At 41.8% G+C, this 72089-nt stretch overlaps 2 protein-coding genes across 3 annotated transcripts; one reads left to right on the top strand and one right to left on the bottom strand.

The window, feature by feature from the left end:
• The first annotated feature begins 4360 nt into the window (after positions 1-4360).
• Positions 4361-11478, top strand: LOC132891201 (uncharacterized protein C13orf42). The gene is made up of 3 exons (XM_060928669.1): positions 4361-4741; positions 10242-10386; positions 11158-11478. The coding sequence occupies exons 1-3, from the start codon at positions 4361-4363 to the stop codon at positions 11406-11408; spliced, it is 777 nt and encodes a 258-aa protein (XP_060784652.1). The 3' UTR covers positions 11409-11478.
• Positions 11479-21262: 9784 nt separating this feature from the next.
• On the bottom strand, positions 21263-71826 carry rnaseh2b (ribonuclease H2, subunit B). Of its 2 annotated transcripts, XM_060929382.1 has the most exons (11): positions 71699-71826; positions 63656-63727; positions 63280-63387; positions 54383-54459; positions 39748-39862; positions 39611-39675; positions 32761-32866; positions 32592-32673; positions 27686-27731; positions 21650-21727; positions 21263-21437 (listed from the first exon to the last, which is right to left on the bottom strand). In XM_060929382.1, exons 1-11 carry the CDS (start codon positions 71760-71762, stop codon positions 21327-21329), a joined length of 924 nt encoding a protein of 307 aa, XP_060785365.1. In that variant the 5' UTR covers positions 71763-71826; the 3' UTR covers positions 21263-21326. The 2 variants fall into 2 exon arrangements, with proteins under 2 accessions (XP_060785365.1, XP_060785366.1); XM_060929383.1 differs by lacking the exon at positions 63656-63727.
• Between the last annotated feature and the right edge of the window lie 263 nt (positions 71827-72089).

The raw sequence follows: 72089 nt of genomic DNA, 5'->3' as shown, positions 1-72089 counted from the left end.
TCCAATACAGAAACATGCCTGTATGTGATGCAGTGCCGTCTAAGGGCCCGAAGATCACGGGCACCCAGTATGGTTTTCCGGCTTTGACCCTTATGCACAGAGATTCTTCCAGATTCTCTGAATCTTTTGATGATATTATGCACTGTAGATGATGATATGTTCAAACTCTTTGCAATTTTACACCGTCGAACTCCTTTCTGATATTGCTCCACTATTTGTCGGCACAGAATTAGAGGGATTGGTGATCCTCTTCCCATCTTTACTTCTGAGAGCCGCTGCCACTCCAAGATGCTCTTTTTATACCCAGTCATGTTAATGACCTATTGCCAATTGACCTAATGAGTTGCAATTTGGTCCTCCAGCTGTTCCTTTTTTGTACCTTTAACTTTTCCAGCCTCTTATTGCCCTTGTCCCAACTTTTTTAAGATGTGTTGCTGTCATGAAATTTCAAATGAGCCAATATTTGGCATGAAATTTCAAAATGTCTCACTTTCGACATTTGATATGTTGTCTATGTTCTATTGTGAATACAATATCAGTTTTTGAGATTTGTAAATTATTGCAATCTGTTTTTATTTACAATTTGTACTTTGTCCCAACTTTTTTGGAAACGAGGTTGTAATTGCACTGCTGCTACATGATTGGCTGATAACTGCATCAATTAATTTGGAATTTTACGGGTGTTCCAGGCAGCACGGTGGTGTAAGTGGTTATCACTGTTGCCTCACAGCTCGAACTCTGGGTTCAAGCCCAGCGGCTGACAGGGGCCTTACTGTGTGGAGTTTGCATGTTCTCCCCATGTCTGCATGGGTTTCCTCTGGGTGCTCCGGTTTCCCCCACAGTCCAAAGATGTGCAGGTTGGGCTAATTGGTGGCTCTAAGTTGTCCATAGGTGTGAATGTGAATGGTTGAGAGGAGAAAACCTCTATAACAATCCAGTAGAAGGCAATGGGAAACGACTGTAATGTTCCCTAGAGACTTTGATGGCCGAAGCCGTCAGAGCAGCCATGTCACTGTAGTGATATGCCAAAATGGATAGATGGGTGGGTGTTCCTAATAAAGTGGACAGTGAGCGGATAAAAATAGGGTGGTTATGACGGCTCAGACATCGTCCATCCATCCATCCATCCATCCATTATCTGTAGCCACTTCTCCTGTGCAGGCAAGCTGGAGCCTATCCCAGGTGACTATGGGCGAGAGGTGGGGTACACCCTGCACAAGTTGCCAGGTCATCACAGGGCTGACACATAGACACAAACAACCATTCACACATACAGTCAATTTAGAGCCACCAATTAGCCTAGGGGAAATTGGATAGCTATGCAGTCTGCTTAGTTAAATGACTTTCTATGGATTTGCCCGCCAAGTTGCCATCGCCTTGTCCATGGCTAAGGTTAACACATAGCTAGTTAACTTGGACACTGTTAGTTAGCATGTGAAAACGGAGTTAGGCTAACATGAATGATGTTAACTTGTCTGAAATCCTTTCAGAAATATCCATCCATCCATTATCTGTAGCCGCTTATCCTTTTCTAAAGGGTCGCAAGCAAGCTGGAGTCTATCCCAGCTGACTATGGGCGAGAGGCAGGGTACACCCTGGACAAGTTGCTAGGTCATCGCAGGGCTGACACAGAGACAAACAACCATTCACACACCTTCACATTCACACCTATGGTCAATTTAGAGCCACCAATTAACCTAAGCTGCATGTCTTTGGACTGTGGGGGAAACCCACGCAGACATGGGGAGAACATGCAAACTCCACACAGAAAGGCCCTCGCCAGCCACTGGGCTTGAACCCAGGACCTTCTTGCTGTGAGGCGACAGTGCTAACTACTACACCACTGTGCCACCCCCTTTCAGAAATATGTTTTAGCATCCATCCATTATCTGGAGCTGCTTATCCTATCCTACAGGGTCGCAGGCAAGCTGGAGCCTATCCCAGCTAACTATGGGCGAGAGGCGGGGTACACCCTGGACAAGTCACCGGGTCATCACAGGGCTGACACAGAGACATAGACAACCATTCACACTCACACCTATGGTCAATTTAGAGCCATCAATTAACCTAAGCTGCATGTCTTTGGACTGTGGGGGAAACCCATGCAGACATTGGGAGAACATGCAAACTCCACACAGAAAGGCCCTCGCCAGCTGCTGGGCTCGAACCCAGGACCTTCTTGCTGTGAGGCGACAGTGCTATCCACTACACCACCGTTCCACCCCCTTTCAGAAATATGTTTTAGCATAATCTTGCCAAATAAACAGAACGTAGAAATGTATTTATCTGTGGCAATAATACAACAATGTGTTGACAGAAAATGTACTTTTAATACTAAAGTATTTTTAAAATCAAGTACTACTTTAGGGCAGCATGGTGGTGTAGTGGTTAGCACTGTCACCTCACAGCAAGAAGGTCCGGGTTCAAACCCAGCAGCCGGCGAGGGCCTTTCTGTGTGGAGTTTGCATGTTCTCCCTGTGTCTGCGTGGGTTTCCTCCGGGTGCTCCGGTTTCCCCCACAGTCCAAAGACATGCAGGTTAGGTTAACTGGTGACTCTAAATTGACCATAGGTGTGAATGTGAGTGTGAATGGTTGTCTGTGTCTCTGTGTCAGCCCTGTGATGACCTGGCGACTTGTCCAGGGTGTACCCCGCCGCTCCAGCTTGCCTGCGACCCTGTAGAACAGGATAAGCGGCGACAGATAATGGATGGATGGATATTTCTGAAAGGATTTCAGACAAGTTAACATCATTCATGTTAGCCTAACTCCGTTTTTACATGCTATCTAACAGTGTCCAAGTTAACTAGCTATGTGTTAACCTTAGCCATGGACAAGGCTATGGCAACTTGGCAGGCAAATCCATAGAAAGTCATTTGACTAACCAGACTGCATAGCTATCCAATTTCCTCTAGGCTAATTGGTGACTCTAAATTGACTGTAGGTGTGAATGGTTGTTTGTCTCTACGTGTCAGCCCTGCGATAACCTGGCGACTTGTCCAGGGTGTACCCCGCCTCTCGCCCGTAGTCAGCTGGGATAGGCTCCAGCTTGCCTGCAACCCTGTAGAACAGGATAAAGCGGCTAGAGATAATGGATGGATATTTCTGAAAGGATTTCAGATAAGTTAACATCATTCATGTTAGCCTAACTCTGTTTTTACATGCTAACTAACAGTGTCCAAGTTAACTAGCTATGTGTTAACCTTAGCCATGGACAAGGCGATGACAATTTGGCGGGCAAATCCACAGAAAGTCATTTGACTAACCAGACTGCATAGCTATCCAATTTCCCCTAGGCTAATTAATGGATCTAAATTGACTGTAGGTGTGAATGTGAGTGTGAGTGGTTGTTTGTCTCTACGTGTCAGCCCTGTGATGACCTGGCGACTTGTCCAGGGTGTACCCCACCTTTCGCCCGTAGTCAGCTGGGATAGACTCCAGCTTGCCTGCGACCCTGTAGAACAGGATAAAGCGGCTAGAGATAATGGATGGATATTTCTGAAAGGATTTCAGATAAGTTAACATCATTCATGTTAGCCTAACTCTGTTTTTTACATGCTAACTAACAGTGTCCAAGTTAACTAGCTATGTGTTAACCTTAGCCATGGACAAGGCGATGGCAACTTGGCGGGCAAATCCATAGAAAGTCATTTGACTAACCAGACTGCATAGCTATCCAATTTCCCCTAGCCTAATTGATAGATCTAAATTGACTGTAGGTGTGAATGGTTGTTTGTCTCTATGTGTGAACCCTGTGATGACCTGGTGAGTTGTCCAGGGTGTACCCCGCCTCACGCCCATCGTCAGCTGGGATAGGCTCCAGCTTGCCTGCGACCCTGTAGAACAGGATAAAGCGGCTAGAGATAATGGATGGATGGATGGATGGAGTACTACTTTAACTTAAGTAAAAATTTGATTGTATAACTTTCACTTGTATTGGAGTAACATTTGACCAGTGGGATCTGTACTTTGAGTTAAGTAATGAAGTTGGGTACTTTGCCCACCTCTGGTCTGTTCACATATGAAGCACCTGGTTATCTGTGTGTAGCCTAATACGCGTGTCGTTGATTCATTATTAAAGTTTGGTGTAGAGTTCCGGAGCCGGTTGTCATGGCTACGTTACGTAGCAACGCCTCGGGGTAAGATGGGAGTTGTTTTTCCTTTTTAATCCGCGTGTACACTGACTACCATTCAATGACAGATGTGTCAATTTCTCACTCATTGCATGCCAATCGTTTTAGACGTTCTGAGTATTTCCATGTAGGCTATGAAGTTAATCCAGGCAGGGGATGGACACGGATCTACTGGATGATGATGATGATGATGATGATAGTTGAATGAGCTGTTCAGTGTGCTCGCGGTGATGTTCAAGAAGATCAACGCGGTTTTCCGGCCGAACCGCGACTCCAGCACGCGACACGACTACCACAGCGCGTGCACGGTGAGGCTCGTGCGCAGCGCCTCCATGCTCGCGGTCGGAGAGAGGAGTCGCGCGCAGAGGGACTCGACACTGAAGCGTAGCGCGAGCGCGGCGAGTGTTCAGTCCGGCAGCGCGCTCTACTATTACCGCAGCCGGGAGGAGCGCGTGTGGTTCTATTCCCAAAACCAGGAGTGTCTGGAGTATCTGCAGGAGCTGGTCGCGCTCAGGCGACGCTACACCAAGAGCGTCAGCGACCTGAAGCAAGGCGAACGGCGAGAGCAAACCTCGAGCAAGAAGAAGCAGCCTGCACCTCAACCTCCACAGGTAGGAACAGCTACACGACCGTTCAAAAGTTTGGGGTCACCCAGACAATTTTGTGTTTTCCATGAAAAGTCACACTTTGATTTACCACCATAAGTTGTCAAATGAATAGAAAATATAGTCAAGACATTTTTCTGGCCATTTTGAGCATTTAATCGACCCCACAAATGTGATGCTCCAGAAACTCAATCTGCTCAAAGGAAGGTCAGTTTTATAGCTTCTCTAAAGAGCTCAACTGTTTTCAGCTGTGCTAACATGATTGTACAAGGGTTTTCTAATCATCCATTATCCTTCTGAGGCAATGAGCAAACACATTGTACCATTAGAACACTGGAGTGAGAGTTGCTGGAAATGGGCCTCTATACACCTATGGAGATATTGCACCAAAAACCAGACATTTGCAGCTAGAATAGTCATTTAGCACATTAGCAATGTATAGAGTGGATTTCTGATTAGTTTAAAGTGATCTTCATTGAAAAGAACAGTGCTTTTCTTTCAAAAATAAGGAAGTGACCCCAAACTTTTGAACAGTAGTGTAATGCCGCTTTTCCACTACCAACGTGGCTGAGCCGTGCCGTGCTGAGTGGGGCTGTTGGAGTTGCATTTCGACTACAACCGCGCTGAACCGTGCTGGCTGGAAGTGGGTGGACACATTGGGTGGAGTTAGCGAAAGTGGGTGGACGTCACGTGATGTCGTTAGGCGGCGCAAACAGTGACATCAGTGATCTTTTAAGCGGTAGTCTCACGACCCGGAGAGTAAACAATAAACATGGAGGACATGGAGTCGTTAGTGTTGCTGGTCTTGGTGCTGTGGCTTGTTGTCACCGACAACGCCAACAGATACTGGCAAGAGCGTATAGATGAGGCGAGGCGCATAAGGCTTCATAATTCTCGTAATTCGTAATTCTCCTTCTTCCGGGTTTACGGTGTTTACAGATCCCAGCGTGCTCGCGGGGCGTGTGTGGGCATGTGAGGACACGCCTCCTCACCAATCAGTGCACAGGGGAGTGTCTGCTCACGCCCCCAGCCTCACTCGGCACGGTTTGGCTCGCTTCAGCCCCACTCCAAAACGGTGCGAGTTTTAGGGGCTAAGCAGGGCTGAAGCGAGCTGAGTCGTGCTGTTTTTTGGTAGTCGAAACGCGAGCCGTGTCGGGCTGAAGTGAGCTGAAAAAGGGTAGTGGAAAAGGGCCATATGTCTGAGAAGCATACTTTTTATTTTGTCACAATTAAAGGCATGTTTATTCCTGCTGTCTCATAGCACTGGTCACTTCAGCTGAATCCAAACATTAAAACAAGTACCTACAGTACTACTGTACAGAATGTCACTCTGGCCCAATGTGTCTGTAAAGTTCAGGAACTCAAAGATTTGTAGCTCCAGTAAGTAGCTAGTGTAGTAAGAGTTTAAACATACAACTGTACTTCAGGACAGCAAGAAGGTCCTGGGTTTGAGCCCCGTGGCCGGCGAGGGCCTTTCTGTGTGGAGTTTGCATGTTCTCCCCGTGTCCGCGTGGGTTTCCTCCGGGTACTCTGGTTTCCCCCACAGACATGCAGGTTAGGTTAACTGGTGACTCTAAATTGACCGTAGGTGTGAATGTGGGTGTGAATGGTTGTCTGTGTCTATGTGTCAGCCCTGTGATGACCTGGCGACTTGTCCAGGGTGTACCCCGCCTTTCGCCCGTAGTCAGCTGGGATAGGCTCCAGCTTGCCTGCGACCCTGTAGAACAGGATAAGCGGCTACAGATAATGGATGGATGGATATTTCTGAAAGGATTTCAGATAAGTTAACGTCATTCATGTTAGCCTAACTCTGTTTTTACACGCTAACTAACAGTGTCCAAGTTAACTAGCTGTGTGTTAACCTTAGCCATGGACAAGGCGATGGCAACTTGGCGGGCAAATCCATAGAAAGTCCTTTGACTAACCAGACTGCATAGCTATCCAATTTCCCCTAGGCCAGGGCTTTTCAAAGTGTGGGGCGTGCCTCCCCTAGGGGGCGCCAGAGTTCTTCGGGGGGGCGCAAAGTGAGGGAAAAATAAACCAGAATAATACTCTGTCCACACTAGGGATTTTGTACCGATACAAAACTACTTTCGTACCACAACACCTGTCCACACTAGCAACTATACCGGTACTGTAGCGGTATAACTGTATCAGTACGAAACCCACAAATGTATGGGTTTCGTACCGGTACAGTATCGGTACTGTAGCGCTCCGCGTAGTGTGGACAGATGAAGCGGCTTTGTATCAATACAAATATAATGAGCATGCGCAAAGTCACACACCTCAATCGATGTCTTCGCTGAATAAAATAGTGAAGAACGGAGATTCGTTTGTTTCTTTCTCAACTGCTTCGCGCGTTTTATACGATTCGACTGAATAAATGACCACCAGAAATACAGACTGTACATTGACAACAAAAAGCACACACGTTGTTTCATCCGTACGGAAGCCGAGAGAGGCCCTTCATATAATCCTTTTTTTTATTCACCTTGTTATCCCGAGATAACGACATAATTAATTCAGGATCTCGAGAAAACAACACAACTAATTCGAGATCTTGAGAAAACAAAGCCGTTATTTCGAGATCTTGAGAAAACAAAACAATTATTCCGTGATCTTGAGAAAACAAAACAATTATTTCATGATCTTGAGTAAACAGCTGAGAAATGGTTCATTCAGGTGCGCCAAGAGACTTGTGATATGCTGACTTTGGGGCTATTTCTCATTCTGTATAGACGCAACTTTGGTCATTAGAATGTCTGGAATAATCGATCACCTAATAAGGCAATATTTTGATCAGGGGTTGACACAGGGAGAGATTGCATTGAGTCTTTTAATAAGGGATAATTTCAAAATTAGTCCGCGGCACCTCCGCAGAAGACTGGCCCGGCTTCGTCTCTACCGACGGAGATACGGTGATCCAGCTGAGATCAGGAAATAATTGTTTTGTTTTCTCGAGATCACGGAATAATTGTTTGTTTTCTCAAGATCTCGAAATAACGGATGCCATATATTCTTGGAAGGAAGTTACTCGGTAACCACGGAAACATTTCGCGCACGCGCATTTCAACTACCGTGAAAGAAAACCGCAAACATTTCTCGCTAGTGTGGACAGATGCACTAAACTGTACCGGTATACTTTGTATCGATACAGTTATACCACTTTCGTACCGGTATAAGTGTGAACACAGCATAAGTTACTATTGCGGACATTTAGCGAACTTCAGCTAGCCTTTGCCAGAGACAAAATGGATCGATTTTTAGTACCTAAAGCTACAGTGAGTGAGGAGACAGAGTCTGGGCCAAGCAAAAAAAGAAGGAAGTATGACCACGATTATTTAAAGTTTGGATTTTCATGGACTGGATCTGAAGATGCTCCACTGCCACAGTGTGTTGTCTGCCAAGAGGTGCTAGCTAACGATGCTATGAGATATTTAAAATGTGTAAAACAAGATGTTTAAAAAAAAAAGGCACAGATGTTTAAAATGTGTAAAAAAGATGTTTTAAAAAGCACAGATGTTTAAAATGTGTAAAAGAAAAAAATAAAAATGTGTACAACAACCATTTTTTTAAAAATACGAATGGAACAATAAGTATAGTAACAACAAAAATTGTAAGGGGGGTGCTGTTGTTTATTTGCTCTCTGAGGGGGGGGTTCTCTCCCACACTTTGAAAACCCCTGCCCTAGGCTAATTGGTGGCTCTAAATTGACTGTAGGTGTGAATGTGAGTGTGAATGGTTGTTTGTCTCTACGTGTCAGCCCTGTGATGACCTGGCGACTTGTCCAGGGTGTACCCCGCCTCTCACCCATAGTCAGCTGGGATAGGCTCCAGCTTGCCTGCGACCCTGTAGAACAGGATAAGCGGCTACAGATAATGGATGGATGATAGTTTCCTGCCTGCAGAAAGTTGAACGCCCATGGTTTCAGGAACAGCACATTGCTTAATAAACTGTTCTGCACAGTTTAGTGCTTTCCCTGCTCTAACATACCTGCTGGGGCGGCATGGTGGTGCAATGGTTCGCACTGTAGCCTCACAGCAAGAAGGTTCCGGGTTCAAGCCTTTCTGTGTGGAGTGTGCATGTTCTCCCTGTGTCTATGTAGGTTCCCTCTGGGTGCTCTGGTTTTCCCCACAGTCCAAAAACATGCAGTTAGGTTAACTGGTTCCTCTAAATTGTCCATAGGTGTGAATGTATGTGTGTGTGTGAGAGAATGGTTGAGAGGAGAAAACCTCAATAATAATCCAGTAGAAGGCTACTACTGCACATTTCAGAGGGGCCATGCCACTGCAGTGACATCTCATTATCTGTAGCCGCTTTATCCTGTTCAACAGGGTCGCAGGCAAGCTGGAGCCTATCCCAGCTGACTACGGGCGAAAGGCGGGGTACACCCTGGACAAGTCGCCAGGTCATCACAGGGCTGACACATGGACACAGACAACCATTCACATTCACACCTACGGTCAATTTGGAGTCACCAGTTAACCTAACCTGCATGTCTTTGGACTGTGGGGGAAACCGGAGCACCCGGAGGAAACCCACGCGGACACGGGGAGAACATGCAAACTCCGCACAGAAAGGCCCTCACCGGCCACGGGGCTCGAACCCGGACCTTCTTGCTGTGAAGCGATAGCGCTAACCACTACACCACCGTGACATGCCAAAATAATGAACATACCCACTTCAACTAGGAAGAGCTATTGATTAGCTGGTTAGTTGAATCAGGTGTATTAGAAGGGGGGGGGGGGAAGGGGAAGGACAGGGGATATTCCAGAACTAGGGGTGGGAACCTGTAGCTTAAAAGGACAACTTCCTTTCCTCCTTTGGATTAATGTTGTTATAGAAATGGGATCCTATCTCTTGTTCTGGAGTAAGCCCTGTTCTCCACATTTTAGTGTTTCGCTGTTCCTAACATACCTGATCCAACTTATCAGCTAATTAGCAATACTTTCTGAGTTAAAGTGGGTGTGTTAGAACAGGGGGTACACACTACGACCAGATTTAGCAAGATATGACTTAACAGATGTCTGTTCTCAAAGTTCATTCATGAGATTTAAACACCAAGCCACACTGGACATGTTTTTTTTTATAAATCGATGAGTAATCAAGTGCATATGCCGAGGAGGCATCTACTGTAATTGTAGGAATGCACATGTAATTCGAATGCATGTTTAACAGTATTACACTCTGCAGTTTTAATCTTCAGGAGTGGGAAAATGGTCAGTAGCCTATGTGTAGCTTTCCCTGAACCCACCGTTCATATAAAATATTTTGTTAAATCGTGTTATTGTGTGTACATGGTATTTCTCCTGATGCCTAGGAAATGTTACAGCTCCTGGGTTTTATATCAGTGGTTCTCAGTTCCAGTCATGGAGACCCACAGTTTGTTTTCCTTCTCTCAACGTACTTGAGCCAACACAGAAAGGGCTTGATAATAAGCCTATAACAAACCTGTGAACCCATGATCCTGCAGTACCAATGCATTGTTTTTCTACATCTTTCTAAGCATGTAAATCCTCAACCGTCTGCCCCACCAATCCCTACTGAAGAGGACACACTGCAGTTTTTTGATTCCGTTATTGCCAGCTGTGACTCAGAGCGCACCCGAAAACCACATGTGGACGATGGCCATGCGGATGTAGACTTTATTGGTATGTTGAGAGAACATTTGCTCAACCACTGACCAATTGCCTTTATTATAAGCATTTTCTTAAGGTTTTGGCATACTATAAGAACTAAAACCTTCTATCCACATTCACTGGATATGAGCACTTGCATGCTGTGATTGGTTACTCTACTACTAGGCTATCAGCTCATATACCGTGAGTAGAGAAAACCAAAATGGCAGAGCATGTTGCTGAACCAACCAAGGACGAAATAAAAACTAAATAATGCAAAAAAAAGCGCAACAAAATATGGAACAAAAGTAGTTGATGGTAAGAACATATCTTTTTATTTTTCAATAATTATTAGTCACATTTTTCACAAATTGTTACTGTCATTTCACCGATTTCTTTACATTTTAAGTGGAAATGATTTTGTCGGATGTTTTGTGCAGTTTTTATTCATCTAATTTGCAAAAAATAAAAATGCTCTGTTTCTCAAATTCCTGTGAATGTGAATATAATAAGTTATTCCACTCAGTCTCATCGTACATGGCTTATAGCCAACTCTGTGCTACGCACCTCGTCGGCTATCAGCTCATGTACGACTCAATTTCGTGAAGTAACTGTTAATCGTCACATATTCTATCAACCAGTGGAAAAATTCATCCCATTTGAACTGTACAATGGAGGCCTATGACAAGTCATTATATAAATTACAAATATATTTAAGGTGGCTACTTAAATTTTTTTTTCTCTGCAATTCACTTTTAGTTAATTCATTATCGTTTGTCATGTCTTCATCGCGCCTTTCCACAGTGGCGACTAGTACGAGTCAGCACGACCTCCATTCTAACTGGGTGCTGCGAGACCCTCGACGGATATCCACAGATGAGTCTCGGCTGAAGCGAGCACAGCTGGGGTCAGATGAAGGTGCTTGGAGGAAGGCAGCAGGTGGGACCACCAGCAGTATGAGACGGCTACAGAGAAACCCCATCCACCTTCCCAAAGTGGTGGAGACTGCCTTGCAGACCCTGCGCTTCAAACCCAAGCTTAAGAAGAAAGATTAGCACATGGCATTAACTGCAAATGATTGATAAGCATGCCAGCTGATTAATAATGACATACCGTTGTCACGGATAAGCCATTCACAGTTTTCAGTTCTGTTTCAGACGACAGTTGAAATAGTTCTGTAGTGGATTGCAACACGGTATGCTAACTCTGCAAAGGCTTGTCAAGTGATTCATCTTGACAATTGGTCAGTATATGAATTACATGTAGTGACATCCATGACCCTCACCAGAGAGCAGACAAAAAAAAAAAAAAAGAATGAATAAATGAACATGGTGAAATCAGCGGCACTATCCAAACATGGTAAATGAACGTGCTGACTGAGGAGGCTCGAATAATTAAGCATACTGACATCCAATTGGTGTCCAGAGCTGTTGAGAGTGAGGGAGTTGTGTGCTGTGAAACACGGATGTGAGCGTGTTGATGTAATATTGGGGTAGTGAAGCTCCCTCACTGACCAGCTTCATTAATAATCCACGGCAGATCAGAGTCTCGGTTTCAGGAGTTTTCAACTGCGGTCAGGCATGTCCAAGTGACTATAGATGGAAAAAAAAAAACTGTTCAGTCACCCAGCCTGAGTAATAAGACTCTCTCCTACTCAACAAACCTCAATTAGAGATTTGTCTGCGCATGATTAGATTAAATCACTCAGCTGCTCAGGCTGACTTTGGTGTACTGTCCATAACACAGTCCTGTAGGTCATTTCTAATCTGCTTTATAGCTGGAAATGAAATCTGAATGTCTAGTCAACTCATAAATTCCTTTGACTGGATAAACCTGTGTTAGCTTGGACCCTTAACAGATTAAAAGATGCATTTGGAAAACAAATTTATGAAATTATAAAACAGTGTAAATGATCAGGTGACTAACAGCAGTCTGTTAAAATGAAATGCTTCAGGATTTATGAATAAAACTGCCTTGGTTATATTCTAGGACTGTTTTTATAAGTACAGAATGAGCCTCATCTTCTGCTAAAAACATTAGTTGTATGCAACATGTATGTACATACTGTATATTTCTTATTTACCCCAAATTATGTCCAAAAAATTGTTCAATTTAGAAATATAATTTATAAAACTGGTTGCCTGGTGAGAGATAAACTTGTATTTTTTGTTTTTAAATAAAGATCACTATGAGGAACATGCACTTTCTTTTTCTCAAGAAAGAGGAAACAAAACTTTTTTTTTTTTTTTGCAAAGCCAGACCATGAATCCTCCATAATAAGATGATGCACATGGCAGGCTATTTAACACAAAAGTAATAAATTCGGTAAGTAGTACTGTAGTGTTAAATAAATGATTTGTTATCATGTTACGGACGTAGCGTTTTGATATAGTATCCTACAGACAGCAACAATTAGTATTTTAGTTATTTTTTGGAAGTTGATTTTATAATCTTTAAGCATCATAAATATCTTCTTACACCTTCACACGTTTTCTGTGAGGCTTGTGAGAGGGGTAATGGTTAGAGAAGCAGCTTTGGGACCAAATGGTTGCCGGTTCAATTCCCTGGACCAGCAGGAATGGCTGAAGTGTCCTTGAGCAAGGCACTTAACCCCCAATTGCTCCCCAGGATGCTCTGGGTATGTTAAATGTTGCTCTGGATAAGAGTGTCTGCTAAATGCCTGTAGTGTCGTGTAATGTAATGTCTATGTGTCTGAAACCAATTATAGTTGGTTTAACTAAACCTTAGGACTATAGAAACTTTTCCTAAGTTTCACATCCCAGTCATCTATAACCATGTCTTGAACAAATTCAATCAATCCCCAAAATGACTCTGCAGAATCAATACTCATGGAAAAGACAATGGTGATGTGCTATGGTGATTAAGTATTAAATACTTCTTCTGAAAAAGGCAAGTGGAGGTCAGAAATAAAATAAAAAAAAGGGAGGGGGATAAATGGGTATTGTAGAAAAACTGCGAAAAATCAATGATAAAGGCCTTGCCATGAGATAATGGATACTTGGGAAAAAATTTATATATATATATATATATATATATATATATATATATATATAAATAAATTAGTGCTGTCAAGCGATTAAAATATTTACTCGCGATTAATGTCGCGACTGTCATAGTTAACTCGTGATTAATCGCAATTTAATCGCACATTTTTGTCACATGAAAAACCATTGTAATTCTCTTATCAGCATAAAGTGAATGGGCTTGCTCACCGTTCGAACTACGGGGGTACACGGGGGATCCGAGATCCCCTGAAACAGACATGAGATCCCTTGAAAACATGATTTGGGAAATCTTGGGGGGTCTCTAAAATATTGGCAAAATGATGTTTATTGACATAGCAATCGTGTGTAATGGGAAGCATTTGCATATCCAAAGTGAGCGTGCGATAGACAGCTGCGCTCTGAGACAAGCGCAAGCACCCCCAAGGGAAAAAAAGGGACCCCCCCCGAAAATATCGGCATAGTTCGAACACTGGTTGTACCAATGTTTTTTTTTTTTTATTGCAGAGCATAACACGTCTCGTCACAGCCACTGCAAAGTGGGGCTGGAGCCGCCGATGGGAAAACGAAACCTAAGCCGAGCACCGTGGCTCTTCGGGGGAGGGCAGAGGACTCTGGCTGTGCAGGGCGTGGCATCATGTCACAGAGCGTTAATCTCGCGATAAAAAAATTATCGCCGTTAAAATTGAGTCAAGTTAACGCGTTAATAACGCGACATTTTTGACAGCACTAATAATAATAAAATGTGTGTATTATATATCACACACACACGATCCTGATGAGTGTATGAGCACAATATTTGCAAGAGCACAAAATCAACCTGAACAAAATAATATTACAGGATATGAAACATCAAATTGTGTAGTGTCATGTATTTCACATCAGTACATTACTGCATTATCCCATTCGGACATAAATGTGTACAATTGTACACATGAAGTTCCATAGCATTTTTCCTCATGTCCGAAGGGGTTGTCTTGTCACAATGATCGCAGTTATGATACATACAGTGGTGTGAAAAAGTGTTTGCCCCCTTCCTGATTTCTTTTTTTTTTTGCATGTTTGTCACACTTAAATGTTTCAGATCTCATCTCATCTCATCTCGTCTCATTACCTGTAGCCGTTTTATCCTGTTCTACAGGGTCGCAGGCAAGCTGGAGCCTATCCCAGCTGACTACAGGTGAAAGGCAGGGTACACCCTAGACAAGTCATCAAACAAATTTAAATATTAGACAAAGATAACACAAGTAAACACAAAATGCAGTTTTTAAATGAAGGTTTTTATTATTAAGGGAAAAAAAATCCAAACCTACATGACCCTGTGTGAAAAAGTGATTGCCCCCTAAACCTAATAACTGGTTGGGCCACTCTTAGCAGCAATAACTGCAATCAAGCGTTTGTGATAACTGTCAATGAGTCTTTTACAGTGCTGTGGAGGAATTTTGGCCCACTCATCTTTGCAGAATTGTTGTAATTCAGCCACACTGGAAGGTTTTCGAGCATGAACCACCTTTTTAAGGTCATGCCACAGCATCTCAATCGGATTCAGGTTTGGACTTTGACTAGGCCACTCCAAAGTCTTCATTTTGTTTTTCTTAAGCCATTCATTCAGAGGTGGACTTGCTGGTGTGTTTTGGATCATTGTCCTGCTGCAGAACCCAAGTGCGCTTCAGCTTAAGGTCACGAACAGATTGCCGGACATTTTCCTTCAGGATTTTTTAGTAGACAGCAGAATTCATGGTTCCATTTACCACAGCAAGTCTTCCAGGTCCTGAAGCAGCAAAACAGCCCCAGACCATCACACTACCACCACCATATTTTACTGTTGGTATGATGTTCCTTTTCTGAAATGCTGTGTTACTTTTACGCCAGATGTAATGGGACATACACCTTCCAAAAAGTTCAGCTTTTGTCTCGTCAGTCCACAGAGTATTTTCCCAAAAGTCTTGGGGATCATCAAGATGTTTTGTGGCAAAACTGAGCCGAGCCTTTATGTTCTTTTTGCTCAGCAGTGGTTTTCATCTTGGAACTCTGCCATGCAGGACATTTTTGCCCAGTCTCTTTCTTATGGTGGAGTCATGAACACCGACCTTAACTGAGGCAAGTGAGGCCTGCAGTTCTTTGGATGTTGTTGTGGGGTCTTTTGTGACCTCTTGGATGAGTCATCGCGGCACTCTTGGGGTGCTTTTGGTCAGCCGGCCACTCCTGGGAAGGTTCACCACTGTTCCATGTTATTGCCATTTGTGGATAATGGCTCTCACTGTGGTTCGCTGGAGTCCCAAAGCTTTAGAAATGGCTTTATAACCTTTTCCAGACTGATAGATCTCAATTACTTTGTTTCTCATTTGTTCCTGAATTTCTTTGGATCGCAGCATGATGTCTAGCTTTTGAGGATCTTTTGGTCTACTTCACTTTGTCAGGCAGGTCTTATTTAAGTGATTTCTTGATTGAGAACAAGTGTGGCAGTAATCAGGGCTGGGTGTGGCTAGAGAAATCGAACTCAGCTTTCCAAAGATGTGATAAACCACAGTTAATTTATGTTTTAATGGGGGGGGGGGTCATATAGGTTTGGATTTTTTTTCTCTTAATAAAAACCTTCATTTAAAAACTGCATTTTGTGTTTACTTGTGTTGTCTTTGTCTAATATTTAAATTTGTTTGATGATCTGAAACATTTAAGTGTGACAAACATGCAAAAAGTAAGAAATCAGGAAGGGGGCAAACACTTTTTCACACCACTGTATTTATTCCTTTCTTTGGCACCGCATGCCATGTGCCAACAACACCACCATGACATTTATTATGGTGTGACTGCTGGGTGCCTGGTGGACAGCAGTGAACTAGCACTTTCACTTTACATCAATACTATACAGTTACCATCAAATATTATCGCACGTAAGAACTGATCGATATCGATCCGCAGTAGTTTTAGATTATTTAACACTAAGGAAAGATGCTCATAATTGCTACTGAACTATACAATAATTATATTTACATGAGCATGCACATAAATCGTTCAGGAAAAAAAAAGTATACAATGCAAAGAAACGTTGCTCGCTATTTAAAAAAAATGAATTTTTTAATCAGTATGTTCTGTAAAATGTGTTAGTAAATAATCCCTCGTTATTTTTTTCAAAAGGAAACTAAAAAAAAATCACTGCTGGAAAAAAACCCATTTATTTTATGTACCTAAAGATACAAATTTCGTTGTCCAGTGGTCAAGTGTTTATGAGATGAGACTGCCTTACACTTACGATCGGGTTTCCTGTGCTGGTACACGTTCATCGTTCATACGTACGTTTGCAAAACCCATCAAAAATCAGATCAATGCATTACCATATTCTCTTAAAGCATATACGCAGAACCATGGCCTCACTTTTGTTTGTAAAAATGCCTTGAGACCTCAAGAATGGCACAGGAATAGTTTTAAGCATTAACAATAAATCTCATATAGTAATTTTTACGATTAAAATGATTCATATAGGTAGCGGTCCGAGTGAATGACCTTGACGTCCGTAATGTCACAGCAGGAAGTCTATCGGTCTCATCGCCATTTCCGCTATACTAAAATACAGAGCTGACTGCAACTCCGATTCTCCATTTTGAGCTAATTTATTGCCGTGCCACGTAGATGTGTTGCTGGCCGGTGCAGCAACATGAGAGAAGCTGGATTCACGTTGCATTCACAGCCCAAGAATGTTCAAACTGCAAAGATTTGGATGCATTTTGCGAGTTGTTCACAGGCACATTGAGCGCCTACGAAGTGGTCTCTCCTCTGCTCTGCACATTTTACTGAAGACTCGTACAAAACCTCTGATCTGTTGAGGAGCGTTGGCTATAAGCCCATATTGAAAGAGGGTGCAGTACCAACAATTAAAGAAAAACACAAGAAAAGGAGTATTTATTTATTTTAAAGGAAAGTGAGTTCAGTTGCACCAGTCCTCCCGGAGTGAGCCGAGGGTTGTTGCTAAAACCCGGGACAGAATGGGACAGGACATATCACTTGGGCAGTGACCTCCCTGCAGTTGTTGCTAAAACCGGGGACATCCCGTTCTGTCCCGGGTTTTAGTAATTGCCTGAGCCAAGCAGTAATGGCGGAGTACACAGTATGAAGAAAACAGTGAATGAGTGGAGCAGCCGTCTTATTTCTAAACTGGATATTGCTGCCCTCTCGCCCTTACGTGGAAGAAGTGAATGAACGGAGAACTGAACAAACAACTGAAAGTCAGACTGTTTCAAAAACAATCAGCAACAAGATCGGCCTTCAGGAAACAAGAATGCAGATGAGTAAGCTCCGACTCTCATTTGGATAAAAAAAAAAAACGTTGTTTACCTGCATTTACAGCGCCCTCCACAATTATTGGCACCCCTGGTTAAGATGTATTAAAAGCCTTAAAGTGCTGATGACACATTTTTGACATCTTTGGCGATGTTTTATAACATAAGTAATTCCCGATGATCCATATATTAATTCATGAAGGCGCCTATTTTACAAGTTATGATAAAAAACGCGGCTATTTGGGCAAATTTGACGGGGCTGTAGCACCCAGGAGACGAAAGAGGAGGAGGAGCTATATGACGTCAGCGAAAGAACCTTCCTCCTAACTTACCAGTTTGTTGTTGATGCGACAGGTGTTCAGTTTGTCATTATTATATATATATATATATATATATATATATATATATATATATATATATATATATATATATATATATTACTTATTATGCCTTCGCGTTGTGTTGCCAGCTTTTGCTCCAAAACCTACAAGGATGGGGTAAGTTTATTCAAGTTTCCCAGAGATCCCGAGCTGCATGCGAAGTGGGTGAAGCAAGTCAGGTGCACTCGTGACAAGTGGGAGCCCTCACCAACATCCGTCCTGTGCTCTGAACACTTTGATTTGGATTGTTTTGACACCCTTCCCAGCTTAAAAGAATCTCTTGGGTGTTCAGTTCAGCACAAACGTGTGTTACTACCATCAGCAGTGCCTACACAGTGTTGCCAGATTGGGAGGTTTCCCGCCCAGTTGAGCGGTTTCAAGTGCATTTTGGTGGGTTTTGAACATATTTTGGGCTGGAAAACTTCAGCAGTATTTGTTGCCAGATACTGCTGAAGTTTTCCAGCCCAAAATATGCTCAAAACCCACCAAAATGCACTTGAAACCGTCCAACTGGGTGGGATTCCTCCCAATCTGGCAACACTGCCAGTATTCCGGAGGGGGTCTACTAGTAGCTATGCTGGATCCAAAGACAGTCCTCCTGTCAGAACATGTGTTGTGAAACGACATAAGATAAAGGTACGTAGAGCTATAGATTCTACATGATAATCATAAATGTAATCATAAAGTCGGCGTGATATCAGTCATGTATTTGCTTGTGAAAGCTTGCGGCTTTCATGTAACTGCCGCCTAGCAACGAGAGGCAAAGGGTAAAGAGGGTAGGCTATCATAGATTCTATTCGGAAGAGATCAACACAATTCTAGACTCCCAGAAGAGGAAGAGCTAGCACTAGAGAGTTCACCGGCGTTTTCATGCGCCATTTCCATTGAGTAGAACCAGAGTAGACAGTCAGTGAACCGCAGCGTGTTCTTCCGCTGACGTCACAACATGGCCGCGAGCCACGGACCCAGTTTTCTTGCGCTGTGCAATTAAAAGTTGGATATTTGCGTAACAATAGCTTCTTTTCACGTAATTATAACAGAAATCTAACATGTTTGCCATGTTGTATAGTTTAAGAAATTGCATAGAGTCATGTTTGTGTCATCAGCCCTTTAAAATAAATTAAATTTTTATTGCAGAAGCATAATCTCACACTGAAAGTTGTAGAAAAATGTAACCCTAAACTCAAGTGAATTTAAAAAAATAAAAATTTAAAAATCCCTGACTAAGAAATAATTATTTTTCATAAAAATCACCTGTTCCACAATTATTGGCGCACACAACAATTCCTAGAAAATACATGCAATTGAAGCATTTGTCATTTCTACTGTAGTTTATCAAGTTGATCAGAGTATCTAGGAACCTTTAATTAGTAATTCATCACATCCTGTTTCCCTGGGGTATAAATATGATGTGACTATTTCTCTTATCCACTCTTCAACATGGGAAAGACAAGAGAACACACCATTCAAGTAAGGCAGATGTGTGTCGACCTTCATAAGTCAGGCAATGGCTACAAGAAAATAGCCACTCGCCTACACCTGCCCATATCTACAGTCAGAGGAATCATCAAGAAGTTTAAAACAACTGGAACAGTGGCAAACAAGCCTGGACGAGGATGCAAGTTTATCTTGCCACCACGCACAGTGAGGAGGATGGTAAGAGAAGGAAAGAGTTCTCCAAAGCTCACTGTTAGAGAATTGCATCAAAGAGTAGCATCTTGGGGTCACAAAGTCTCCATAACAACCATCAGGCGCTATCTACACGCCAACAAGCTGTTTGGGAGGCATGCACGGAAAAAGCCTTTTCTCACTTACAAGCATAAACGTAAACGTCTGGAGTTCACTAAGCGGTACTGGGACTTCAACTGGGACCGTGTGCTTTGGTCAGATGAGACCAAGATAGAGCTTTTTGGCAACAAACACTAATACATCACAAAAAATGAGTAAGCAGAAAAGCACCTCATGCCCACTGTGAAATATGGGGGAGGATCGGTGATGCTGTGGGCCTGTTTCTCTTCCAAAGGCCCCGGGAACCTTGTTAGGGTGCATGGCATCATGAACTCTTTGAAATACCAGGACATTTTAAATCAAAATCTGGTGGCCTCTGCCCGAAAGCTGAAGATGGGTCGTCACTGGGTCTTTCAGCAAGATAATGACCCTAAACATATGGCCAAATCTACACAAAAATGGTTCACCAGACACAAAATCAAGCTCCTCCCATGGCCATCTCAGTCCCCAGACCTCAACCCAGTTGAAAACCTGTGGGGTGAGCTGAAGAGGAGAGTGCATAGGAGAGGACCCAGGACTCTGGATGATTTAGAGAGATTGTGCAAAGAGGAATGGTCGAATATCCCTCTCTCTGTATTCTCCTATCTTGTGAAATGTTATAGGAGAATATTAAGTGCTGTCTTGTTGGCAAAAGGGAGTTGTACACAGTATTAACATCAGGGGTGCCAATAATTGATTTCATGTAAAAGAATTATTTCTTAAATGTGGGATTTTTTTTCCCCACTGAATAAATGCACTGGAATTAAAGGTTGGATTTTTCTCTTTTTTTGCATTGTTTTCCTATATTATTTAAAAAAAATGAATTTATTAGAAGCCTAAGAACATATCTTAACGAGGGGTGCCAATAATTGTGGAGGGCACTGTAGATTAATACATGTAACTTGTATTGTGCGTTTAAGTTACCGGTATAAGATTATTTAATTTGCTTCAGAATGTGATTGTCTCAGTTCATCTGATTATTTAATTAGCCTTTGACGTTTTATCAGTGAAAATGCATGCATGTACATGTATGTTGCACAAGTTATAACACCCATCCTGTTTTAATGAGAGTCAACCCACAATCAATGAAGTCAAATCAGTCTTAGTTGAGCAAGTCGGTAACGGTGTTTTTTACTTTCACCATAAATTTTTATTTATATGACTTTGGTCTATAGCTGTAAAAGGCCTCGGGCTTAAAACCGGTTACCGCAGTGACGTCACGCGCTCAGGGCTGGCTGGCTCAGCGGGGCAGCTCCAATGCCAATTTTGCGGTCGATTTTAACTCTCAAAAATATACATTTTTAAATTCCCATTTATGCAGCATACAAGAGTCAAGGATGGAGATACTATCCACTCAGAAATTTATGTAAAAATAAAAGGTTCTGCGTATCTCCTTTAAGTATGGAGCTTTGCTCCACGAGGGGGGAACTCTGCTAAAATGAATGGACAAAGTACATGTGGGTTGTTCTTTTTTACTTTATTAACAAAATATACACATATGCAAGCACCTACAGATACAAACACACTCACTTCTTTTCCTGCTTGGCTTTAGGGCTAAAGAAGGAAGACATGGTCTTCATGCCAGTTTTGTCAACTTTAGCAAGTGTCTTCTGAGCAGCTGTCATCTTCTTAGGGGGCTATCAGGAAAACAGTAACGTTTTATTTAGTCCTTGTGCACTCACTCTCTCTCTCTCTCTCACACACACATGCTTCAAACAGTAAAGGTGGAACAAAAAAGTCTGCAGCCATACCACATTGAAGCACAGATAGGCAGACAGTTGCTACAGGCAGGCTTATGAAGGGCAAAAACGCAAAAGCCTAATGTGCTTGGCTCGACGTTCTCACTCACTTTTCGGATGAAGTCAGCACTGTTGAACTTTGTGTAGTCCTCCCCTGCCTCCACTGGTTTGTCTGACAATTTCCTTTTCTGTTCAATAGAAGACAGCAACCACACAATCACCACATCTTTTCTATCTGCTGTTTATGCAACAAGGCAGAATAGCTGAAATACAGTACCAACTACAAGTCTGTTTATAATCCAGGAAAAGACGTATCCTAGATTTGCTACCACTTCTAAAAAGGATGAAGAAAAAAGTGATCCTTCTCATACACAACTACCCCCTGCTCTTGCGACTCAAATATCAATGACTTCCAGACTATGTTGCCACTGACTGAAGTCAAACCTGTGTTGTTAGAACAATAATGCACGTCAAGCCACACAGTAGTCCACAACTCGACTATATGGCTCGTGGCCGAATAGGAAAATCACCCACGCTCCAAAATCTAGTGGAAAGCCTTCCCAGAAGAACGGAGGCTAATATAACAGCAAAGGGGGACTAAATCTAGAACAGGATGTTCAAGGACCACATACAGCGGGGCCCAAAAATCTGATACCAACATAGAAAATACTTCCATTTTGCAGTTTTTTTTTCTGAACCTAATACAAACCTTTCCATTACAAATTATATAATTATACTCCTCTCTGGGGGGGAGGAGGGGTAACAGGAGGACGGGAAGGAGCAGTAGTCTCACCTGACAAAAAAGCAATACTGGACAATGTGCAATATAAATGTGCAATACCTCTCCTGCTGGACTTTTTTCATATTTTATTTTTTATAATTGTATGTGTTAATATTTGGCAGCACGGTGGTGTAGTGGTTAGCGCTGTTGCCTCACAGCAAGAAGGTCCGGGTTCGAGCCCCGTGGCCGGCGAGGGCCTTTCTGTGTGGAGTTTGCATGTTCTCCCCGTGTCCGCGTGGGTTTCCTCCGGGTGCTCCGGTTTCCCCCACAGTCCAAAGACATGCAGGTTAGGTTAACTGGTGACTCTAAATTGACCGTAGGTGTGAATGTGAGTGTGAATGGTTGTCTGTGTCTATGTGTCAGCCCTGTGATGACCTGGCGACTTGTCCAGGGTGTACCCCGCCTTTCACCCGTAGTCAGCTGGGATAGGCTCCAGCTTGCCTGCGACCCTGTAGAACAGGATAAAGCGGCTAGAGATAATGAGATGAGAGATGAGATGTTAATACTTAATTTGTCTAGAAGTTTTCTCTATTTTCTATTCTCTGTTTATCCTGTAATGATGCTGCTGGAATTTTAATTTCCCTGAGGGAACCCGCCCAAAGGGATCAATAAAGTTCTATCTATCTAGTCATAAGATTTTATATAATTATACATTCTTAGAAATATTTTCATGGATTTCAGAAATTCTTACTAATTTTTATGTCTCCCTTTAATAACAGCACAAACATCACAAATTTGTCCAAAACCTGACTATGTCAGATCAAATCCGTTACAATGTCGTCTGAACACGTGCTTAAATAGAAGAGATAAGACTCATGGAAAATGTGCCATTTTGTACAAATTAGTTAGCCTGATCAAATTCAATGCCCCTTCTATGCCAGGATCTGGTCTTCCCAGGCAGTCTCCTGTCCCAGTACTAACCAGCTCTTTGAGGTGCATGGGTGCAGCGCTGATCTCCGTTTCGATAGCCCTTGGCCTCTCGCCTATACAGTTAGGGTTACATACAGTGGGGGGCCAGTCCTCTGGTAACTGTGAGAGTTTGACTTCCCCACTCGCATCTGTATTGCAGCATGCCTTGCCAGATGGCAGTAGGTACCATTTTTATGATGGTCTTTGGCATGACCTGACCGCGAGTAGAACTTGCGATCTCCCGGTCGAGAGGCGGACATGCTAACCACTAGGCCAACTCGCGGTCAGTTAACCCGATCACCATCGCAAATATGTTTAAATTTACACAGTGACCGAGAAATAGTGCAGAATCTTGAATATTCCAAGTTATTAAATATTTTCCTCTCTTTGGTTAAAAATCTTTTAAATTCTAAAACTGTGTCAAAAGGAAAAGAAAAAAAATCCCAGTTTCTCAATGCGGTCTCAGACCTCTGGACCTCACCATACACATCAAGTTATACAGTTTCCCCGTATTTTGTATGGGAAAATGCAATTTTTTTTTGGCTAATACGGCATACACTGATTTTCATACGGGAAAATTACGTTTTGTATCAGAGATTTTTTCCGTTACTCTGAGAAAATTTTCTTAGCATCCACCATTTATTTTTTCAAACACGCATACCCAATGAAACGGAACTATTTTCGATTTATATGGTTTTATAGTTGCACGTGGTTTTCCCGGTCATTTAAGTACATCGGCTCGGACTGCCCAGACTTCTGTGATGGCTGCAGAAGTTATGTTCTGCCAATTTCTCGTGGAACACAACATCCCCCCAACTGTGGCAGACCATTTTTCGCAGCTAGCGAAAAAAAATGTTTCCCGATTCAAAGACTGCACAGGTAAGCATTTATGTTTATTTTTTTAAAGTTTCTACTGTTTGCACGTAGGAAAGCTTCCTCCATTATCATGATAATTTCGGGAGGCGATACTGGGAGTCGCCGTTTATACGACGGCAACTGTAGTTACCTGGCGATTTCTGGTTTCGCTTCCCAAAACATTTTAATTGCTGATAGACATTATATGTAGACACAGATGACTAACACTCATTACTAGGGCTGTAACGATACACCCAACTCACGATTCGATTCGTATCGCAATTTTTGACCCACGATTCGATACACCCACGATTTTTTTAAAAATGTTTTTTTAAAGTAGTAAATTTGACTTATTAACATTTACTTACTTACATTAACTATTTAATAACAAATAATTCAGACCACTGCAGAGAATGAGTAATATGTATGCAAAAATGAACAAATGTATATCCAAAGATTGTTTTATTTCTCAAAATAATACTGTTGAGCCGGAAGCTCTGTTTTTCTCGGTTCTGAAAAAGTCATTTTTCCAAATCGTGTAAATCCGTTAAGATTTTTTTTGTGGGGGTGGCTCTCTCACTGTCTCACTCTCATAGGGCCAATGATTTTCTGTGATCGCGGAAAACAGATGGAAATTACGGAATTTTTATGGTGAAACATTGCTCGCGTGTCAAAATGTAACTGCCGCAGAAGGCTTCCGCCCAAGCAGACGTGCCTTCAGTGTTGCCAGATATTGCTAACGTTTTCCACCCCAAAATATGTTCAAAACCAGCCAAAAAGCACCTAAACCTGCCCAATCTGGCAACACTGCATGCCTTTCCGGTCAAGTGATTGTGATTGGCTTGTGGCACACCTAGCCAGCCAATGAGCTGCTTGTTTACAGATTCGCTCCCCGCGTCGCAACCAGAATGGCGACCGCTTAAAAGAAATGAATGCTCTGCCAGTGACGAGCGTGGACGTTGCGTGATTCGCAGAAGATTGTCGCAGGTCGGCGAAAAAACGACTTACTAATAGATATATTAAAAAAAAGTAATTTAAGTAAGTTTAAAATGTAATTTAAATAAAAAGTAAAGTATTCATAAATTGAAGTTTGGAAGCGCCTCTGTTTTTGGGCTGAGGAGAAGTTTGAAAGGGTGTACCGCGATTCTGCCTTCTTGTATCGCGATACGGATCGTGGCTCTGCGTATCGCGATTTCGATACGCATATCGTTACAGCCCTACTCATTACTACCATCAGTTGTCAGTAAACTGGAAAAGTATTGAATGAAGAGTAATGGTGGCAACAACCGTTAGTAACCTGTCTCTAAAATGTGTAGTAGGGGATGGAAGCAATTTAACACCATCTACATGTTTGCTGTGCTCTGATTTTCTTTTATTGACCAGGAAAATAATAGATGTTTATTGAGGAAAAGTCTTCGATGTAAAAACTGCTCTGAGTGTTGCCAGGTTTCCAATGCTGAAACAACTTTTTACTGCTTTGCTGTGCCTCCCACATAGCAATGCAAATAGTGAGAGGGCTTTTTCATTGGTTAGGAAAATTCATACTGAGTACAGAAAAAATATGGCTGCAGACACATTAACTGCATATCTGCAAATTAAAATGAAGTGTGATGAGGAGCTACAGCTGCTACCCAAGCAGTGATATTATAGCTAGTGCCAAATCTGCAACATCTTTGTACAACAAAGAACACTCCAAAAAGGAAAAAGATTTCAATTCTTGTTATAAATTACTGGGTAGATTTTCAATTTAACTTCATAATTTATTAATATTTTCACTTATCCTTGTTTACATAATATATACTTGATGTGGTTCAGTCATCGTTAGTTGGATCGAACACTGCTTGTGGTGTCAACACTTTTTTCTCAAATGGAACTTTTACTCACCTTCATTTACTGTTTGACATGATTATAATTTATTACATGTAACCTACTATTTTAATTAACATACCTACTTAGTACTGCTGTTATATTTCAAGTAATTTTCTTTGGTGGAGTGTAATATTGTAGGTGATGTCAACACTTGTCAAATAGAACTTTGTGTAATTTTTATGAACTACTTAATATTAATACATTTTATTTGCAAAATTTACATCAATAATTCTGGTATTACTGATACAATGTCTCATCTCATCTCATTATCTCTAGCCGCTTTATCCTTCTACAGGGTCGCAGGCAAGCTGGAGCCTATCCCAGCTGACTACGGGCGAAAGGCGGGGTACACCCTGGACAAGTCGCCAGGTCATCACAGGGCTGACACATAGACACAGACAACCATTCACACTCACATTCACACCTACGGTCAATTTAGAGTCACCAGTTAACCTAACCTGCATGTCTTTGGACTGTGGGGGAAACCGGAGCACCCGGAGGAAACCCACGCGGACACGGGGAGAACATGCAAACTCCACACAGAAAGGCCCTCGCCGGCCACGGGGCTCGAACCCAGGACCTTCTTGCTGTGAGGCGACAGCGCTAACCACTACACCACCGTGCCGCCCTGATACAATGTATATTAAATAATTAAGTTTATAGTTCAGTCATTCTCTTTAGTAGATAACTGTTTACTTGACAGTACATATAGTCCTTTTTAATTCAGTTGTTTTCTCTGGGATCTAAAATTACTTTTTATTCAGTACATGCTTATTTGATCCCTTTAACTTGATGCAGTGTGATAAATATGCCTATTACAATAGGAGTGTATAATGTGGAATAAAACAATCGGTGCTTTGGATTACATATTGGAATTTTTTCTCGTGTATAAGGGTTCACGGGTGTACGTAAGGGAAAAGTACAGATTTTATAAGGGCATGGGTAACTAAAGGTTGACATGTATGCCTCACTGTATCTGTAATTTGTCCAGTGTCCACAAGTTTTTGGCCATATAGTGTATGTTTCTGACCATACTGCACACAAGATCTAATTAACTGAACCCCAAGGAGATTAAGCACAGCATTAGGAATAAAGAAAACAGCTATAGGTGAAGCATTAAATGATTTGCTCAACAATAAAATTATATTTTACAGGAAGCAACAGGGGGCGGCACGGTGGTGTAGTGGTTAGCGCTGTCGCCTCACAGCAAGAAGGTCCTGGGTTCGAGCCCCGGGGCCGGCGAGGGCCTTTCTGTATGGAGTTTGCATGTTCTCCCCGTGTCCGCGTGGGTTTCCTCCGGGTGCTCCGGTTTCCCCCACAGTCCAAAGACATGCAGGTTAGGTTAACTGGTGACTCTAAATTGACCGTAGGTGTGAATGTGAGTGTGAATGGTTGTCTGTGTCTATGTGTCAGCCCTGTGATGACCTGGCGACTTGTCCAGGGTGTACCCTGCCTTTCGCCCGTAGTCAGCTGGGATAGGCTCCAGCTTGCCTGCGACCCTGTAGAAGGATAAAGCGGCTAGAGATAATGAGATGAGATGAGGAAGCAACAGCAGAAATAAACACCACCATGACCCATTATGAGTTAATATATTTAAAATTCATTGGGGTGTGTTAGAGCATGCCGTCATTTTAATTGAACAAATACTAAACCGATCAGTGTCTGTGTAGTTGTAATAAGAAAGGGACAGAAGACTGAAACAAAGGCTTCTGCAGCAGTCCATGTGGTTTACCTTAGAAGGAGGCTCCACCTTTTTAGGGCTTGATATTTCAGGTAACCTTTTGAAAGGAGCAAACATGAAAAGCAAAATTAAAAAAAAAAAACTACACAAAAATAAAATAAAATTGCTTGTAAGAATAAAAGAATTACAAACAGTTTGTAGTTACAAAGCAGCCACTGAAAATTACTATACACTTAATTTGTATACAGAAATGCTTGTTTGGTTATGGGGAGTGTAACTTTCTGCCCATGACCATCACAGACTATCATGATTCTTTCAAGTCAGTCGAGTACCTATATAAAATAAATTTCTGCTAAACAAATTCCATCCATGACAAATGTATAAAGGCAGTGCTTAAAAGCGGCGGTCTCGATGAATGCAGGAGCAAAATATTTGCAAGGGCACAAAGTCAACCTGAATAAAATATTATTATTATAGCATATGAACCATTCAATTGTGTCGTGTATTTCACATCAAATAAATTGCTTTATTTTTTTCGCGGTCCAAATCCTGCGCTCTGACTGGCTGGCAAGCGGGTCCGTATCCTACGGTACGGACCCCGGTTACTGACCTCTAGCGACTCGCTCATTCACAACAAAAAACATAGTAGCAATTTTTGTCAACATTTATCTTTTTTACAGGATTTATTTATAAGATTATCAAAACTCTTAGAATTTTTGCCAGCATTTCTCAGAAGAATAGCTTTAATTTTACATCATGGATAGCGATAACGACAGTGTTCACAGCGAAAGCGAGTTTTACTACCCTGAGGAAGAAGAAATTAAAGAAAACATTTCAGGAGAAAGCTAAAAACCTCTAACTTGCTAACAGTTTGATCTCATTAGTTAATGAGGCCCATTTTGGACCATGTTATCCTAATACATAATATTACGTTAGGTAAAATTTTTAAACCAGTACAATCTCTTCTTCAAAGTTTCACCAAATGGCTTTATTTATGCAATATAAAGGTCATAATACTGTATAACTTTGGTCGAGCAAAAACACAGCGCAAAAACATGGCTGAATCCTGAATGACTCCTATTTGTATAAATAGGGGACTACATAGGCAGCAAAATGTAGTTTTTTTCCTGCCATGGAAGTGCACTTGTATACCGAGGAGGAAGCAATTTGCATTACAGCCGTGAATGAGGATTCAAAATGGCGTCTCGGCTCGGTTTTGGGTCATTCCGTGCCAACTCACCTAAATTTCAGGAACTCCCCCACATCACCGTCTCAGATTTTACTCAAAAAATTCTCTAATCAAGAATCATATGTTTGTACCACACATGCAAAATATTAGCCCCCAGTTATGTTGTAGTTTTGGAACTACAGGCCTTTGAAATATTGATGTCAAAACACCACATGTCGAAATTGGCTCTTTCCCCAACTTCAGAGACCCATAACTTTTTATTGCAGCTATCTAGAAAGTTGTGTGTGCAGATTCTTACTGAATGATACCCACTCTTTTCAAATCTGTTGCCAGAAAGCCTCTGAAGGACATACTTTTTGCATAATAGGAAGCCAAAAATGGCATTTTGGCCAAAATCGCTTAAAATTCATTAAAACTCAAAGGGGCCTAGTAGAAATATGAAACTAGTTAGATTTTTTTCCTCATTACATAGTAATTGTAGGGTTGTTATCTGTTCACAGAAACATATTTTGCGATGAAAATTATATTCCTGAATTTTTAAAAATTTTTTTAACATCTTACGTCCTTTCCGAGGGGGCTAAAATAGGGCATTTTTGCCATCTTATTTGTTAATGTGGCTAGGGGTTTAGGATCTTCTAGTTTTTTGTGAAGATGCTCTCATATAAGATGTAACTACTCCCTGATTTTTTTTAACAAACGCCCCTTGCTTCATATTTTAATAATTTTTTTTGTACATGGACAGTTTCATCATTTTTCACTTTTTTCCACATTCAGAACTCTGTAACTCTACATTGGAAAATTCCTACTAGCAGCTATTTCAGATTTACATACACTGGCATACAAATTTTCATATTTTAGTAGTAGTCTGCCCAAGAAATTCATATTTTTCTTTCTATTGGGACCTAAAAACAGCTATTTGGCCAAAAATGACAAAAATGTTGACTTGATATTTTTCAAGTTCTGGAGGGAATGGGCTATTTTCCTCATAAATTAAAGATGTGGTGACTTTTTCTATCCTGGAACAAGATCTCATCACAGCTTCTGCCCAATTGCACCCACTCAGCTGGAGATGAGAAGGGTTTCTTCTGATGTGGTACCATCATCGGTAGTGGACATAGGACCTGAAACCATACCAGTTTTACAGTCCCAGTTACAGGCCCCAAGCCAAATGTCCCAATCTGCACCAAATATGTACCAGCCAGGCAAATATATTGCCTGTGTTTATGACAGAAAATGGTACATTGGAAATATTGTCACCAGAAATGAAGAAGAAAATGATGTGTATGTCAATTTCCTGAGACAAGGACGAGGCAACACATTCTCATGGCCACCACAAAGCAGGAAAGATGAATGTTGGGTGCCTTTGCTTCATGTCCTTTGTGTGGTAGAGGCCCCAAACATAAAAAGTGGGGGACGCCATTACCAACTAACAGAGGATGACTTCAAACTTGTGAAAGACTTAAGTTTTAACTTATGAACTACTAGATGACAGTTTATGAGTGTCTTAGCACATCACATGAAACTGTACTGCCTGTGAATGAATTACCCATTATCACGGATGCCCATATTTGACTTTAAATTATGTACAAATCTTGTGATGTTTTTCAACATCATGATCATGGATCATTGAATGTGTTAATATGTAAATAAAACCTCATTGCTAAATGTTTTGTGCTTACACAACCTTGAAGTATATAAAAAATACTACTCCAGAATTTTGTTATTTTTCTATATTTTCCAAGGATATTCAACAAAAATTGCAATTATACCTAAAATTTTCTAATTGCAAAAAATAATATACAATACAGAAAAAGTTGTTCAGGAAATGTGTATGCCTAGATTAGGTTCTTATAAGCCTTAATTTGTGTGCAAAACACCCCTTTATTATTCCCTTGTTTATTAAAAGCTGCCCAGCGTTTTTGTCATTTTTGGCCAAATAGCTGTTTTTAGGTCCCAATAGAAAGAAAAATATGAATTTCTTGGGCATACAACTACTAAAATATGAAAATTTGTGTGTCAGTGTATGTAAATCTGAAATAGCTGCTAGTAGGAATCTTCCAATTTAGAGTTACAGAGTTCTGAATGTGGAAAAAAGTGAAAAATGATGAAACTGTCCATGTACAAAAAAAATTAAAATATGAAGCAAGGGGCGTTTGTTAAAAAAAATCAGGGAGTAGTTACATCTTATATGAGAGCATCTTCACAAAAAATTTGAAGATCCTAAACCCCTAGCCACATGACCAAATAAGATGGCGAAAATGCCCTATTTTAGCCCCCTCGGAAAGGACGTAAGATGTTAAAATTTTTTTTGTAAATTCAGGAATTGAAATTTCATGGCAAAATATGTTTCTGTGAACAGATAACAACCCTACAAATACTATGTAGTGAGGAAAAAAATCTAACTAGCTTCATATTTCTACTATGCCCCCTAGAGTTTTAATGAATTTTATGCGATTTTGGCCAAAACGTCATTTTTGGCTTCCCATTATGCAAAACGTATGTCCTTCAGAGGCTTTCTGACAACAGATTTGAAAAGAGTGGGTATCATTCAGTAAGAATCTGCAAACACAACTGTCTAGATAGCTGCAATAAAAAGTTATGGGTCTCTGAAGTTGGAGAAAGAGCCATTTCGTCATGTGGTATTTTGACATCAAAATTTCAAAGGCCAGTAGTTCCAAAACTACAATGAATTGGGAGCTAATATTTTGCATGTGTGGTACAAACATATGATTCTTGATTATAGAATTTTTTGAGCAAAATCTGAGACGGTGATGTGGGGACCCTTAGGTGAGTTGGCACGGAATGACCCTTTTCCCTTTCGGGCGCTCTCGTTTTCTGTTAGAATTTGGTAAAGAAAAAAATAAATATATTATTTACCAGCTTAAGGTCGGTCCGTATGGTGAAATACCGTGACCTCGGCCTTGAATACTGACCTCGGCCCAGAGGGGTCAGTACTTTCAAGACCTCGGTCACGGTATTTCACGATACGGACCTCCCAGCTGGTAAATTACATATATGTATTGTCTTGTGACAGTGAGACCAATAATGAGATACGCATCACAGTTACGATACATATTTATTCCTTTCTTTGACACCACATGCCATGCGCCAGAAACACCACCACCACATTTATTATGGTGTAACTCTGCTGGGTGCCTGGTGGACAGCAATGAACCAGCATCTTCACTTTATATTATTACTATATAGTTACGATCAAATATTATCGGACACAAGAACTAATCTATATCAATCCACGGTAGTTTTAGATTATCTAACACTAAGGAAAGGTGCTCATAATTGGTATCGAACTATACAATAATTATTTACATGAGTGTGCAGAGTAAGAAATCATTCAGGATTTAAAAAAAAACAAAAAAAACTCTACAATGCAAAAGATACGTTGCCTGCAATAAAAAAAAAATCCATCAGTATTTTCTGTAAAATGTGTTGGTAAATAATCCCACTTTATTTTTTAAAAAGCAAATTAAAAATAAGCGCTGTATAAAAACCCATCTATCTTGTGTAAATAAAGATACAAATTTTGTTGTCTGGTGATCAAGTGTTTATGAGATGTTGGCTTTACGATCAGGTTCCCTGTGGTGGTACACATCTGTCACCCGTAAATACGTTCGCAAAAGTCATCAAAAATCAGGTTTTAGAATATGCATTACCATATTCTCTTAAGTATGAAGCTCTGCTAATAACTTACTGTCCGGTTATCATGGACCTCTGTTCAGGAAGAGATGCAGTGTGTGTGTGTACACTTACTGCAGATGCTTGTGCAGTTCTTTGCTCAGCTCTTCACTGATGTATTCGGAGATCAGTCCGTGAGCATAACTCAAATAATCTTCTACAAACATAAGCATTACAATATCATCAGTATACACCACGCAAACAATTCATTCAGTACAGGCACACTTCACTCCATCTGACCTACCTTCAGTCACACTTGTCTCCTGTTTAACTCGCACAAAAGTGGTGGACTTCACACCTCCACCTACAGAAATATCACTCTTTTTAAGTGCATTCACTGTGTTCAAAACCTGAAAAGGACAAAATGATAAAATTAATCTTTTTGTTCTATAGCAGGGTTTTTTCTCCAAAATAAACTTAGCGGTGGGCATCACAGTGAGATTATGGACCACCAAAATTCATTGCTCTCTTAAGTTGCTTTTACATGGGCAACAGGAACAACTTGTGCCCACTTTCCTTCATGTTTACACACTCACTCTCTATCGGTGGCAAACCGGAGGTTAGACAGGTAAACACAAAAATATGCATACGCAAATCAGGGATCAGAAGCTTGTTTTTAACTTGCTTTATTGTCCTCTTGCTGCTCATTTCTGTTTAAAGGAGATACGCAGAACTTTTATTTTTAAATAAGTTTCTGAGTGGATAGTATCTCCATCCTTGACTCTTGTATGCTGCATAAATGGGAATAAAAAAATATATATATTTGAGAGTTAAAATCAACCGCAAAGTTGGCATTCGAGCTGCCCCGCTGAGCCAGCCAGCCCTGAGTGCGTGACGTCACAGCGATAACCGGTTTTAAGCCCGAGACCTTTTACAGCTATAGACCAAAGTCATATAAATAAAAATTTATGGTGAAAGTAAGAAATAGCGTTACCGACTTGCTCAACTAAGACTGATTTGACTTCATTGATTGTGGGTTGACTCTCATTAAAACAGGATGGGTGTTATAACTTATGCAGCATACATGTACATGCATGCATTTTCACTTATAAAACGTAAAAGGCTAATTAAATAATCAGAAGAACTGAGACAATCACATTCTGAAGCAAATTAAATAATCTTATACCGGTAACTTAAACACACAATACAAGTTACATGTATTAATCTAAATGCAGGTAAACAATGAGTGGTGGTGTTTTTGTTGTTTTGTATCCAAATGAGAGTTGCATCTTACCCGTCTGTGTTCTTGCTTCTTGAAGGCCGATCTTGTGGCCAATTGTTTTGAAAAAATATTACTTTCAGTTCTTCGTTCAGTTCTCCGTTCATTTGCTTCTTCCACGTAAGAGCGAGATATTGCTGCTGAGGCAAGCATATCCAGCGAAGAACCCAGGTGGCTGGTCCACTCATTCTCCATTTTCTCCATACGAGTACTCCGCCATTACTGCTCCGCTCAAACAATTACTAAAACCCGGAACAGGATGACACGTCACCGGTTTTAGCAAAAACCACAGGGAGGTCACTGCCCGAGCAATGTCCCGTCCCGGGTTTTAGCAACAACCCTGGGCTCACACTCCGGGAGAACTGGTGCAATTGAATTTACTTTCCTTTTCTTGTAGTTTTCTTTTCCTTTAATTGTTGGTACTGGACCCTCTTTCAATACGGGCTTATAGCCAACGCTCAACAGATCAGAGGTCTCGTACGAGACTTCAGTAAAATGTGCAGAACAGAGGAGAGACCACTGCGTAGGCACCCAACGTGCCCGTGAACTTCTCGCAAAACGCATCCAAATCTTTGCAGTTTGAACATTCTTGGGCCAAGAATGCAACGTAAATCCACCTTCTGTCGTGTTGCAGCACCCGCCATGGCGATAAATCAGCTCAAAATGGAGGATCAAAGTTGCAGTCAGCTCTGTGTTTTAGTATAGTGAAAATAGCGATGAGACCGATAGCCTTCCTGCTGTGACGTCACAGATGTCAAGGTCATTCACTCAGACCGCGACCTATATGAATCATTTTAATCGTTAAAATTACTACATTAGATTTATTGTTCATGCTTAAAACTATTCCTGTGCCATTCTTGAGGTCTCAAAGCATTTATAAACAAAAAGTGAGGCCATGGTTCTGCGTATCTCCTTTAAACACTCGATGATTCGGCGGTAAATCACACTTACGGAAAACTGATTCACTCCGAGTGATGTGCTGTTCAGGGAATTAATTGACTCTGAGTCAGCTCTTTTAGATGAAGTTGAATTTGAAAAGCAAACAATAATCTGCATCGCTCTACAAATGGATGAGGGTAACAACAACTTTAGTCCAGTCATCACTGCAGTTGGCTGAGGAAATCGTTTGACTCAATCATTTAAAGGTGGAGAAGTTCGACAAGGAAACTTGTCTTATCCAGATGATAAAGGACTCGGATGAACAACACAGCGCACGCGTAAGCCCTCTTATTTGCTACCGATTGTGTTTAGATGGTAAGCAGGAACAAGCTGCGCCCGGAATATGTTGCACCACCTCGTAAACTGGAGCAAGTTGTGCCCACCAGTGTCAAATTGTTCTGGAACAAATTGTATTTAGACGGGCAGTTGTCCCAGGGCAACTTGTTCCAGGGCAAGTGTCTGTAAAAGTAGCTTTAGTGTAATAGTACTTGTACAGTGTCACTTGCTAGTCAAACGCTCCTTCACCAGAGATTTACAGTGCCTTGCAAAAGTATTCATCCCCCTTGGTGTTTGTCCTGTTTTGTTGCATGACAAGCTGAAATTAAAATGGATTTTTGGAGGGTTTTCACCATTTGATTTACACAACATGCCTACAACTTTAAAGGTGCACATTGTTTTTTTTTTATTGTGACACAAACAATAATTAAGATGAAACCCCCCCCCAAGAAATCTGGAGTGTGCCTAAGTATTCACCCCTTTCGTATGAAACCGCTAAATAAGAGTTGGTCCAACTAATTCACTTCATAAGTCAAAGTTGATTAAGATCCACCTGTTTGCAATCACATGATCTGTCACATGTCGTCTGTATAAATCAACCTGTTCTGGAAGGACCCTGACTCTGCTACACTACTAAGCAAGCAACATGAAAACCAAGGAGCCTCCAAACAGGTCAGAGACAAAGTTGTGGAGAAGTATAGATCAGGGTTGGGCTATAAAAAAAATATCCCAAACTTTGAATATCCCACAGAGCACCATTAAATCCATTATAGCAAAATGGAAAGAATATGGCACCACTACAAACCAGACAAGAGAAGGCCGCCCACCAAAACTCACAGACCGGGCAAGGAGGGCATTAATCAGAGATGCAACAAAGACACCAAAGATAACACTGAAGGAGCTGCAAAGATCCACAGCGGAGATGGGAGTATCTGTCCATAGGACCACTTTAAGCCATACACTCCATGATGGATGGCACTAAATACAGGGCAATTCTGGAGGAAAACCTGTTTGAGTCAGCCAGAGGTTTGAGACGGGACGAAGGTTCACAGTATAGCAGGACAATGACCCGAAACACGCTGCTAAAGCTACACTGGAGTGGTTTAAAGGGAAACATTTAAATGTCTTGGAATGGTCTAATCAAAGCCCAGAGCTCAATCCAATTGAGAATCTGTGGCATAACTTGAAGATTGCTGTACACCAACGCAATCCATCTAACTTGAAGGAGTTGGAGCAGTTTTGCCTTGAGGAATGGGCAAAAATCCCAGTGGCTAGATGCGCTAAGCTAATAGAGACATACCCCAAGAGACTTACAGCTGTAATTGCAGCAAAAGGTGGCTCTATAAAGTATTCACTTTGGGGCGAATACCTACAGTAAGCGCACTCCAGATCTCTGTTTTTTTAATCTTAATTATTGTTTGTGTCACAATAAAAAAAAAAACCCGTGCACCTTTAAAGTGGTAGGCATGTTGTGTAAATCAAATGGTGCTAACCCTCCAAAAATCCATTTTAATTCCAGCTTGTAATGCAACAAAACAGGGCAAACACCAAGGGGGATGAATACTTTTGCAAGGCACTGTAGTTTGGTACATTTTTGGTGTTACGGTTACTAGTAGTAGGAAACAACAGAAACTGTGTGGCTAATAATAAAAACTCTCAATCCCTTTTTACACAGATATTCTGTAATATTGGTGTAAAAAAGCATCTCAATATTCTGGCTTTACTGATTTACAGTAATCCAAGTAAAGCCACACCAGTGTGTGTTTTTACAATGTAAGCAACCAGAGGCATGTCACAACAGAGTGTTGACATCTAGGATGATGGATCTACGCATCAGAAATATGAATACCCCAAGGACACATTTCAAAACAAAGCTGGGTAAATGGAGTGTTGAGGTGCTTTTGTTAGCCATGCACATTTATACCACTCTTCAAACACAAGCAAAGTTACTGAGCATCATATCAACATGTAATACAGTACTGGTGCAAAAGTCTTAGTCACACGTAAAGAAATGCTGTAGACCAAAAATGGCTTAAAAAATGAAGGTAAATGTCTCATCTCATCTCATTATCTCTAGCCGCTTTATCCTTCTACAGGGTCGCAGGCAAGCTGGAGCCTATCCCAGCTGACTACGGGCGAAAGGCGGGGTACACCCTGGACAAGTCGCCAGATCATCACAGGGCTGACACATAGACACAGACAACCATTCACACTCACATTCATACCTACGGTCAATTTAGAGTCACCAGTTAACCCAACCTGCATGTCTTTGGACTGTGGGGAAGGTAAATGTTTCAACATTTAAAAAAAAAATTACTATAAAACAACAGTAAGCCATAATAAATGAAACAAAGTCAATATTCGGTGTGGGACGACCCTTTGATTAAAAAATAAAACAAAAATAGTCTCCATGTCCCAACAGCTAGCCGTGTGTCCGGGGATCAGGTCATCGAGGCCCCTGCCTTCGACTGCCACTCAATCCACACTGCACCAGTCCCCTACTGCTACCTCTGTGGGTGGTGAACCCACAGGAAGTCGGGCCCACGTCATCTCTTCGGGCTGAGCCCGGCCGGGCCCCATGGGCAAAGGCCCGGCCACCAAGCGCTTGCATACGATGGTCATACCTATGGTCATGAGCTTTGGGTAATGACCGAAAGAACAAGATCGCGGATACAAGCGGCCGAAATGAGTTTCCTTTGCAGGGTGGCTGGGCGCTCCCTTAGAGATAGGGTGAGAAGCACAGTCACTCGGGAGGAGCTCGGAGTAGAGCCGCTGCTCCTCCACATCAAGAGGAACCAGCTGAGGTGGCTCGGGCATCTTTTTCGGATGCCTCCTGGACGCCTCCCTGGGGAGGTGTTCCAGGCATGTCCCCCCGGGAGGAGGCCCCGGGGAAGACCCAGGACACGCTGGAGGGACTATGTCTCTCGGCTGGCCTGGGAATGCCTCGGTGTTCTTCCCGAGGAGATGACCGAGGTGTCTGGGGAGAGGGAAGTTTGGGCTTCCATGCTTAGACTGCTGCCTCCGCGACCCGGTCCCGGATAAAGCGGAAGAAGACGAGACGAGACAAAAATAGTCTCAGGTACAATGAGTGCAGTTTTATAAGGAAATGAGCTGTAGGTTTTACTGAGCATCTTGCAAAACCAGCCAAAAAGTGTCTTCTGGACACTTTGGCCCACTTGCTTCTTAATTTCGCAGCAAAACCCAGTAGCCTTCGTTATGTTTTCTTTTTTAATCTGAAAAGTGGTCTCTTATGTAATATGCTACCCAGATAGAAACTTTTTTTCCCCTGTAATGTTTAATTTTGTGCTGGAAAATGAATGTTTGGACTCTAAAATGTTTTTGTACTGACACGATAATGTAGAAATCATAAAATAGAAATCTATAACCAAGTTTGTATGAAAAAAAAAGGGTGACTAAGACTTTTGCACAGTACGGTGTGCATGTACATGTTTGTGTCCTTTCAGCACAAACCAAGCTGGCTATTCAGAGGGGAGGAAAAAAGTGCCATTAAACTGCGCTCAAAACCGATGGGGGGGAATGAGAAAGAGAGAGACTCAGGCAAGCAACATGTTTGTGTGAGCAGAATTATTTTGGAGGAGAAAGTGAAGAAGTGGGAAGCGATATAAAACAGAAAGGTGTGCGAACCTTAGATGCCATAGATGGAAACATTTGAATTCACACTGCTCTCGGAAAGTACAATGTCAAGGTCAAAAACATCACACCTCTGTCCTGCCATGTCACCTGTCTCTTTTACAGAGACGTCAATTCTGACTCCATTACTACCAATCATTCCAGCTCAGAGGCGGAACAACACAGACCACCTGCTCTGCGTTTGGATGTTTTATACAGAACGTGAGGCGGAACAAAGGCGTAAGAATCCTGTGTTGAACACGCTGTGTAAAAGGAGATCTGTTTCCCTTTCATCTCTCTTTCCCCCCAAATTTGTATCGTTTCCTTCTTGTGAACTGTTCTCGAGTTGAATAAATGTTAAAACATATTAATGTTGCAAGCCTTTTCTTTGTCTCATCTCATCTCATTATCTCTAGCCGCTTTATCCTTCTACAGGGTCGCAGGCAAGCTGGAGCCTATCCCAGCCGACTACGGGCGAAAGGCGGGGTACACCCTGGACAAGTCGCCAGGTCATCACAGGGCTGACACATAGACACAGACAACCATTCACACTCACATTCACACCTACGCTCAATTTAGAGTCACCAGTTAACCTAACCTGCATGTCTTTGGACTGTGGGGGAAACCGGAGCACCCGGAGGAAACCCACGCGGACACGGGGAGAACATGCAAACTCCACACAGAAAGGCCCTCGCCGGCCCCGGGGCTCGAACCCAGGACCTTCTTGCTGTGAGGCGACAGCGCTAACCACTACACCACTGTGCCGCCCCTTTTCTTTGTACAGTACATAATTTTGGGTGTGTTGTTTAAAGGCACACAGGTTAAGATTTGTTACATCAAGTGTATGTTTTAGGCAGGTACCAGTGCAGACAAAGTTTACTTCAGGAACATCCCTGTATAGCAAATACAGTCTGTGCTCCAGCATTGAGAACAGTGCACGATTTAATAGTCATGTAGTCATTACACACATCACACTCGTCTCAGGTCATTTTAGTCATTTCACATTTATTGTGAAAACCTATACACACACCTTTTTCTTCAGCCAGTCCATGGTCTTCTCGTGGTTATATCTGTGGAATTTCTGACTGCCCACCACTACAACAGGAACACAAAAGTTACTGTAATAATACTATTGCAAGTGCTGTGTGTGCATCCAGACATACACACCTCTCTCATCTGCCACATGATGAAGTGTGTCCAGAGCCTGTGTGCATTTCAGCAATCTTGTGCACCCTGGGTAATCCTCATCCATGACCATCTGCTGCAATGGCTGAAACTTCTCCTGTGGACAACATGATCATTACAATTCCAGATCTTACTCAGGGATGAGAGTGGGTGCTGATGAAAAAAGCAGAAAATCTGTAATAAGCGGGGGTCCCGGGAATTTTTTTTCAAAATGAGACCTTACACACCCTATTTCCTGCAATCTGAGCTGTAGTTAATTAAAACACCTGATGCCTATTTTAATAATTATTGAAATAAAAACACTATTATACAGAACAATATGTATCAAAATCAATATGTGTATTGCATTAATTCAACATAATATCTACATTTTATGGGGACTGGTTATTACTCATTGTCAACATCACTTGTTTTTCTAAAAAAAAAATGTCGATTAAAATTCATAGTTATTTACAGTTCCATTAATAATTCAAATTTTCATATATTCAATCTACTGAATTAAATAAAAACATTCATATCTTATGGAAACTGACCTTTTACTAATGTCCACATTACTTGTATATGATTTCTTCACAATGTCTATTTAAACTTTAAAGTTATATAGTTATCAACACGGTCAGCTATAATTCAAATGATCATATATTCAATGTATTGAATCAAACAAATGCATATTTTATGGAGACTGTCTTTATCTTATTGTCCACATCACTTGTATGTTTTCTTCAAAAGGAAAATGTCTATTTACACTTTTTACAGTTAAAAGTTATTTACAGTTCCCAGTTATTTTTGAAACAAATTTTCATTTGATCATTTAGACTTCAGCTTCTTGGCCAAAGCCAAAAGCTCATCAGTCCTCTCTTTTTTCCTTTTTCTTTCATTAGCCAGCGCCTCCTGTGTTTTTACATGCTCTAACCTGGCTCTCTTCTGCTCCCTCTCACACTCCTCTCTTGCTTTCCTTTTGCTTTGCTAAACTTGTTTTTTTATACCAGCATCAATTTCATGTACCTTCGCTTCATCTCGCTTGTCAGTAGTATTCGGCATCTTGAGAAAAAAAACGCCGATTAGAGGAGCGTATTTTTGATGTGCAGCTCACGAACATGTGCAAGTTTTGATAAAAGAAAGCGGATGTGGGTGTCTTTGTAAAAACTGTTTTGATTGGCTATTATGGTCTCGACATCGATGTTTTGACCAATAACAATGTAGAAAACACGAATTTTACATCACATTCAACGAAATTAACATTCAACGAAATTAAACGAGACTAAAGATGGCGACTTACAAATAATGTGTAAACATCGTTGGAGTTAATAAAGTTTGAACAGCATGAAGGAACATACCCCAACTAGGGCTGTGCGATATGGGAAAAAATGAATATCCCGATACATTTTCTCCATTTCAAGATGTATATCTCGATATATTTAAATCTCCTCTAAAGGACCCCAGGAAATCTAACTTTTACTCTTTACTGTTTTCACTACAATCTCTGCAGATTAAATAACATTCATAGTTAACTTTACAGGTGGTTTTCAACAACACATTTTAAATTTTCATGTTAGTGATTAATCACAGTTGAATTGAAATAAGACTATTTTTATTCAACAAAGATGTGGCACAAACTGCAAAAACAATCTTGAAAATTGCAACAAAGGGGCAACACAATACAGAGCTGCTCAGAGCTCAAACCAATAAAGTGCAAGCTCAACACTGAGGTGGTGTTTACATTAGACCGTATCAGCGGATCATCAGATTAACGTTTTTAAAACGATTAGTGTGCACACAACAACGCCAATACACGATTCGCGTGCACACAGCAACACCAATACACGGATACGCTCGGCTCCGCAGGCATCCTGCGCTCCAAATCACTCCGCCCTGAACAGCGAGTGCCCTCTGGAGGGTGCGCACTCCGGCCTTGCGCAGCTCACAGAGCACGCGAGTGGAGCGCACGAGCAGTGATTCGGGACTGAGCCGCTGTGTGTGTGATCTCAGTGCATGTCGGGCATGCGCGTCACTTACCACTTGCAAGTGGAAGGATGGCAAGCCTAAAGACAATTATAACTACACAATGGGCAGTATTTGCATCAGTATTTGCAGTATTTTCATACTTTTATACTCTTTAATGAAAGGTGATACAAGGCGGAAGTCCGCGCCGTTTTTCAGCAGTCGCGTCACATGACCAACGCCAGCGAATCAGGAAGGTGGATGTCACAGTGATGTTGTCCAATGACGACGCCAGCTAGAGCTCAGCACAGCGTATCCGCGTATTCTCAATGTTTACACAGCACCGGACCAGACACGATCTGGATTGAATACGTGGACCCTGGCGGATTCCCGTTTCCCGGCGTTTCAATGTAAACGGACAGTGCATCCGCGAAGAAAACGAGACAGATACGGTCTAATGTAAACTTGGCCTGAGAAAGACATTTAGCCTAAATAAGAAAAGTGCTCATTCATTAAATTATTTTAAAAAAATAGATCTCCAAGCTATTAACCTGACTACTGAGAACCACTGGAACATTCACAATAGAGAGAGAGATTGAGGGAGAGAAGAGAGAGATCTGCAAAACATAATTTTTCTCTTTGCACACTTTTGAACTGAATGTTTTCTGGCTCTGCCTCTCAGATGTGTACAATTCCAGCTGTTGCCTTTCGTGATGACAGGCTTTTTTTGCACACTTTACAAACTGGCATTTGCTGTTCCACGTCCTCCTCGCGATATCCAAAAAAATGCCAGATGACTGACCCCTTACTAGTTCTTTTAGGAACCAATTCGTCCACTTCCATTTTTAATTTGTTGCTGAAATTGACAGAGCTGACACGGTAGCCTATGCAAAATCAGCGATTGCACGAACTGAGTCAGCGCTGTAAACCGGAACCAGGAAATCTTCCCGCCGGCAGTGTTGCCAGATACTGCTGACGTTTTCCAGCCCAAAATATGTTCAAAACCCGCCAAAACGCACTTAAAACTGCCCAATCTGGCAACACAACCGAAACTAGAAAATCTTCCCGGAAGTTCCTTTCAGCACCGAGATGTCGCCCGGGATTGGTTGGCGAGTGCGTGACGTTATTGTTTTCTTTACCCTTAGGCAGCCTCTCACGTTACTGCCTGAGGGACAGAGAGAAAACCACCGGGAAATGTTTTAAACAAACACAACAAACACAAAACGAACGCAAGTCGGAAGATGACCATAAAATACTCGATAGTTACGATATAATTTTATGTATCGCACACAGAATTTTCGGCGATATATCGAGTATATTCGATATATCGCACAGCCCTAACCCCAACCCCCCGAAATTAATAATAATAAAAAAAAAATTCTCAATGGATTTGGCATAATATAAAAAGCTCGTTTTTTACTCAGAAAAAGTGGAAATCTGCTGAAAAGCGGAAAACTCTCATCCCTGCTTACTGCTTCATAAACGATCACTCATTATGTCTGTATAAAAGTACATGTACATGCTGTCACACTGCAGCACATTTCATCTGTCCAAAAAAGTGATACGTGCATGTAAATGCAATTCCATGATATTTTCAGAAAAGTATTTTTTTTGTATTATAGACCAATTAAACATACAGGTTGGAGATGCTTCTTGGACAACTGGCATCCAGTAAATAACACAAATATCACATTTTAAGTAGCAGTAAATAAAAGCTATAATTTACTTATATAGTTATTACTATCCCACCAACAGGACCCCCACCACCACCACCACACACTTTTCAAGGTCGGGGGGGGGGGGGGGGTGTGCAGTTCTATTGTAAAAACTGTTCTAAAATAAATGTGAAGACTTAAATATGACTCCTTTAACTGTTTGTTCAGTTCCAAATGCTCTGTAATTGGAGCTGTAGGGAGGGGTCCTGCAGATGACCATCCTCATCCAGCACCCCCACCAAACCAGTAAACGTAGGGGAAACACTGTAATACTCCCAATATATAACATCATTTATTCTATCCACATTCACTGGATATGAGCAATCGCACGCTCTGATTGGCTACTCTACTACTAGGATATCAGCTCTACTGTGAGTAGAGAAAAACAAAATGGCGGAGCATGTTGCTGAACCAACCGAGGACAAAATAAAAACTCTACTCGAAAACAGAACCCAGTGTTCTCCACAGGCGCTTTTAAAGTGGCGCACTGCCATGTTATAATTCTGGCCTGCCACCCTTTCCCCTTGGCCAAAGATAAAAAATAAAAAAAAGGAACTTCATCAGTATACACCAAATAAATCGTAAAGTATTCGCTTTCTTATAATTTTGTAACTATTTAATACGCAGAAGACCATTAAATGAATGCATACAGGGCTACCTGAAGTGGCCATGTGACTAACAGAAAACCATCCGGCCAGCTGCATACAGATTGTGACCCAGAGCTCTGCAGATTGAGGTCCATCCCTGCGTTACACTACACTGCACCACATTACACTATACTGACACATAGTAACGCTGGAAGCTGCAGCTAGCCAGCAGCTAAATAACTTTGCGGTGCACACGCAGGTTGTTTGTAGCGTTATTGTGCAACGGTTGCACTTATCTATCATCTTTTCGGACCATACAGAGTTACAGTTAGGGCTGCACGATTATGGAAAAAATGATAATCACGATTATCTTGATCAAAATTGTAATCACGATTATTAATCATGATTATTCTTGATGTTAGGGAAATCACTTAAATTTTATTTCACTATATTCAAACAAACAATATGAACAGCTTTCAGTGCAGAATGAAATTTAAAAGAGAAATTCTGATTTCCAAATGACAAATAAATTAAATTTATCCAAGAAATTACCAAAGGATGAAGGAACTGAAAACTCAATTGCAACAATTACATAGCATTATACTGAGGTCTACAAGTTTTTAGCTAGAAAGACCAGCCTATCAACATGCTCTGGCTTTAAACATGAGCGAAGGCAGGTCACAACATTGCCTCCAGTGCTAAATACGCTCAATCTGTTACCTACTCTCACGCTATCACCCCTTGAAGAAGATACCGCCAGTGTTGCCAGACACTGCTGACGTTTTCCAGCCCAAAATATGTTCAAATCTGCCAAAATGCACTTAAAACCGCCCAATCTGGCAACACTGGATACTGCTGCACTGAAGCTCTGCGCACTTGACTTGCTTGCTTATTTAGGCGGAGTAATGAAACCTTACATGCGTCGGTTCGCCCCCTATTGGTTTGGCGGAGTACTGGTCAAAAAGTGCTTGATCAGATATGCAGCAGAGCTCGCATTTCAAATGGAAATCGCAATTTTCATTTAATTTAATCGTGGCAGCCAAAATCGTGATTTTCGATTAAATTCGATTAATTGTGCAGCCCTAGTTACAGTAATCATATAACAGCGCGCACACACACATTAGTTAAGTTCAGGTCTTTTATTTTACGCATCTGTGATTGTGTAGGCGAGAGCTGCATTTTCCCGTTGCTTCACTGTGTTTGCTTACTGCAGGACTTCCGGGTTCCTGGGTCAAAGGACCCGAACTATGGCGGCAGGGGTGACTTTGTTGTGCCAGTCTCGGGCACGCACACAGCTTGTGCATGGACTGTATAGTAGTGATTTCACCCGATTAACATTAATTATGTGTATTGTAAAAAAAAAGTATGCATTTATTGTAATTGGGTATTTTGTCTATGAATTATAAAGATTACTGGCATGCACTTAGACCTGAACTTGTTCTGTAAATGTATGGTTTATGCGATGTTGGTAATATAAAGTAACTGGTATCTTCCAGTGGGTGGGGACAGGCCACTATATCTAGCCCTCTGAAGGGAGGTGGATTAGTTGGGTCATGGGCACTGTGTTATGTAGTAGTCCCGTAATGTGCAATACAGTATTCTGTTTTGTAGACAAAGTTTTTTTTTTGTAATAATTACTTGAACTTTCATTTTATTATTATAATTTATTTTGTATTAAATTTCTGCTGTTACTTTGGGAAACCGGACCCAATAAAGCATCTTGCGTTAAAAGTTCTATCTTTGGCCGTTGTCCATCAGATGATATGTACAGTAAGAATGTGTCGATTTTTTGTAAAATGATTTTAACAATGATTTAGCATTTCCTATCCATTTATTGGCCAGTTTCACTGTCAAAAAAGCCCAAAGTCTGTCAGCTTCAAGGCCCCCCCACCAGGGCTCCGCCCCTGGACCCTGTTGGGAGCCTACGCGGCCCCCAAACCCCTGCCATCACCTTTTATTTTTGAAAAGTGGAGAACCCTGGAACCCCAAAAATTATCAAGTATTTACAAGAAACAGAAATAGCTAAAAGAATATAGTGTCATTCCCCCCAATACATCATCTGTTCCAAACTCCAGTCCAGTTATACTCCACCTCAGTGAATACTCCACCTCAGTGCCTTCTAACACTCGGAGGTAATGTTATAGCTGTACTTTTAACATTTCCATCTACAGTTTCGCAGTTTATCAGTAAAGTTAGTTTTCCAGCTAGTTTATTTTACCAGGGCTCCAGAACGTGCGCCCTGTCCTCAAATACCAGTGCCACACCCAAATATATATGCACCCTGCTCATAATTTTCCAGAACTTTCCAAGCACCCGGCACATACGTTCCGCCACAGAAAGAAAGTGTGCCCTGACGAGTGTTGCAGACTTGCAATGAAAGTAATGCATGTTGACCAATCACTACACACTATTAGTGCAGAGTCACAGTCATGCTCTGGCGACCATTTTGTCTTATTACAATAACGAGTCAGTGCAGCAAGGCACGTTTGAAAAGCAGTGATGCCTACAAATGTGCGAAAGAAAAAAAAAGAACTCGTAAAACCAACAAGGGGCTCACAGAACCCAGCATCTCTGTTTGCCAGAATGTAAGAGTAGAGCTAGAAGTTGTAGGGCTAAAATGCAATCAAAACTTCAGACCAGTAGATCTAGGCTCTCAATATAGATATATAGAAAATCTAGTCAATAATGTTAACATGTTCAACTAGACCTAATCCAACATTAATATCCCAGACTAATATTAATCATCAATTAATGCTATTATTATTATTCGTAATATTGACTAACGTTAGACAGTCATGCAAATGTGTGTGGATGTAAGTGACAATTCGAGCACGCCAAGTGCGTGCGTGTGTGCAGGTGACATTACGAGGCATTGCATTAAACTGGTTAACTAAGAAGTTTCAGATATGCTTACTTTATTTTACAAAAGCAAATCAAACTTGCATAGTTGCCCAGTATGGCTAATTTTGCATGATAGATTCTTTGTCTACAGCAGGGGTTCTCAAACATTTGTGATCTGGGCCCTCCTGGCTGTAGCAAGTGTACTTTGAGCCCCCTTGAAAAAAGATAGATAAGCTATTATTATTTTTAGGCTGTTTTTTTATTGTTGTGTATTACTGTATTATTACAATGCTAGACAACACAGTCCGAGACTGAAAATATTCAATTTTGCCCTATATCTTTTAAAAAGGCGGCATGGTGGTGTAGTGGTTAGCACTGTCGCCTCACACCAAGAAGGTCCGGGTTCGAGCCCCGTGGCCGGCGAGGGCCTTTCTGTGCGGAGTTTGCATGTTCTCCCCGTGTCCGCGTGGGTTTCCTCCGGGTGCTCCGGTTTCCCCCACAGTCCAAAGACATGCAGGTTAGATTAACTGGTGACTCTAAATTAACCATAGGTGTGAATGAGAGTGTGAATGGTTGTCTGTGTCTCTCACTACGTTCAGACTGCAACCTGAAACGACCCATATCCGATTTGTTGTGAAATCCGATTTTTTTGTTAGGCCGTTCACATTACCAATTATATGAGACTTGTATGCGATCTCCAATATGAATGGAAAACGACCCAAAAGTGTCCCGCATGCGCAAATTGACACGTAATAAGCACATCTACGTAATACGTAAACAAAAAAAAGCGCACTCAAGTTTAATGATTTTCTTTTTTTGTTTGTTTGTTTGTTTGTTTAATTATCTGGTTAGTGTTAAAGTGTGAGGTCTCGTGTGTGTTTTTGTTTCTGAACTGAAATGAAAACGTGTAGCCTGGTAACGAGGGTTGACTCCTAAATGTCTCTCTAATTTCTATACAAGTGCACTACATGTTAATAGGAAGTAATGGATTTTTAAACTCTATATAGTGCACTCGAGCTTCAGTAGGCAGTCATTTGGGATACGGCCGCTGTATTACCAAACTCTTAATTCAGGCTTAATAATTTGCACACATTTATTTCGTCATATTAATAAACTTTTTCTACATTTTTATAAATATTTATTTAGATTGTTTATAGCCAGCTGAATTCTGCAACTTCTCTCAGCGCTGGCTCAAGGTGCATAAACACCAGTGCAGTTTGCTATGGAGATGAGGCGAGACCTGGCGATGTGGTACAGGATGGTTTAAGTTATAAATCAGTTATAGAAACTGTTTTATTTAATCAGGCTAACAGATAAACATCCAGGTCCCTACCAAATCCACCATTAGCTTGATCAATTCTCATCTCATCTCATTATCTCTAGCCGCTTTATCCTGTTCTACAGGGTCGCAGGCAAGCTGGAGCCTATCCCAGCTGACTACGGGCGAAAGGCGGGGTACACCCTGGACAAGTCGCCAGGTCATCACAGGGCTGACACATAGACACAGACAACCATTCACACTCACATTCACACCTACGGTTAATTTAGAGTCACCAGTTAACCTAACCTGCATGTCTTTGGACTGTGGGGGAAACCGGAGCACCCGGAGGAAACCCACGCGGACACAGGGAGAACATGCAAACTCCACACAGAAAGGCCCTCGCCGGCCACGGGGCTCGAACCCGGACCTTCTTGCTGTGAGGCGACAGCGCTAACCACTACACCACCGTGCCGCTTGATCAATTCTATAAAAGTCTATTTAAATTCTGAAAACTGTACAAATGTTGTTGTTTTCCACCAAAGAGGCGGGATTAGCCAACGCAGAATAGTGACGTTTGTCTCTTGTTGATGACGTGTAGGTCGCATGAATGCGACCTGTCCGGTCAGACTGCAGTCGCATGTGAAAATATCGGATATGCATCGGATTTAGGACCACATATCCAAGCGGCCTGGGTCGCATGTGAAAAAATCGGATCGGTGTCGTTCAGATTGTCAATAACAAATCGGATACAGGTCGCATATGGGCAAAAAAAAAAAAGGATATGGGTCGTTTCAGGGTGCAGTCTGAACGTAGTCTATGTGTCAGCCCTGTGATGACCTGGCGACTTGTCCAGGGTGTACCCCGCCTTTCGCCCGTAGTCAGCTGGGATAGGCTCCAGCTCGCCTGCAACCTTGTAGAACAGGATAAAGCGGCTACAGATGAGATGAGATCTTTTAAAAAATTTCTGGATCCAGACGCAGTTCCGGATCACCTCCAAAATTTAAGTTCTTCATTGGGCCAAGACACGTATCTAGTAAAATTTTCATGAAAATCCGTCTGTACATTTTTTTCTGTAAAGTTGCTAACAAACAAACACATGAATGAACAAACTCTACCGGAGGTAGTGTTAACGAATGTCTCAGTGTGATACATGAGCCTACTTTGTTTGGCAGAGTTCTCAAATTCTCAGCTCAATTTTAGTTAAACACAGCCTCAGGTCATCCTCAATCTGTGCACGATTGCGGTACTTGGTTTTGAAAAGCCTGCCCCACATAAGTATGTTGACGCGAAAGGTAGGAGAATTTTTAGGGCAACGTCACAGAGCTGGGGGTCCTCCTGCATCAGTGTTACCCAGAAGGATGCAAGAGAACAGGTGATAAAAAGGTGCTTCAGCCTGCGGTCACTTTTCAGCTCAATAAGCTGCGCTTGCATTTGCAGTGACAAATCGTTTGCGGTGCAAACAAATAGGTCCCGAACTCATGAAAATGACTGGTAGTCCTCCTTGAAATAAGAAACTAACTGCTGCTAAGCCCAGACAAGTGATCTGCAGCTGATTGAAAAATAGAGGAGAAATCACTGCCGCGTGCCTCAGTGATGAAGTCTGCGAGGCTGGGGAACATGTCACAATTTCCAACAATTATGCGGTCATGCCAGAGGACAAGTTTTTGGATGAAAGCATCCACTCTGTCAGCAAGGACCAACACACTGAATCTGTCTTTGCAAGGCCCAGATTCCAAACTATTCAGTCTGTCAAATATGTCAACCAAATACGACAAGGAAGCTAGCCACAGGGAATCATGGAGGTGCTTGGCCAGTTCCGAATTGCTTTTGGTCAAAAACAACTTCACCTCTTCTCGCAGCTCATACAAGCGCTGTAACACTCTCCCTCTGGAAAGCCAGCAAACCTCTGTGTGCAAGAGCAGTTGTTCAGAACTCATTTCCTCACAGAGGACCCGAAATAACTGAGTTCAATGGACGCGACTGAATGTAATTTATTATCTGAACTGCCTGTTGAAGCACAGACTGGAAGAGCGTCGACATTTTTTTTAGCTGCAAATGCCTCGCGATGGATCATGCAATGCTAACGAAGCTACCCGATGAAGGCGTGTAACTAGGCCACTCTCACGTCCAGTCATTGATCGCAGCCCATTGGTACAAATACCAACATACTTCTCCTAAACCAAGTCTGCATTTTTGACAAACGAGTCAATAAGATGAAAGATTGCTTCCCCAGTTGTACGGATTTGAAGAGGAAGACAAAACAGAACATCCTCTTCAATCCCCTGGTCTTTCACAAACCTTATGTAGGTAAGCACCTGAGCCTGCCCAGCAATATCAGTTGACTCATCTAACTGCAATGCGTAGTAAGGATTCGGTCTAACTAGCTGTGACAGTTGCTCCTTAACATCACTGGCCAAATCGGAGATCCTGCGAGCTACAGTGTCATTGGATAGTGGAATGTCACCAAGTTTAGCGGCGGTGCTTTCCCCCCAGCATTATTCTGCAAATATCCTGTGCTGCAGGCAAAATCAGTGTCTCGGCTATAGTATGTGGCTTCCCAAGTTTAGCTATTCTTTGGGAGACCACGTACGAAGCTTCGAGACACTGACTAGACATGGTGGTATGTTCGGTTATGGTGGACTTTTGGAGATGAAGGGCATCACGCTTTCTTTTGAAATAATCCACCGGTTTGTTTTTCATGTCCGGATGCTTGGTGTCCAAATGCCTCTTTAATTTGCACGGTTTCATGCTGTCACTGGCAAGCACCTCCACACAAACGACACATTGTGGACGTGGTTCCAGTGCGCCAGTAACAGAAAAAACGTATTGTAAATAACTTGTCATATTTGCAGAGTTTTGTTTTTTTGGGAACTGGTGCACCAGTGGGGCGGCACGGTGGTGTAGTGGTTAGCGCTGTCGCCTCACAGCAAGAAGGTCCGGGTTTGAGCCCCGTGGCCGGCGAGGGCCTTTCTGTGTGGAGTTTGCATGTTCTCCCCGTGTCCGCGTGGGTTTCCTCCGGGTGCTCCGGTTTCCCCCACAGTCCAAAGACATGCAGGTTAGGTTAACTGGTGACTCTAAATTGACCGTAGGTGTGAATGTGAGTGTGAATGGTTGTCTGTGTCTATGTGTCAGCCCTGTGATGACCAGGTGACTTGTCCAGGGTGTACCCCGCCTTTCGCCCGTAGTCAGCTGGGATAGGCTCCAGCTTGCCTACGACCCTGTAGAAGGATAAAGCGGCTAGAGATGATGAGATGAGATGGTGCATCAGTGGGACCAGCTCTTTTTTCACAAATTAGAAATTTGCCCATATTGTTTATTAACCCAATAAAAAATCGTTATGCTGCAAGTGTGAACGTAGCAAAGGGACTTGCTCAGCTAAGAATGCTAGCACCTTACCACCACGCACCAGACTTACATGGGTGCAAGTATAAAATTTTCAAAAACCTGAAAAGTCTGACAAGGTCAGACGTGCATGGCGCAGCCATGCGGGGGGGGGGGTTACAAAGTGGGGTGAGCCCCCCTTAGGGCTCGAAAAAAATTTTAATTACAAGTTAAAATAGTTGTCTCTCATGCAATCTCATGCAAACATTTACCATATTAATAGCTATATGATTTGCATATTCACATCAAACGTTTAATAAATTCATCAATTCATCTGAAATATTTTAAGTACAAGGCTTGATACTTCAAAACATCTAGCAACTACTAATTTAAATGCTGAAACAACCATTTTTAATATGCTTTTGCTGTGATACCTTTTTTACAATATATACACTGGAACATCTGTGTTGATTTGGTCGAACAACGTGCTACGTGCGTGAAACATGATATCACACGTATAACACCGTGAAACAACGGGCTAGTCAGGACTGCTCGTCGGTGAGCGGCGTATAAATTTGCGGCAGCGGGGGCATGGTCAAGCGGCGGGCTGTGAATGGAGGGCGGAGTCAGGGAAGGTGAGTGGCAGAATCACTGCACCTGACGTGAATTAACCTGTGTGTTTGTGCGTCGCCCCCAGTGACCGCGCCCTTTAAAAGGAGGGAGAGAGCAGAGAAAGGGAGCGCTCTCCCCAACCGGAACACTTGTGTGTGCGCGCGTGTATGGCTGGGAGAGTGTGGAAAGCTGAAAAGCTACTAATAGAAAGAGTTTTTGTAATACTCAGTTCTGGCCTGCCGTGCTTCACTCACCTTCAACAATCGTTTACAAACCTGAATGAGGTTTGTGACGAAGACAAGATGAAAAGATTTGTCTCATGCAGAGACTGTACCGCGGTAACCCGGTAATACGCTGAGAGTGAGACAGTGAGAGGGCCACCCCATACCCCCGAAAATCTCAACGGATTTACGCGATTTTGAAAAATGACTTTTTCAGAACCGAAAAAAATGGAGCTTCCGGCACATGCCGGAAAACTTGCACCCATGGACTTAGCTCTGCTAAAATGAGCAATCTACAAACCGTGCTTAATGTAATTAAGTTAAAATATAATTAACTGTGATATGGTGTTGGACCTTACAATTTTTAATTGAAGAAAAAAAGGTGGAGGAAAGAGAGAAAAGTAGGAGAAAGATTAAAGAAAGGAGAAAGAGTAGGTTGACAAGTAGGCAAAGGAGAAAGTAAGTTGACAAGTAGGAAAGAGTAGGTAAGATTGGATTTAAATGGAGTTTTAAAGCGAGAAAAGAGGGCTGAGATAGTCTTTAAAAAAACGGTTTAAATTATTACTGCAATAGCAGTCCTGGAAGGCTAGCTATACCGGTATATGCAAAGATATAGCCTTTAAAAAGGCTGCTGGTAAAAGGTAATTGAAAAGCTAATAGTAGGCTATATGAAAGCTCCAATGGTACGAGCTCAACTCGATTGCACAGTGGTGTGTTTCCCATGTCTGTGATCTCTTATGTACTTGAGGTGTGTCTATAAAAGTTCCTTGCTGAGATTTCAAATAATAACTCTCCGTTTTCATGGGCTGGACTGAAGATGAAGACGTTCGTTATTTGTTGGTGAGAACAAATGGTGAGAACCAGTGGTCTCACTGTAAACCAGCCCCTTGCATTTGCCACTGAGCAGTCTGTGACCACATGCCCCACTCGCCAAGTGTCCAGTTTGAGAACCACTGGTCTACAGTGATGCATGTAAAATTGTCCTAGATGCACGAAAAATTGTCCACGATAATCAGTAACGCCCTGCCCTCTTGGAAAGTGAGCTGGAACAGTGAAAATGATCAGGTGCATTAACTTTGAAGCATGTTTCACATCACTAAATGTAACTCTCTCATCTCATTATCTCTAGCCGCTTTATCCTGTTCTACAGGGTCGCAGGCAAGCTGGAGCCTATCCCAGCTGACTACGGGTGAAAGGCGGGGTACACCCTGGACAAGTCGCCAGGTCATCACAGGGCTGACACATAGACACAGACAACCATTCACACTCACATTCACACCTACGGTCAATTTAGAGTCACCAGTTAACCTAACCTGCATGTCTTTGGACTGTGGGGGAAACCGGAGCACCCGGAGGAAACCCACGCGGACACGGGGAGAACATGCAAACTCCACACAGAAAGGCCCTCGCCGGCCACGGGGTTCGAACCCGGACCTTCTTGCTGTGAGGCGACAGCGCTAACCACTACACCATCGTGGCGCCTAAATGTAACTATAAGCAGATAAAAACATATAATGTGTAGTCCTTTAATAAACACCACTATGAACAGTAATTGTGAGCAAACTTACGACGTAAATGGAAAAAAAAATACTTCGGAGTAGTTATAGCATCACATGCAGTCACTGAGTAATTTCCTATAACAGCACTCCCTGTGGGCAGCACGGTGGTGTAGTGGTTAGTGCTGTCGCCTCACAGCAAGAAGGTCCGGGTTCGAGCCCCGTGGCCGGCGAGGGCCTTTCTGTGCGGCGTTTGCATGTTCTCCCCGTGTCCGCGTGGGTTTCCTCCGGGTGCTCCGGTTTCCCCCACAGTCCAAAGACATGCAGGTTAGGTTAACTGGTGACTCCAAATTGACCGTAGGTGTGAATGTGAGTGTGAATGATTGTCTGTGTCTATGTGTCAGCTCTGTGATGACCTGGCGACTTGTCCAGGGTGTACCCCGCCTTTCGCCCGTAGTCAGCTGGGATAGGCTCCAGCTTACCTGCGACCCTGTAGAACAGGATAAAGCGGCTAGAGATAATGAGATGAGATGAGCACTCCCTGTGATGGTTTACCCCTTAAATGATAGGCTGTGAATTAAATTCAGTCCTAATTTTATAATGACACTATGAACTGGTTTACCTGCACTGCACCGTTCTGCAGGTAAGGCAACAGCAAGAACAGTGGATCCATAGGAGTCACATACAGCAGTCTGCCATCTAAAAAAACCACACACACACACACACACACGACATACAAATCAAACATCAGCTGAAGCCGTCAATGTTTTAATTACATATATGCTGTAAAAAAAAGCAACAGCTTGTTAGTTAGAGTTGTTTAAATGCAACATCAAAAAGTTATTCAGGCTTTTCCACGGAATATCAAAACTCCTGATAAATAATGAATGTTGATATTTATGTAATAGAGCAGTGTTTGCAAATCATCATGTGCTCTGATCATGTCCATACTGTAAAACTGAATTAACTGGATGTTCAACATGGTGGTGTAGTGGTTAACGCTGTTGCCTCACAGCAAGAAGCTTCTGGGTTTGAACCTCACAGCTGACTGGGGCCTTTGTTCTCTCCATGTCTGTGTGGGTTTCCTCCGGGTGCTCCGGTTTCCTCCCACAGTTCAAAGACATGCAGATTAGGTAAAATACCCAGCCACAAGCCAGTGCAAGGGATGGGTAGGAGCAGCGTCCCCATCCGACATGATCTACGGAAAGGCAAGCTGCCCTAGGAGACTTGCAATAATAATAATAAATAGGTAACTGTGGTAGCGGGGTCGAGTGCCGGTTTGTAAATGGAGCGTGAAGCCATGGAAGGTGAGGGGCAGAGTGAAAGCACCTGTTGGTAATAGCCCCCAAGCATAACTACATCATCACTTGTTTACCGCAATGCATTGTGGAGCATAGCCAGGGTCGGTAATTGAGCGATATAACGGATGTTAGATTAATTTTACGTGAGAGCAATGTGAGAGGAGCGATTTTGCTGTGCTCTGTCATGGAAGACAATGAAATTGGTGATTTAAAGAGGTGGATAACATGTCGAGGGTTTACAGCAGGAAAATCGGAATCCAAATCAAGCTTGGTGAGAAGGTAAGATTCTAGATCAAGTCTACCACACTGTACAACAGCATCAAATCTCAGAATGTCTTATTTCAAGGGACGTACAGTGTCTTGCATAAGTATTCATCCCCCTTGGTGTTTGTCCTGTTTTGTCGCATCACAAGCTGGAATTAAAATTGATTTCTGGGGGTTAGCACCATTTGATTTACACAACATGCCTACCACTTTAAAGGCGAAAATTATTGTTTTATTGTGACACAAACAATAATTAAGATGGAAAAACAGAAATCTGGACAGTGTGCATAGGTATTCACCCCCTTTTGTATGAAACCCCTAAATAAGAGCTGGTCCAACCAATTCACTTCATAAGTCACAGAATTAGTTGATTAAGATCCACCTGTTTGCAATCACATGATCTGTCACATGATGTCTGTATAAATCAACCTGTTCTGGAAGGACCCTGACTCTGCTACACTACTAAACAAGCAACATGAGAACCAAGGAGCCTCCAAACAGGTCAGAGACAAAGTTGTGGAGAAGTATAGATCAGGGTTGGGTTATAAAAAAATATCCCAAACTTTGAATATCCCACGGAGCACCATTAAATCCATTATAGCAAAATGGAAAGAATATGGCTATACCCCCCCAGGAAAATTTTGAAAAATAAGGCCTTACAAACCACTTTTCCTGCAATCTGAGCTGTAGTACATAAAAAAAAAAATCTGTTGTCTTTTTTATATATTTACATGAAAATATGTTTCAAATCGGCGGCACGGCGGTGTAGTGGTTAGCGCTGTCGCCTCACAGCAAGAAGGTCCGGGTTCGAGCCCCGTGGCCGGCGAGGGCCTTTCTGTGCGGCGTTTGCATGTTCTCCCCGTGTCCACGTGGGTTTCCTCCGGGTGCTCCGGTTTCCCCCACAGTCCAAAGACATGCAGGTTAGGTTAACTGGTGACTCTAAATTGACCGTAGGTGTGAATGTGAGTGTGAATGGTTGTCTGTGTCTATGTGTCAGCCCTGTGATGACCTGGCGACTTGTCCAGGGTGTACCCCGCCTTTCGCCCGTAGTCAGCTGGGATAGGCTCCAGCTTGCCTGCGACCCTGTAGAACAGGATAAAGCGGCTAGAGATAATGAGATGAGATGAGATGTTTCAAATCAATAGGAGTATTGTTTGAATTCAAAATAAAATCACATTCTACATTCAAGGGTATGGTTATAATTCATGATCAACAAAAATGACAAACTAAATTCACATTAAACTTAAGTTCTATTAATTATCAAAATGTTCATATATTAAATAAAATTTCTTAGGGTGACTGACCTTTTCTCCCTATGTCCTCATTAGTTGCATATGATTTCTTCAAAAAGTCTTTTGAAATATTTAAGTTTTCAAAACTGTCAGCATTAATTCAGATTTACTGACTATCATATACATTCTCAATGTATTAAATCAAATGGATGCTAAGTTTATGGGATAAACTTTAAAAAAAGCCGATACGAAAGAGAAACGTAATTTTGAAGAGCAGCAATGATGAACGTGCAAGTTTCGATAAAATAGAACGGATGTGGGTACTTTTGTAAGAATTGTTATGATTGGCTATCATGCTCTCGCCATCGATGTTTTGGTCAATTACATTGTAGATAACACGTATTCTACCACGAGACTTAGCGAGACTAAAGATGGCGAAAATGTAAACATGTAACATCGTCGTAGGAATGAATTACGCTTGAGTATCACGAAGGAACATACCCCAACCCCCCTCAATAAATGAAAAAAAATTTCAACGGATTTGGCATAATATAAAAAGTTCGATTTTTACTCGGAAAAAGCGGAACTCCGCCGAAAAACGGAAAACTCTCGTCCCTGAGTAAGAGAAACTATTATGAAAAATCAACTGTTGACTTAAGTCTAAGATTGCTTCATGATCCCGGGCCCAGATGAACAGCATCAAAACATTTATAAATGAGTGATTAGTTAAAGAAAACTTGATATCAGAAAACACTTAAAATAAAGAAATACATAAAAATAATCTTTTGAAACCCGCTGATCTGCCGTGTCATGTTCAGTATAAATGCATTTTCTTCAGTAAATGCCGCTAGTGAGGTACACTGAACATTATACATGCCTGAAAGAGAACCCGTTGCGGTTTGGGAGTTTTATCAGTCAGACAGGCTCGTTCGGCTGCTGAGTGCTTCGGCACGTTGAGAGGCAAAGGCTGAAGAATGCTTCTGTGTTTTACAGGCTTTGGAATATCACTAGTTTCAGATGATGAACAGTGTCAATTGTTATAATCTATAACCGAAGGCCATTCCGCAGACCATGGAAATATTGCTGGGTCACAGTTTAAGTACGCCTTTTTCCTACCAGAGAAATGTAAGCTACAAACACTTGTCCATTTCAGTTCAGTTCGAAGGTTTTTGTTGTGGATTAAACTTATCCATTTCTTTCTTCTTCTCAAAAAGCAAAAATCAGGTGTTCTCTTTGTCGTGGAGACACAGTTAGGCACACAGCAATTCACTTTAGGCACGGTTAAAACCGGTTAGACAGAACAATGCAGTGTTTAACAAAGGCGAAAGTAAATAATACAGCAGAGCTGACCCCAGGTATCACCCATAATGCATCGCGGTAAACAAGCGATGACGTAGTTATGGGTTAGGTCCATTAGTGTGCTGTCTGTGTGTTTGTATGCAGTGACATAACGGGGGAGAGGACTGGAGAGAGGTGCTTCTGAGCCAGAGTCATGGCTGACTGTTTGTGTGCTGTTTATGTTCATTGATGATCCACTGAAAAGTGAGGTTTTTGGTTTTGAGAATAAAAAGGGAACCTGAATTGAATCCACCTGCCCATCTGTTTCAGTGTCCTCCCCAGTCAGGAAAAGTTTTACACTAACCTAGGCCCAAGATGAGGAAATGGTCCTGGCTAACGGACAGGATGTCGGACACTAACAATGACGTGCACACAAATCCTGCATCCTGATGCTTGACTGAATTTACTGTACATGATCCTGGCAACACATGCATTAAATTTTTGCTCGACTTAGCCTCCACTGCACGATTTAACAATTCCAAGAACTAAAAATATTTTCCGAATCCAATTCCAGTCTTTTCCATTCATTTGCTACATGATTTGATACAGAGGGGAAAATAAGTATTTGATACACTGCCGATTTTGCAAGTTTTCCCACTTACAAAGAATGGAGAGGTCTGTAATTTTTATCGTAGGTACACTTCAACTGAGAGAGACAGAATCTAAAAAAAAAAATCCAGAAAAGCACATTGTATGATTTTTAAATAATTAATTTGCATTTTATTGCATGAAATAAGTATTTGATCACCTACCAACCAGAAAGAATTCTGGCTCTCACAGACCTGTTAGTTTTTCTTTAAGAAGCCCTCTTATTCTCCACTCATTACCTGTATTAACTGCACCTGTTTGAACTCGTTACCTGTATAAAAGACACCTATCCACACACTCAGACTCCAACCTCTCCACCATAGGCAAGACCAAAGAGCTGCCTAAGGCCAAGTTTACATTAGACCGTATCTGTCTCGTTTTCTTCACGGATGCACTGTCCGTTTACATTAAAACGCCTGGAAACGCCGGGAAACGGGAATCCGTCAGGGTCCACGTATTCAATCCAGATCGTGTCAGCTCCGGTGCTGTGTAAACATTCAGAATACGCGGATACGCTGTGCTGAGCTCTAGCTGGCGTCGTCATTGGACAACGTCACTGTGACATCCACCTTCCGGATTCACTGGCGTTGGTCATGTGACGCGACTGCTGAAAAACGGCGCGGACTTCCGCCTTGTATCGCCTTTCATTAAAGAGTATAAAAGTATGAAAATACTGCAAATACTGATGCAAATACTGCCCATTGTGTAGTTATGATTGTCTTTAGGCTTGCCATCCTTCCACTTGCAAGTGGTAAGTGATATGCGCTGGGATCACACACACAGAGGCTCAGTCCCGAATCACTGCTTGTGCACTTCACTCGCGTGCTCTGTGAGCTGCGCAGGGCCGGAGTGCGCACCCTCCAGAGGGCACTCGCTGTTCAGGGCGGAGTGATTTGGAGCGCAGGATGCCTGCGGAGCCGAGCGTATCCGTGTATTGGTGTTGCTGTGTGCAGGCAAATCGTGTATTGGTGTTGCTGTGTGCATGTTAATCGTTTTAAAAACGTTAATCTGATGATCCGCTGATACGGTCTAATGTAAACCCCACCTAAGGCAGGGATGAGAATGGGACATTTAAAATACTCTGAAATGTCTGCCAAGGGCAGACATAACGCACGCAAAGCGTGCATGGGGGGGTTTCGGGGGGGGGTGCGCCTTATATATATGAATGTTTTCAAATTCAATGATGGTTTAAAACGTTTATAAACTTTAATATAACAAATATATATCGTGAGCGATAATGGAGGTAACCGTAACGATATATTAGATTCCTCCTGACTCTATCTTTGACAATTTAAGTAAAACGTACCTTTGTGCTTTTTTGTTTTGATGTGCTCCTGGATGTTTCTAGCTCCTCTGTTTCCATAATTGATCATATCTGAGCACAGAATACACAGAACCTTTCCTGGCACGTCCACTTTTCGGATATGTTCTGTCAGGCACGTCGTCACAGTTTGTGCCCCTATCTGCACGGTAACGCTACTATCGAGCCATGCCCATCGGAAACAATTCTTTATCCCGTTTGATTTATCGATTTCCCTGGCAGAGCCCCGGTGGGGGCCCAGGGGGCAGGAGCTAATGATTTTTGGCTATTTTTTTTTTTTTTACCCCAAAACCATTAATTTTATCAGCAAAAAGTTGCAATTTATTTGGAAATAAACTCCCCTTCTTGGTGGACTCCCAGGTGAAAATGATTAATATGGGACAAGAGACTTGTTTTTAATCAATTCACATTTGATGATTTCAAAAAAAAAGTCAATGCACCTTTTAATATAAACGAGCTCCACAGTATTATATTTCTGCATTTTAGCTATTCATGTCTTTGAATACTCTAATCCTTTAAAATGAAGTGCAAACCAGAAAAAAGTTCTATCATATAATTCTCTTAAGCTTTCTTCTGATGTTATCATGGTAGCAGGAGGTCTTGCATATTAAGCAGGCAACATTCAACATCACTCATCACTTTCCTTTCAACTGTTGTGTGTACTAACTAGGTTTTATCTGGACAGGATGCTGTGTAATGTAATACAGATACCATATGGTCAATCTGAAGATCAAGATGGTGATTTTGAATTAAAGAACAGGCATGTACAATTGGCATTACATATTGGAAATTTTTTTTTAATCAAAAACTAAGTTCATCTTGGCCTAAAAAATTTGAGCAGACGCTCCGGCGCAGCACATGCCAGCAAACCCCCCCCCCCAATCCCCCTATGAAATGAGCAATAAGTAGGAGAGAATACACGGTATCATACCTAAAATTTTATCAGAAATATAGATATGATACTATGATTCTCCCCAACATGCTACATTAGATAAGCTAACCCCATTTATAAAAGAAACACACTTATATATGGCGTGTATTTGATATATATGTGATGTATATTCATACATTGTTATTTTACGGAAATCTTCAATAAGTTTGGTCTTTTCATGACAGCCTGTTGTAGACCTAAATATAATGCACATGAAATGACACTCCTCACCTCAACATGTCCTTTACAATCATTTAAGCCACCATGGGCAATGCTGAAGCCACTGCTGCAAACAGTACATCGCGCGAAACTGTCATTATTTTTGACCCTTATTAGACAGGGAGATTCTTTTGTGTAATCTGAGGCGAAGTGGGTTTTGTATTTTCGTTTTTTGGGGCGCGCGCTCTCTCTCTGCCATGACGATCCTGTAGGCTGCACTGACTCAACTGAAAATGTCGGTCCTCAAGAAAAGGGATAAAAGCCCACCCATACTGAAAGCTGATTGGCTTATTTTGCTGAGTAACCCAATCAGGATGCTCTTTGTCTAGCATGCGCTACATGAACAGGCACACGCGCAGTCTCTCTCTCACGCTCCGTCATATGCGCACATTCTAAGATGCGCGAGGTAGAGAATGTTGCGCGTGCACGCTCTTGCTCACTTGCTCTAGATTCCGGGAGATATTCTCCAATTTGCGGGCATCAGGGAGCCGCTATCAATATGCGGGAGACTCCCGGAACTTCCAGGAGACTCGGGATGTCTGCGTTATAAGGTGACCACAGATCGTTAACCATACACACACACACACACACACACACACCCACACACCCCGAACCCCACCCCCGCCCTGAAATTTTCTCAACGGATTTACACGTTTCACAAAAATGACATTTTCAGCAAGAAAAACTCGGAATTCCGCGGATAATTCTCATCCCTGCTAAGGACACCAGGGACAAAATTGTAGACCTGCACAAGGCTGGGATGGGCTACAGGACAATAGGCAAGCAGCTTGGTGAGAAGGCAACAACTGTTGGTGCAATTATTAGAAAATGGAAGAAACTCAAGATGACTGTCAATCTCCCTTGGTCTGGGGCTCTATGCAAGATCTCGCCTCGTGGGGTATCAGTGATCATGAGAAAGGTGAAGAATCAGCCCAGAACTACACGGGAGGACCTGGTCAATGAACTGAAGAGAGCTGGGACCGCAGTCTCAAAGATTACCATTAGTAACACACTACGCCATCATGGATTAAAATCCTGCAGTGCGCGCAAGGTCCCCTTGCGCAAGCCAGCGTATGTCCAGGCCCGTCTGAAGTTTGCCAATGACCATCTGGATGATCCAGAGGAGGCATGGGAGGAGATCATGTGGCCAGATGAGACCAAAATAAAAGCTTTTTGGTATAAACTCCACTCACCATATTTGGAGGAAGAAGAAGGATGAGTACAACCCCAAGAACACCATCACAACCATGAAGCATGGGGGTAGAAACATCATACTTTGGGGGTGCTTTTCTGCAAAGAGGACAGGATGACCACATCGTATTGAGGGGAGGATGGATGGGGCCATGTATTGTGAGATTTTGGGCAACAACCTCCTTCCCTCAGTAAGAATGTTGAAGATGGGTCGTGGCTGGGTCTTCCAGCATGACAATCATCCGAAACACACTGCCAGGGCAACTAAGGAGTGGCTCCGTAAGAAGCATTTCAAGGTCCTGGAGTGGCTTAGCCAGTCTCCAGACCTGAACCCAATAGAAAATCTTTGGAGGGAGCTGAAACTCCGTGTTGCCCAGCGACAGCCCCAAAACCTGAAAGATCTGTATGGAGGAGTGGGCCAAAATCCCTGCTGCAGTGTGCGCGCAAACCTGGTCAAGAACTACAGGAAACGTCTGACCTCTGTAATTGTAAACAAAGGTTTCTGTACCAAACATTAAGTTCTGTTTTTTATTGTATCAAATACTTATTTCATGCAATAAAATGCAAATTAATTATTTAAAAATCATACAATGTGATTTTCTGGATTTTTTTTTTAGATTCTCTGTCACAGTTGAAGTGTACCTACGATAAAAAATTACAGACCTCTCCATTCTTTGTAAGTGGGAAAACTTGCAAAATCGGCAGTGTATCAAATACTTATTTTCCCCACGGTGTGTGCCAACGAGGTTATGTTTTCGGTAGTGTTGGTTTGTTTGTTGGTTTGTCTGTTAGCAACATTACGGAAAAAGTAATGAACGGATTGCTCTGAAATTTTTTTCCAGAGGTGTGACTGGGCACAAGTAACAATCCATTAAATTTTGGCGGTGATCCGGATCACCTTCTGGATCCCGGATTTTTTTTAAAGGATTCTTGGCGGAGGTCTGCGCTCTCCGAGTGCTTTTCTAGGTTTTTTTTTTACACTAATATCCGATCTACCTCTTTTTGCTGGAACCCAATTTTGCTGAATTCCAATCTTGGATATTGGATTAGATTTACAGAAAAAAATAAGCCAAGATGCCACACATCAAGTTCTGTCAATCAATATCAGGGAATAATCAAACTGCGTGTTCTCACCTCTTTGAACTGTTTGGTCGATAAACCAAGAGTGGAAATCTTCAACAAACGCCTTCACTTCATACAGCCGCACATCTCCACTACTGAACAGGTATTGGGAAGCGGAACCTAATCCACATATCAGAGAGGTATTAGTTATATAATTCAGGGGTTACGCTTACCAGGCCTGAGGACCCAGTGTCCTTAATTTACATACATCCCTATTGCCAACACTCCTGCATTTGCTTATCAATTAGTGTTAAAGACCTTCATTAGGTTGAGCAGGTCATTTGAAGTAGGAAACTTGAAACAGTAGCTCCACAGGACTGAAGCTGGAAACCCCTGATCTAACCAGATGGTCACCATGAGTAATACAATAACAAGACATTGTTAAGACCTGTAGCTGGGTTCCTGAGTCTGATGAATATTGGATCGCCATCACGTAGGTTTGTCTTTTCCAGGGCAGAATCTGTTCAAAAACAATATAACAACATGTTTACATGCACCGAGTAAGCTGCAGGCAAAAAAGCAAGGACAATAAGAACAATTATATCAAACAGGGACTACTGCAAACGTATAGCAAGGAAATTAAAATACAATTTAAGGTTAGTAAGCCATTTTTTATACTACGTCACGCAGATAACAATATTTACCATCTTAAAGGGAAAATATGCCTTGAACAACGTGTGCATTACTCTCTAAAACAAAAATTTAATCTTCAGTGGTGTCCAAGGTTTATTTTGTAATGAAAATGACTTTTTAAACCTTCTTTAAATCAAGATATTGGTCCATTTCCACCCAACCTTTGCAAATCATGTCTTCACAGACCTTGCTTTGTGCACAGGGGCATTGTCATGGCACATGTTTGAGCTCCTTAGTTCCAGTGAAGGGAAATTGTCATGCTACTGCATACAGACATATTGTATATACTGTATTTGTTGCTACTGGTTAATATTAGTCTTTATACTTCAGGCAGGGCATTCTGATTGTCTAATAAATCACTGCTTACAGTTCCATTTTCACGATTACAACACAACGGTGATCATGCATTCTCAGTAGTTGCCCCTAGACTGTGGAATATGTTCACATTTAGAGTAAGATCTGGGTCAACTACTGATGAATTTACAGCTTGCCTTAAAGACCCATCTTTTCTCCTTGGCCTCTAGCCCTTGTTTTTTTATTTTTATTATATTTTCATTTTGTGTGTTTGTTTTATTTTACTCTGTCTCGTGCTGCAAAGCTGATATGCCTTTTTAATGTTAAGATCTCTCATCTATACAGCACTTTGGTCAGCTTTGGCTATTAATTAAAATGTGCCGTAGAAATAAAATGAACTGAATTGAATCCTATACATTTGTGGCAACAGGGGAAGAACCACATATTCTTGTGTATCATTATACAAGAATATGTGGCATGGCGGTGTAGTGGTTAGCACTGTCGCCTCATAGCAAGACAGTTCTGGGTTCAAACTTCATGGCTGATGGGGACTTTTTTGTGTGGAGTTCGCATGTTCTCCCCGTGTCTGCATGGGTTTCCTCCAGGTGCGCCAGTTCCCCCCCCCCCCCCGCACTCCAAAGACATCAGTGGCAGCTGCTGGTTTTTAAAACAGGGGAAGCCCATTTTACGCATTCATCGTAAAACCTGTAGGCCGGATATCAAAGCATAGAAAGGTGTGCCCCATTAGCATAGTGAACTAGACAACCCTACCTAGTGGCAGAAAGTATTTTTGCTTGTACATTTCATGTTATAGTCTGGCTTGCCAGGCTAGTGCCTCATATCCTTAATCAAAAATATCAAACATCCCAAAATCACTGGCTATTCAACGAAGAGCCTTGAACATCATACCCTGATATGCAACACAGAGTCTTTAACACAACACCCAGCTGTGCAACACATACTTGAACATCTTCTGCAACACAGTCTGGAAATTCATAACCAGGTAGGCTATGCAACACACAGAACCTTGAATATTATACCCAGGTATAACCTATAACACAGAACCCACCATTCTCTTAACATTACTGAACAATATACACACTTCAGATTCATGAACATGAACACTATTTATAAACAAATTCTGCCCTCTGCTCCTTTTCCAGAAAATGGTCTGTGACCCTGTCATACCAGCTGATTGTGCTTTCCAGAGACTTCACCAATTTCTGTTGGTTCAAAAATGAAAACGAACGGTTATATACCAAATGAATGTTCTTGTTCTGAATACTAAAGAAACTGTTGTAGGCCTAGGTTATGTTCTTGACATGTTGTTCATTGACTCACTCATGCAAAGGCTTCTTGAGGCTAAACTTTAGTTAACCAGACTTGTTAACCGTGATGTCTGATGGATTTTTTCACCATGCAATTGCCTATTTCACCATTGCTTTTTCTCGATTAAATAGGTGTTGATGGATATAAAGTTTTATCGTTCAATAGTATTTCTAATTGTGCCACTGTCATTATTTAAGTTTCTGTGTCTAGTTAGACAGGCACGTCTGAGGGGGTGAATTTGCTGAGCGCAGCTGACAACAGGTGTGTGGGGGGCCTGCCCAGGGCCTCGGCAAGGGTTAATGCGGCCCTGTTTGCATACATGTCAACCTATGCGGAATGTCCGTATTTTATATGGATTTGATTCAATAAACGTAGTATACGGGCGTATAAATAAAGTTATATGGATTCTTTAAAAAAAATTCAATATTTATTTAGAGCCAGGGTTTCCCATACATAGACCATTGTGTGGCGCAGCGCCACACAATGGATTCCTACCGCCACACAATCAGACTCGCGATTTTGAAAAAAAAAAATTCTGTTGCATATTGTTCCGTTCATTCATGGTGCTCTTTCTTCTCGTTCACGCGCGCGCGCACACAGAGAGAGAGAGGCGTGTCCACAGGCCTGCCAGTGCGCATATACCCGGACTGCAAATGGGCCTGTTAGGCTAATTAAAAATAACGCAGCCTTCCCGATTCGCCTTCCGACCCCTTATTTTAAAAGGTAGCCTACGTCGTGCTCGTGATGAGCTTTATCATAGCCTTCTTAGCTTACAGGAAACGGACATCCCTGAGTCAGGCTATAAACCAATTTTGATGCATACAGTAGCAGCTTGACGCGAGGAACCGGCCTTATTGCATTATCCCGTTTATCCCGCTTCAGCAATAACTTCCCTTACGATAGGGCACTGGAGGTTTTTTTTTCAGGAAGCCACGCAGAATTAAATGTTCTGATAGGGCATGCAGGCTTTGCACCAATCAGGGTAATGCTTTTTCATTATTGTTAGTTGCCTTGGTGTTACCTTAAGTGGTTTTTTACATCTAATTATGATATTTTATTATTATTTTGTTACATTATACTATTTATTTCATTTTAGTATTGGTTGAGGTAAGTGTTGAGTTCAATATTTAAAATAAAAACCTCCAGCTTGTTTTTTGCAATTTATTCCTTGAATGTCAACTAAAGAATGATTGAAAGATTGCCACCAAAAAGGCAAAAAACTAAGGTAAAAATCAGAGATGCACTGATTGACCGGCTGCTGATTGGAATCGGCCGATTTTCACGTGATCGGCCATGACCGGCGACCGGCCGGTCAAAATTAAAATATGCTGATTTTCTGCCGATCAAGACTTGTGTATCACATAGGGATGAAAGTGGAAATACTCGTAATTCGCAACTAAAAAGGCTGCAGCTACACTGGCAGCTTGAACATGCTTTCTAGTGTGATTGTGTTGCGCTTGGCAGAACAGTGTCAGTCCTGCGTGCCTAATGAGCTCCGGCGCGCGCGCCGTTAACAAAAAAAAAAAAAAAACTATATTTGGATATCCAAATATAGTCATTTTTTTTGTGTGTGCCAGATATTGGATGTGAAAAGAAGAAAATGTTTGTAGTTGTGTGAATTTCCCACTACAGGAATTAATACATTAGCCTATTACCAAACATCTAGTTAGATTTGTACAGAGAGAGAGAGAGAGAGAGAGAGAGAGAAATGTCTTTTTGTTTTTTACAACCCTGGTTGCACTTGATTCCATTGGAAATTACTCTACAAATACACATTTGACAAAGATGATAGAATGGCTATGGTATAAGTATGACTGGAAATTATTTTTGTATTTTGATACTGAATGAAGAAATGGGTTGTTCCATAAGGCATAAGTTTTCAGATCTAAATAGGCTTATGAAAGTGTGTTCCATAGCAGTAGGCAAATAATATATGAGGGGGAAGTTGTTTTTGTGCCAGATATTGGATGGGAAAAGAAAAAATGTTTGTGTGAATTTCCTATTTCAGGAATTAATATGTTAATACCAAACATGAAGAAAGATTTTACAAAGAACAATGTCTTTGTTTGTTTTCAACCTTTGAGGTGTTGAAAATTTATTACTGAAAATCTGGCAGAATGTTCTATTAAAGAAAAGATAAAAAGAAAATAGTCTTTGTGTGTGCTGTGAAGTGGTTTGAAAAAATGAAATCGGAATTGGCCAAAATCGGAATCGGACCAAAAAATTGCAATCGGTGCATCTCTTGTAAAAACTAAACTTTAACTTCAATTTTGGTGAGTAATTTTCATAAATTTAAAAGACAGGTTTTCCACCAACATCAAGCCCAGCAAACTAATAGCCTGCCCTGTAATGTAAAGTTGGGTCGAGGAATGAAACCAGGCAGGGTTCTGGTAAAAATTGTTTTAGCTGTCTTCTCTTAAAGAACTTAAAAGAATTTAGATTGAACTGAATAATATCAAATGCTTCTTGTAGCTTTAAAATAGTCCCAGCAGGTGACTCTGAAGAAAAATACTGTGTGTTTGAACACCGCCCGCTGTAAACACTTTGCATACACCCCAATGACCGACTCCACCGACCGCCACGACACCACCGCGCACGATTCCCTCATCGGCACAGTGGAGCACCACAAATTGCTACCTGGTCTGTGGGAAACACTGAGAGCTATCATCAATTCCCACAATGATAAAAGAGCGCATAACATTTACAAACGTACTGTACACCACACACAGCCAGTAAAGAGTCTTATGAAATTGCGCGTTTTGTGGTAGCGAGACTTCGTTCCACTTCTGATCATGCGCACACCGCATTGCGAGAATCCCGCAAACCATGAAGTCATAGACAAATAAACATAGACGCCGCCTTCTGCGTAGAATCATACGTCATCCTCGCCGCCATATTGGATGTGGCAAAGTGGAGATTCTTCAACCGTCTCTGGTATAGCGTCTAGACAGTAGCCGAGAATAAAGATGCCTCATTCATGTGCTGCGTTTAACTGTACCAACAGGTTTGCCGTCCAAACGAGATCACATGGGATTACCTTTCACAGGTGAGACTGGAAAAATACTTTTCATTGCATTTGGTGATTATAACGTAATTTTACGAACAGATTTTTCTGACTTTGTGGCTAATATGAAGTCTCGCGCATAACAGCCGCTCGGTGAAACTTGTCTCCAAACAACGAAGTATTTCCTTCGTAACTACGCTGATAACACTTTGTGTTTTTGTCAAACATTGGAGCTTTGTATTCATTCTGAAGGTTTATTGTTATTAATATTGAATAAAAAGTAACTGGGATATATCATTGTTAATTATCATTCAAATTTTAGGTAAATTATTTTAATTTGCATCTTATACGGATTTTATAAGGGAAATATGGATTTTGGAGGTTGGTTATACAGGTTTGATTGACCAAAGGTTGACATGTATGTGTTTGTGAGGTCGATTAAATGCTCAAAATGGCCAGAAAAATGTCTTGACTATATTTTCTATTCATTTTACAACTTATGGTGGTAAATAAAAGTGACTTTTCATGGAAAACACAAAATTGTCTGGGTGACCCCAAACTTTTGAACGGTAGTGTATGTTCAGCACTGCCTAGTATGTGAGTGAATAAACTCCCTTACCATTTTCTCTTGTCCCAGCAGTTAACAAGTAGAGTGGGGTAATACGCCCCCGTGGGGTAATACGCCCTCAGCCTGTTTTACCCAAAATAACCACCAGATGGCGCAAAGTTACATTTCTATTGTTGCTATGGACTGGCTTGACAACGGGGATATACAAATATCCACTGTGGATCGCATATCAGCAACGCAACGGAGAGAAATCAAATTTCATGGTAAGTGATAGAATTTTCAGATATCAGTAAAACTGTATTTAGATAGCTGCTATTTCGTCAGATATCACAGCTGTGTATGTGGTATGAGTAGACAAGTCAGTACGTTAAAAAAGAATACATTAGGTATAAAAAGTTGAATCACATTTTGAACGCAAGACCCTTTTTTGTAAAAGTGTAGTCTGTGGGGTAAAACGCTCCCTTAATTCATGTTCAATCCACACAAAATTATATTGAAATTAAAATGCGAAATATAATAAAATAATGCATCTATTCATTAATTCAGGGATATTTTCTTGTTTCTTTCACATTATAGGCTTACGTAAACACTTTTGCTATCCAAACAGCTTTTTTTGAGCGAGGGGGCCTATTGCCCCACCTCAGGGGGCCTTTTACCCCACTGGGGGGGGGGGGGGGGGGACGGCACAATGTTTTTGTCTCATCTCATCTCATTATCTCTAGCCGCTTTATCCTTCTACAGGGTCGCAGGCAAGCTGGAGCCTATCCCAGCTGACTACGGGCGAAAGGCGGGGTACACCCTGGACAAGTCGCCAGGTCATCACAGGGCTGACACATAGACACAGACAACCATTCACACTCACATTCACACCTACGCTCAATTTAGAGTCACCAGTTAACCTAACCTGCATGTCTTTGGACTGTGGGGGAAACCGGAGCACCCGGAGGAAACCCACGCGGACACGGGGAGAACATGCAAACTCCACACAGAAAGGCCCTCGCCGGCCCCGGGGCTCGAACCCAGGACCTTCTTGCTGTGAGGCGACAGCGCTACAATGTTTTTGTAAAAAAAAAAAATTAAGTATTAACTTTAGGCGGCATTATTGTTCGTGTCACTGTTGTCAAAAACTATGATTAAAACTAAACACATGGTTCATTTCAACTTGGAGAAAAACTGAATTTTCCTTAAAGTGCCATTCCACCATTGGATGTATTCTTTGGCATAAAATACAATATATTTTATGACAACATGACTAGACAGAGAAATCTTTTAGCTTCAAAATGATATATCAAACATAATTTTTTGACAACGACAAGTATATTAATTTTGCGACCAAAGTCACCTACCCTTTTAATTTCCGCGCGGCAGTGAAACGTGATGTCATCGGCAGGTTCCCCTTCTTGTGTACCACGTGTCGGTCTATTTTTAGACCAGGAAACCCCCAAAGTGAGAGAGTCATTTCTCCTCGTATGTGGGGGCCAAATAAATTGCGAAAAATTTGAGTTAATCTTTCAGTTAGCTAGATTTATTGGTATTAGCTAGATTTATTGGTATTATTTTTATCGCGGGGCGGCACGGTGGTGTAGTGGTTAGCGCTGTCGCCTCACAGCAAGAAGGTCCTGGGTTCGAGCCCCGGGGCCGGCGAGGGCCTTTCTGTGCGGAGTTTGCATGTTCTCCCCGTGTCCTCCGGTTTCCCCCACAGTCCAAAGACATGCAGGTTAGGTTAACTGGTGACTCTAAATTGACCGTAGGTGTGAATGTGAGTGTGAATGGTTGTTTGTCTATGTGTCAGCCCTGTGATGACCTGGCGACTTGTCCAGGGTGTACCCCGCCTTTCGCCCGTAGTCAGCTGGGATAGGCTCCAGCTTGCCTGCGACCCTGTAGAAGGATAAAGCGGCTACAGATAATGAGATGAGATTTTTATCGTGTTCTATCCGGCATTGCTGATAGTATGTGCCACGTCACACGTCACGTGGTACACAAGAAGGGGAACCTGCCGATGACATCACGCGCGGAAATTAAAAGGGTAGGTGACTTTGGTCGCAAAATTAATATGCTTGTCGTTGTCAAAAAATTATGTTTGATATATCATTTTGAAGCTAAAAGATTTCTCTATCTAGTGATACCATTTATATATGTTGTCAAAATATATTGTATTTTATGCCAAAGAATACATCCAATGGTGGAATGGCACTTTAAGGGGGGCTTTTTCCCCCACCCTACTTTTAGCATAAAATGTGTTCACCATTTTAATTGTAACATTTCACTTTAAAAGCCTTATTCATTTACATAGATTTAAAAAATGCGATTAAATTTTAATATGAAATTCTGAGATTAACCGCGATTAAATTTTTTTAATCGTACTTGATTCTCGTTTCATTTTATTTTTAAAACTGTATTTATATACATTGTGACAAATTAAAAAAAAAAAAGCTGCTTCCAAATAACGCAACGCCTCATGAACACACAAGGAGCCCACAGCGCGAGCGCTCACTCTGCTGCTCATCAAAACTAACGGAAATTAGCATCAGTGCTAACACACTGAACTTCAGCGTCCTTCCGGTTTGAGCTGCCCGAACACATAACCTGACTAATTGTCATACCTGCAGCGACGACAACCCAGCTGTCATGACTGCTGTATGGCAAGCGCTTCTTTCTGCTCGTCATTTTTAAGAGTTTATATTCTGTAACGCTGTTGCCCTAAACCGCTGTTCTCTCTCCTTCTCTCTCTCACACAAAAATGGCGCCACAAGTTCATTTCTTTGCCAGCGTCCCAAGGGGTAACCACATTTCGTATAAAAATATTTTCCTGCGCATAATTAATATGTATTTCAATAAATATTGTATGTCCTAATGTTTTGACCACATTAAGATATTTTACAATCCAAACATCATGATTTATCTATACACAATATTTTACACTAAAACCTTCTTTTTGCGACTCCCCCTTCAAAATGGTATGTTCCACATCAGGCTAAGGCGCGAGCAGTGTTG

The sequence above is a fragment of the Neoarius graeffei genome, chromosome 9, assembly GCF_027579695.1.
Source record: "Neoarius graeffei isolate fNeoGra1 chromosome 9, fNeoGra1.pri, whole genome shotgun sequence".
NCBI lineage: Eukaryota > Metazoa > Chordata > Actinopteri > Siluriformes > Ariidae > Neoarius > Neoarius graeffei.
The sequence above is the reverse complement of the archived record's forward strand: the minus strand, read 5'-3'. Positions and strand labels throughout refer to the sequence as shown.

What these genes read in the sequence shown, in the direction of transcription:
- LOC132891201 (XM_060928669.1), top strand. Translation starts at nt 4,361, where the DNA reads ATGTTCAAGAAGATCAACGCGGTTTTCCGGCCGAACCGCGACTCCAGC. An exon ending in CTGCACCTCAACCTCCACAG is followed by an intron (nt 4,742 to 10,241) that starts GTAGGAACAGCT and finishes CATCTTTCTAAG; the next exon opens with CATGTAAATCCTCAACCGTC. An exon ending in TGCGGATGTAGACTTTATTG is followed by an intron (nt 10,387 to 11,157) that starts GTATGTTGAGAG and finishes GCCTTTCCACAG; the next exon opens with TGGCGACTAGTACGAGTCAG.
- rnaseh2b (XM_060929382.1), bottom strand. Translation starts at nt 71,762, where the DNA reads ATGACGAGCAGAAAGAAGCGCTTGCCATACAGCAGTCATGACAGCTGG. An exon ending in TCATGTGGCAGATGAGAGAG is followed by an intron (nt 39,676 to 39,747) that starts GTGTGTATGTCT and finishes TTCCTGTTGTAG; the next exon opens with TGGTGGGCAGTCAGAAATTC. An exon ending in TGGACTGGCTGAAGAAAAAG is followed by an intron (nt 32,867 to 39,610) that starts GTGTGTGTATAG and finishes TGTCCTTTTCAG; the next exon opens with GTTTTGAACACAGTGAATGC.